This window comes from Hordeum vulgare, chromosome 5H, assembly GCF_904849725.1.
Source record: "Hordeum vulgare subsp. vulgare chromosome 5H, MorexV3_pseudomolecules_assembly, whole genome shotgun sequence".
NCBI classification, from domain to species: Eukaryota; Viridiplantae; Streptophyta; class Magnoliopsida; order Poales; family Poaceae; genus Hordeum; species Hordeum vulgare.
This window is the reverse complement of record NC_058522.1, coordinates 12,583,478-12,655,566: the sequence shown is the minus strand read 5'-3', so window position 1 is coordinate 12,655,566 and position 72,089 is coordinate 12,583,478. Positions and strand designations below refer to the sequence as shown.

Sequence of the window (72,089 nt, the reverse complement as noted above, 5' to 3'; positions counted from 1 at the left end):
GTGGACTCGTGTGCGCTATCCCACCTCAAAGAAAGAACTTGTAGTAGTAGTACAGGTTAGCCAAGAGTCAAAGCTGGCTTGCTGCAATCAAACCCCACAATCCTTTCATTGAAACATGATGCATATGTAGATAGTTCTGATGTAAGACTTGCTGAGTACCTTTGTACTCACGGTTGCTTTATTTATGTTTTGCAGAGAAGACTTAGAAACATTAAAAGGTTCTACGCGATGTGTTCGATGTTGACCAGAATAGCTTGGGAATCCCAGACAGAGGTCTGGCTCCTTTGGTAGGGTCGTAGTAGCTTTTCAGGCTCTTCCAGCCACTTTTAGTAGATGTCTGTACCCAAACATGATTTGCTTCCGCTTGTTGATTGTATGACTTGAGTGTCGGGTCACGAGACCCCTGTTTGTAATATCATATTATGTTGACTCTTATGAGTCTTTAATAAATGCTTGAGTCATAGAGTTATGTTGTGATGCCATGTTGTATCTACACATATCGTGCATAATGTGTGTATGTTTGAAATGCATTATATGTGTGGGATTCGACACCTAGTTGTTTGCCTTAGTAGTACTCTTTACAGGGAAATGCCTCTTTGTGATTCCATCGAGCCCTGGTAGCTTGCTACTGCTCGGAACACATTGATTGACCGGCATGTATCCTTCTTTGCTGCTGTGTCTGTCCCCTCGGGGAAATGTCACGCGGTGTAATGGAGTCCTTGTAGCTTGCTACGACTCGTCTACACACACTGATGACCGACACCTGCTTTGCTGGGTTATGTATGTCTGTCCCTGTACGGTTGTACCGCTGGGGTTTATAACTAGTCATGTCGACCCGGGTTCTTTGTCGTTTGAACGCTAGCAACATATTCATATACGTGAGCCAAAAGACGCAAACGGTCCCGGCCAAGGTAAGGTGGCAGCCGTGGAGTTTACCGTGCGTGAGGCCGCAAAGTGATGTGATGTGTTACACGCTAGCAACATATTCATTATGTTGAGCTCTTTCGACATTCTAATCCATGCATCCATAACTCAAGAAATCATGTGCTTTTGAGTTGCCCCTCTTTAGTTGGATTTTGACCTTCAACATTGAAAGGATAGTTAAGACTAGTTGTGCATCCATGTCATCGATGCCTATTATTCTTTTAGTCTATCAAGTTGTTCTATTCTCGAATGACTGGGAGAAGCAAACTCCAGTACTTTATCCATTTCTTGGATTGGGTCAAAGTAGTTGCATTCCGCAGATCGAAATGCTAACCCAGCTTTTGTTCTGTTCTATCTTGGAGTATTACCCTCTTTTTGTCAAGAGTGTTATGAGAATTGCATCATCTCTTATGAGCTCTTGATGTAGCGATATTTCTCGCTATCATTGTTCATCCCTCGGTTTTCGTGTTGGTTGTAACCGGAATATCGACAAGTGAACCGTGATGTGTGAAGTCAATACTCCTAGCAATGCTATTGCTTGGTAGCTAATGGACAATAATTTCACTCTTATGGTGATGGTGATTGAATCGTCATTCTAAGATTGACTGTGCTACCTAGTCCATGTTTCATGGTGCACTTTTCGATCTATGAGTTAGGATTTTGTCAATCCCTCGCTCTATTGATCACATCATCTTGCCCTGAAAAGCGAGATTGTTCCCGAGCTTAATAATATATCGGTGGTTCGTGATTTTCCAAATATCTTCTCGGAAGTATTACCAGGTTGTTTCCTGACTGTTATGATACAGCTCGTGATCAAGTTGGTTTTTCTATAAACCAACCCCTTCTTCAAGAATCTGTATTGGATACCCCGAGCTAGTTGGTCAAGCTAAACAACAACTTGGAGAGTTGGAAGATAAAAGCTTCGCCTAAACTCAGCTCAATTCAAAGGGATATCTTTCTGTTGTGTGAGTCTGAAGAAAGATGATATTTTCATCGGTTGATTCGTGTGATCAATTGTTGCATATATTATCTTGTTCAATTTTGATTTGAGCATGGGCTATCGTCAAATCAAACTCAGAACCAAAGATTTTCGTAGCGGTGTTTTACTCATGGATTTTTCTGAGTATACACCATTATATTCTTTGATCTGACCAATGCTATTATCTTGCTCACATAGTTATGGGAATCCATTTATATGGGTATCTTGATGAATTGTTGTTGAGCCCATCGGCAACATTCTAATTTGTTCCATGATCTATGTTGAACATTAAGTTAGTGCTGGAAACTTTGTAGACATTGTCTTCGTGTCTCGTGCACGAGGTATATGTTAGGTGTAAGAAGTGACTTCCTGTAATTCATGTGCATCTGATGCAAGTTGTCGCCGTGAATTCGAGAAAAGTTAATTTGTTTTCTTCGGAATCATCTCAAGTTATTCATGCACGTGCGAAGTATTCTATGGTCTGAGAGATTAGCTACCTCCATTCCATATGTATCTCCTAGCACACCAAGCCACTGATTGATTTTTTCAAGGAAAAGAAGTTAGGTGTCATTCCTGAAGGTACCAGACGGACTTGCACATGGCTTCCTTATCCACAATGATGGTTCCCATCCAGAACTCGGTAGTGTTTTGTTGTAAGACTTTTCATGTGTTCACAGTTGTCTTGGGCAGTGTGTTCACATGGGTCTTGCGATCCAACTCATGTTTTGGAGTTGTCTTCCGTAGTTCATTTCCTGAGAATCTTGCAATGTTATCCCGTCGATTTTTGTTGCAAACTTTCTTTTCAGACATGCTGAGTCTGAAGCATCATGTCACCAACCGGAGCTGAATCTCAGGCAGTTATAATGGTTGGAATTTTCCCCAAGAATTATAATATTGGTCTCTATGTAACCCGGTAAAGTGATGTAATGGCTAACACATCTAGCCGGAAGACTTGATATTATAATATCTTGTATCAGCAATCTTAGTCATCTCCCCGTGAGGTTTTGTATGACTTATTTTGGAAGTTGTTCCTCATGGACTTCCTTTGATGTCCCGAATTCCGACCTATACTTGATGTGCTAGATATCATGCATGATCTATAATTGGGTTGTGCTAGTACATCAAGGGGAACATTAGAAGCGGAGTGCTAAATGTCTCTCGGTCGATCAACCAGATTTTGTTCCCTTGGCACAGCTAAGGTGAAATCTGAGGAAGTGGTGTCTTCCTTTGTATCTGCATCCTCCATCTCTGTTCATCATAGTAGTATGTTGTGTCACCAAGATCTTGGCATAGATATTGGTAAAACTTTGATGAATATGGAAATGCTCAAGTTCTTGAGAGCACGCTCAGACACTGGGTTATATCCTCGGTAATATTTGGAATGTGCCTTCCGTTCGCTGAGTTGTTCTGTAACCCTAGTTTCTTTCCAACTGAGTATGCCATTCTTTCAAATTCCTTCAAACAATCATTTGTGAATTGCCTTACTCTGGTATGAAGAGTTTCAATGATCTTTGGATCAAAAGTAATTCTTTTTGCCACTTAAGGGAATAACTCTACGAGTCACCTTCCTAAGGTGCCCCGTTGTGGTATGAAGGGTAACTTAATCCTCGCTACTTTGAAACCTCGCCAGCATCTGATTTAAGCATGGATTTGTTGCCTACCAATCGCACCTGTGTCATATGTCTCATTTCCTTGTCCGTGTTAGGTGTGTTGTGTTTCAGCTCAAGGGACGTTCCTACGTCTCATTCTATGAGTTGATCTTGAGTTGCTCGATCTTCGAGGAGATCGAATCTATGTCGTCTCTCTGTTTTTTTTGTCGTCAAGTTAGATGAAGACCTCAAGGACAAAGATGTCAAGATCAACATGATGCGATGACTCAATATCCTTGAGAGGAGCAAATGGATCGTGAAGATTGTGATAGTTTAGTGTCCCCTCTTCCTCTTCCCGACTATACTTGAATCTCGGGACGAGATTCTTGTTTAGTGGGGGTGAGTTGTCATAGCCCTAGGTTATAGCTAGTAGTTAGTTGCATGAGTAAGCATTCATGAATGCATTCAAATCAATTTAATTCAAATTTGGATGATTTACAAATGGGGATGACCAAACCCTAATACCAAACAACATCCAAATAGGTTCAACAAGAGAAAAATCCTAGCTACTCCAGATTCAAAACAAAACCCTAGCAACTCTATATGCAAAACAATTCAAAAGTGGTGACAAATCAATGAACCAAAATGGTTTTCATAAAAGTCCATCATTTTTGATTAATGTTGGAAAGAAAATATCAGGGGTGATATATATTTTCAAAATACTTTTGGCATTTTATTTTAAACTCAAAAGCCACTGAAATCAATTAATTAATTGATTTCAAATACTTCCTAGTTTTATAAAATGTTGAAAACTTCACATGGGGTTGAAAAATATTCCAAATAACACCCCAGAGTTGTTTACCTATTTTCTTTGAATTAGTTGGAGCCAAAACAAATAAAACAAATGTTAGACATAACAAAACAGAAAAGAACAGAAGAAAAGAAAAGGAAACGCTTACCTGTCGCCCTGCAAGCCCAGCCCATCAGGGGCACGGCTGTCTTCTTCCTCCTGCCAGGAGGAGAAGCAGCTGCGTGCCGACGCGCCGGCAAGCGCGGCCACGTCCCCTGGCCACCTCCTGCTTGCCCGAGCCACGCAGACGGCGGGGATGAGTACCCCGTACACTTCTCTCCCTTCTCCACCCCTCTCTGGCTCCCCTCCATCTCTCTCTCGCCCTCTCCCACCATGGCCGAGCCTGCTTGTCGCCGCCGATCGTCGTAGCCACGGCCACGAGCCCCCTCTATCCCAGCTGCTGTGCCCCAAAGCCCCTCCGTGCTCCTCCTCGTCCCCTGGAAGAAGGAATCAAGCCCGGAGGCCCCCTGCCATCGCCTCGCCGCCATCTTCTCCACCTCCGGCCGCCGGACCTCTTCTGGCCGCCGCCCTACAACAACACCATCGGAACTGTCGTGAGCTCGTCATCATTTCCCCTCTCACCCCACGCTCTTCCGCGCACCATAGCCCCGTTCCCCACCAAGGCCGAGAGCTCCTCGCCGCCGGCCATGTCGTCATCGTCGCTGTGGTGTCTCTTCCACGCGCTCGAGCTGGGGATCGAGCTCCTGGAGCCGCCAGGAATGTGATGAGCCCATCAGCTGCCCTCCCCGTGCCCTGCAGCCATCACCCGCGGAAGGTCGAGCTTCGGCCGCCGCTTCGGCTTCTCGCCGGCGCCTCTCCCGGCGAACCTAGCTTCTCCTGATGCCCCTGCCAGATCGGCTGCTTCGCCAGCGTCCCGTAGCTACAAACCACGCCCGATTTGGTGCCGTGTAGCGCCGTTTAGGTCGTCTCCGGCGATCCCTCCGTCGCGGGCTTGGTCGCCGGCGACCACCCTCCGGTGGGTGTCGACGTGGCCGACCATTAGGGCGTAATTAACCTCCCCTCAGCCACTGCCATAGGGCCCCACGCCTGGTCAAACCCCAATTAGGGGCTGGTCAGCGTGGGGTTAGCCCCTCGATCACTGACCAGTGGACCCCACTGGTCAGGTTTGACCTGGCCTAGGCGCTGTTGACTGCTGATGCAGTGATGACATCACAGTGACGCAGTAATTGATTTTCTGCTTATAAAATAAATCCACGAAATTGCTAAAACTTGTAAAAATCATAGAAATTAAAATATAACTCGGATGGAAATAATTTATATATGAAAAAGGATCATAAAAATCCAAAGAATCAGACTATGGCATTTTCATGCATGTTTGAAAAAGTTAACAACACTAAATAGGAAAAATGATGAATAGGGTAAATTTAATAAATAGTTTGGAGTTGGAAATTGATACTTATTTGATGTCCACTTCAATTGTTATGACCAAACATTGGTCAATGCAAAACAGTACCTCAAAATACTAACCCCATGCATGTTGGGACAATTTGTTATGATCATCAGGTCGAATCAATTATAAGGGTACTTGGAAAGATACCCGGCTTGACGTGATGTTTGAAACCTAATTCAAACCAACTTCAACTTAAGAAATGATAGCCACATTAGCCCTGCCACCTTTCATTTCATGTCTTGAGCATGCATCATAGTGTTGCATTTCCGTGAAGTAATGTTGTTCTTTCTTGTTTGCCGGTGTTGTTCTCTCTCGGTAAACGATGTTTCCGACGATGTGATCGTTGACATTGATGAAGACTCATTGCTATCTTCAGACGTGTCAGGCAAGCAAACCCCCCTTGAGCATATTGAAATAAACCCACTCTCTCGCTCCTGCTCTCTTTTACTGCATTAGGACAAACACGATTCAACTGTACATGTTATCGGTAGTTGAACCCATTCCTTTGCATGACCTGATTTTGTCACAGTAAATAGTTGAAACCACTTAGCATGAGTAGCAACTGCTTGAGCCTTGTTGTGCTTACTCATCCATGCTTGTTTACAATGCCTGCTATGCTTAGAGTCGTGTCGGGTCCGATCCATCTGGATGATGAATCGGAATGGTTGTGATCATGTTCTATAGTGTGAGAGTAAAGGTGTGAATCTGATTTGGTAAAGGTAGCGATGAGAGGCCATGTAGGAGTACATGGTGGGTTGTCTCATTGAGACCGTCCTTAAGAACTGAGTTCTGTGTATGTTATCCAAGACAAGATACTACCATGCATTGGGCCCTGAAATATGACCCCGCTCGGCTTATTAATTGCCTAGATCTCTGTCCAGGAGTTGCAATTAGTTTCTGGTGTTTGTAGGAAAAGTGTTGGCGGCCGTGTTTAGCTCTGCCCCACGGGGTAGGCTTCACTACGGTAGATACACAGTGGCACGGTGTACCAAGTGGCACCCGAATGGTGGGCTTGGGAACCCTGCGCACATCGTTTGGGGCCGTAGAGGAAACCTCGGCCGGACTTCCTTGCGGGTTCAGTCTCAAATAGGCGATAAACCTGTACTAGGGTCTTGTGTGGTTAACGGTCGTGGCCGACACCCACGCCAGTGCTTCCGCTTGAAGGTTGCCGAGATGCATGACGTGCATTTGGTGCTAAGTGGTGGGAGCATGTGTGAAGAAGTATACCCCTGCAGGGTGTTGTAATCTGTTCGAATAGCCGCGTCCTCGGTTATGGACTACTTGGAAACATTACGTGGTACATAGACAATTTAAATGGATACTTTAAAACATGCAAGATAAGTGTGAGTGCTATGGAAGGCCTTCTCGTAGGGAGACGAGAGTGGATCCATAGTGGTGTATTGCATTGGTGAATATGTGGACTCGTGTGCGCTATCCCACCTCAAAGAAAGAACTTGTAGTTGTAGTACAGGTTAGCCAAGAGTCAAAGCTGGCTTGCTGCAATCAAACCCCACAATCCTTTCATTGAAACATGATGCATATGTAGATAGTTCTGATGTAAGACTTGCTGAGTACCTTTGTACTCACGGTTGCTTTATTTATGTTTTGCAGAGAAGACTTAGAAACATTAAAAGGTTCTACGCGATGTGTTCGATGTTGACCAGAATAGCTTGGGAATCCCAGACAGAGGTCTGGCTCCTTTGGTAGGGTCGTAGTAGCTTTTCAGGCTCTTCCAGCCACTTTTAGTAGATGTCTGTACCCAGACATGATTTGCTTCCGCTTGTTGATTGTATGACTTGAGGGTCGGGTCACGAGACCCCTGTTTGTAATATCATATTATGTTGACTCTTATGAGTCTTTAATAAATGCTTGAGTCATAGAGTTATGTTGTGAGGCCATGTTGTATCTACACATATCGTGCATAATGTGTGTATGTTTGAAATGCATTATATGTGTGGGATTCGACACCTAGTTGTTTGCCTTAGTAGTACTCTTTACAGGGAAATGCCTCTTTGTGATTCCATCGAGCCCTGGTAGCTTGCTACTGCTCAGAACACATTGATTGACCGGCATGTATCCTTCTTTGCTGCTGTGTCTGTCCCCTCGGGGAAATGTCACGCGGTGTAATGGAGTCCTTGTAGCTTGCTACGACTCGTCTACACACACTGATGACCGACACCTGCTTTGCTGGGTTATGTATGTCTGTCCCTGTACGGTTGTACCGCTGGGGTTTATAACTAGTCATGTCGACCCGGGTTCTTTGTCGTTTGAACGCTAGCAACATATTCATATACGTGAGCCAAAAGACGCAAACGGTCCCGGCCAAGGTAAGGTGGCAGCCGTGGAGTTTACCGTGCGTGAGGCCGCAAAGTGATGTGATGTGTTACACGCTAGGTTCTTATGACTCAGGATCGGGGTCCCGACAATATCTCTCCCTGGATAGGAATGAAAAATAATTTCGTGAGCGCAAAGTTTCTGTCTTTTTTGGCATGATCAAACAACTATCACCCAAACTAATCATAAAGGCTTTACTTGGCACTTTATTGAAACTAAGGAAATAAAACATGATTAATACAGTATCTTAATCATGTGAACACACAAAAATAGTAAGGATACATATTGGGTTGTCTCCCAACAAGCACTTTTCTTTCATGCCTTTCAAGCTAGGCATGATGATTTCAATGATGCTCACATAGAAGATAAGGATTGAAACATAATGGGAGCATCATGAAGCATATGACTAGCACATTTAAGTCTAACCCACTTCCTATGCATAGGGATTTTGTGCTCAAACAATATATTGGAGCAAGAATCAACTAGCATAGGAAGACAAAACAAGTATAGCTTCAAAAATTTCAACACATAGAGGGGAAACTTGATATTATTGCAATACATAGAAGCATATGTTACTCTCTCATAATAATTTTCATTAGCATCATGAATGAATTCGACAATTTAACCAGCACGTAAACCATTCTTTTCATGATCTACAAGCATAGAAATGTTACTACTCTCCACATAAGGAAATATATTCTCATCAATAGTAGTGGGAGTATCCTAAAAGACTTGAACACTACGAATTGTTTCCACATTAAAATAGTAATGTTCAGTGAAAGGATACTCAAGAGTATGACAAGTTTTATCATCCCTATTCTTTATAGAATAAGTATCATCACAATAATCATCATAGATAGGGGGCATGCTTTCATCATAATATTTTTGATCATTCAAAGTGGGGGAACTAAAAAGATCATCTTCATCAAACATAGCATCCCCAAGCTTGTGGCTTTGCATATCATTAGCATCATGGGTATTAAAAGAATTCATACTAACAACATTGCAATCATGCTCATCATTCACATATTTTATGACAAGCATTCTATGTAATTCTTCTTTTAGCACTTGAGCACAATTTTCCTTCCCATCATTTTCACGAAGGACATTGAAAAGATGGAGCATATGAGGCAACATCAGTTCCATTTTTTTGTAGTTTTCTTTTATAGACTAAACTAGTGATAAAACAAGAAACTAAAAGATTTGATTGCAAGATCTAAAGATATACCTTCAAGCGCTAACTTCCCCGGCAACAGCGCTAGAAAAGAGCTTCGTTGACGGGATGTTAGTGATGCTTACCTAGCCTCCCCGGCAACGGCGCCAGAAAATAGCTTGATGTCTACTACGCAACCTTCTCCTTGTAGATGTTGTTGGACCTCCAAGTGCAGTGGTTTGTAGGACAGTAGCAATTTTCCCTCAAGTGGATGACCTAAGGTTTATCAATCCGCGGGAGGCGTAGGATGATGATGGTCTCTCTCAAGCAACCCTGCAACCAAATAACAAAGAGTCTCTTGTGTCCCCAACACACTCAATACATGGTAAATTGTATAGGTGCACTAGTTCGGCGAAGAGATGGTGATACAAGTGCAATATGGATGGTAGATAAAGGTTTTTGTAATCTGGAATTACAAAAACAGCAAGGTAACTAGTAACAAAAGTGAGCACGAACGGTATTGCAATGCGTGGAAACAAGGCCTAGGGTTCATACTTTCACTAGTGAAGTTCTCTCAAAAATGATAACATAATTGGATCATATAACTAGCCCTCAACATGCAACAAAGAGTCACTCCAAAGTCACTAATAGCGGATAACAAACAAAGAGATTATTGTCGGGTACGAAACCACCACAAAGTTATTCTTTCAGATCGATCTATTCAAGTGTCCGTAGTAAAATAACACGAAGCTATTCTTTCCGTTCGATCCATCATAGAGTTCATACTAGAATAACACCTTAAGATACATATCAACCAATACCCTAATGTCACCTAGATACTCCATTGTCACCTCAAGTATCCGTGGGCATGATTATACGATATGCATCACACAATCTCAGAATCATCTATTCAACCAACACATAGAACTTCAAAGAGTGCCCCGAACTTTCTATCGGAGAGTCAAAACATGTGCCGACCCATATGAATAGGTTCCCAATGTCACGAAACCCGCAAGTTGATCACCAAAACATACATCGAGTACTCACATGAATATCTGAACGTGTGCCAACCCATATGCATAGGTTCCCAATGTCACAAACCCGCAAGTTGATCACCACAGATAGACACGTGCAAGACATACATCAAGTGTTCTCAAAGACCCAATCCGATAAGATAACTTCAAAGGGGAAACTCAATTCATTACAAGAAGGGAGAGGGGGAAGAACATCATAACATTCAACTATAGTAGCAAAGCCCGCGGTACATCGAGATCAAGGAATCTCAAGAACACGAGAGAGAGAGATCAAACAAATAGCTACTGGTACATACCCTCAGCCCCGAGGGAGAACTACTCCCTCCTCGTCATGGAGATCGCCGGGATGATGAAGATGGCCACCGGAGATGGATTCCCCCTCCGCCAGGCTGCCGGAATGGGCTCCAGATTGGTTTTTGGTGGCTACAGAGGCTTGAAGTGGTGGAACTCCCGATCTAAGTTTCTTTTAAGGGGGTTCTGAATTTATAGGAATTTATGGCGGTGGAAATACGCCGGTTGGGCCCACGAGGAGGTCACAAGCCTGGTAGGTGCGGCCTAGGGGGGGTCGCGCCTCCTGGGCTTGTGACTCCCTCATGGCTCTACTAGCCTTCTTCCAAACCTTCGGGGGTCTCTTTTGGTCCAAAAAAATCATCGCAAAGTTTTATTCCATTTGGAATATGTCTAAAAAAGGGTCAAAACACGGAAAAAAAACACAAACTGACACTTGGCACTGAGTTAATAGGTTAGTCCCAAAAAATATATAAAATAGCATATTCATGCATATAAAACATCCAAAGTTGACAAGATAATAGCATGGAACCATCAAAAACTATAGATACGTCGGAGACGTATCACTCCTCTACTATACGAATTCGGTTTACTACTGAGATGTAACATCCCAGATTTTGGAATGTTAAAATAATTATTAGATTGTTTGTTTGTTTGCTTGAGTGATTGGAGCTTGAGTGAAATTTGAAAAAATTTCAAAACTTTTGAATGAGAGGGAATAAAATGACTTTCCCCTTCTCCAAAAATTCAAATTCAAAATAAATCAGAGAAGATGACATGACGTCTTCAACTATAAAGAATTTGAATGGAGTTTGCATTCGAATTCTTTCAAATTTTTGCTTTTGCCTTTCTATTTTTCTTCCCCGAAAAATACCCCAAAAATAATTCTTGCAAGCAAGAAAGAGCGGAAGAAATTGACCCTCCCAAATCAGGGGTATTTTTGAAAATATTTGAGCCAAGTAAAACCAAATTTTTATTTAAAAAATTATTTGCAAAAAGAAAATAAAGCCTTTAGAGGTTTTTCTAAAAAAAACATTTTTAAAATGTTTTTATTTTGGTTTCGGAAAAATGATAAACAATTAGGAAATATTTTTCTGATCATTTTGGTATACAATACCCTATATGAATTATTTTATTTTATTTCTTTTTTTGTATTTTACTTGCTGTTTTAAAAAAAATACAAAATCGAAACATATTTTTTTTAAAGGAAACTCACCCCGGCGCTTAATAACCGGCCCACCTCCCGCGTGGCCCGGGATCTCCCTCCCCTTTCCATTTCGGTCAGCCCACCCGCGCCCCTCTCACTGACGCCCGGGGCCCACCGCCCGAATCCCACCCGAGCCGATCACCCCCTACCTCTATTTCCTTGTCTCCCCTCCCTGCCTTCCTTTCCCCAGCTGACCGGCCCGACCTCGCCGGAGATGCCGCTCCTCGCCGATCTCCTTCCCCTTTTAGCCCCCTCTCTCCCCCTATAAAGCCCGCACCCCGGCCCCCTCTCCTCGCCCCGTTCCCCCTCCTCGCCGCCCTGCCCAAGCCTCACCGCTCCTGCCTAGCCCTCGTCGGAGTCGAAGCTCCCCGAGCCCCTACTGCTCACCCCCGGCCTCGCCTCGACTCGCTGCCGCCGCCATTGGACGTCGGAGCTCCACCGCCACATCACCGACGTCTCGGACACGCTGGAGCACGCCGGGAGCCGCCACCCCGACTCCACCCTCGCCTCGGCTCGCCGAAGAAGAGGAGCACACCGGCAGCCCTCTGTGAGTCCACCCCCCCCATCTCCCCTTACCCGTCCGATTTGTATTCGACGCGTTAGATTAGATCCCGAGTACCCCTTTGGCTTTAGACAAAAAACCGACACGGCTTTTTATTCACTTAAGATTAGTCAAGGACTTTTACTTATATTCCGGCCGTTTGTTAGAATTCCTCGCAGCAAACATCTTAGGACCAATCAGAGAGCGCCACGTGTACACAGTGTCCGATTAGATTCAATTTTTCTTTTCTGTTTTAATTCCAAAAACAGAGAGAGTTTTAAATTTTCTTTTTCTCATAACTTTTGATCCATAACTCCAATAGAGTTGAATCTTTTTCCAGTAGATCACATTTTTCCTGTAGTTTTCAAAAACATACTATTTGCCTATGTTTGAAAGTTTCAAATTTGAATTAGATCAGATTTAGTTTAAACCTTGTTTTGCTTATTCTCGGAGTTTAAAAATAGATTTTAAATTAATTCTTTTGCTACTGATCACTAGTGATCTTATTTATCAGTGGTAAATATTTCAAAATTGTTTGAGCATTTTAACTCATTGTTTCATGTGAAATAATTTCTGTTTCACTTCTTTTTAGGATTTTGACTATAGATCTCTCTTTAGTTGTTTTTAAAGTATTTTTTTTTCAGAAAACATTATGTTGTGTTTCTGTTAGCTAAACAGTAGGTGTTCAACAAGTTTTTTATTATTGTTATTTGTTATCATGAAATCAATTCTAGTTCTCTAATAACTTGCAATTGATTTCTCTACTGTTTCAACTCCCATTAGAAAATACTTTCAAAATAGTTTTATGTAAAATACTTTATTTTATCTTAGTAAAATTTATATCTTAGTTCTCTATTATTTTAATGTTTTATTTTCAGTTAGAACAAAAACTATTTAGTGTTTGATGTAGTAGAAGACTACCTAGTTTTATTTGAAGTTCCTTCGGATTCCTATTCACTCTCTCTTTTGTTTTGATTGCTAGAATGATTGCTAGTATGAGTGTTTATGTGAATGATATGTTTGTTATATAGATTTCATCGGAGAGTGACGAGTAGTCTATCAAGTTATTTCTTGAGAAATTCTTCTTCGTCAACATCACCAGGCAAGTCATTTGATCATGTATCACCTATGTTTTATGCATCGTAGTTCTACCATCCTATGCCCAATTGCATGCTGAGTAGGTACTTGGAAATTATGGTTACATATTGTAGTATCATGTGGTAGGCGCCCAACAACCCCGTTACTAGGCCCGGGACGACAAATTTCATATTGCTATGCTTGAGTAGACGGGATTCTGGTTGAGAGTTTATCACGAGTGATGCGAGGATACTTTAATAACCAAGACCGGTTAAGTCAAGACTTTTCAAGACCTCGTGATGCAATGCAACTCTGGGTGAAGGACGGTTGATCGGCTCCCTCAAGAAACCAGTGGATGACCCGGGATGCTGCAGACGGCCATGACATCTTGCGGAAAGCTTCACACAGGCTCAAAGAGACGGACGGATATTTTCAAGACCCAGGGCTTACGTGCACAGCCACAAGTCATTATGGGCTCTGGCTTGGTTGGACAACGCGGCGACTCTGGACAAGCGGTGCTAGAAGATGTAGAAGAACGGTAGGATTGGATGGGCACCGACAGGGATTCAGAGGGACCCGTTGAAAGACCATGTTTTGACCATTCGGTCTTCAAACACCCTCAAGTGCGAGGACATACACGGAGGCGATCAAATCTTGTGGGGAACGTGTGCAAAACTCTGCAGAGTACTCAAACCTAATCGATTAGCTGTGTCCACGGTCATGGACAACTTGAGCCAAAGGAACTGAAGTTATTTGAAATTCTCAACACAAATAATAATATTGATGTGGGTAATATTGCTAACCTGGCTATGAGAACTGGTTGGCGGAACCATCTCATTAACAACCAACTACGTAGTAATATTTTGCTTTTAGCCCCTCTCTTGTTGTAGGAGAAAATTTGCTTTATGCTAAAACTTACAACACCACCTGCCATATATGCATATAGTATAGATGATATTTTACCCCCTCTCATATGTGACTTGCCCGCATATTCAATATGCTGACCTACACGGCTGCAACTTCTTTTGTTGTAGATATTTTTCTTCGACGAGTAACAGTACGATTCAAGGTTACGGTCTACACTCAACTTGCCGTTGGTGTTTATTGGGACTCCACTCCCTTGAATGCTTCCGCTGAGATATTTAAGGTATATATATCAGTTTTACGCTATTTACATGTGATTGCACTTTGATATATACATTGATGTATTGTGTGTGCTAGCATACTAATCCAGGGATGGCACAGATACAGAGAGGCTTGACTCGTATTGAGTCGGGTCGCTACAGAAATGGTATCAGAGCACATGTTGACTGTAGGACGTGACCCTAGAAACTGGAAATTTCTTAGGAAAGGATCTCTCAAAATTTCTATTTTTCAAGAACACCTTTTACTTCTCATCTCTTCTGATTTCATCAAACGTTCTCTCTCACCTCAAATAGTTAGACAATGCCCTTTCCCCTTTGACTACGTGAAGGATCAACCGACTCCCCTTCAAAGTAAAGAGGATTTCACCATGCAATTGAAACTACACCAATTGAAGACTCTCATGACCCGAAGAATTCGAAGACCCTGAAGCGTTCGAATATTTATATGACCATTAGAAGTCCAAACCCCAATTATATACCCACGTTAGTTACGATGATTTGCGAGCCATCATTGGTGTGTGTTTTCCGACGGCCACAACTAAAACCTATTCTCCAAAATATTGTTTGTATTGTGTGTATCTCCCTCTCTCTTACCCGTCTCATCCCCAAAACCTCAACCCTACCAGATGGAGTATGAAGCTGGACTTGTAGTCTCTGGACCAATGACCCAGCTGGAGGCTGATATATGGATTCAAAACATGGAGAACCACTTCGGGAGCAACTTGATCTCAAGGAAGTATGAAGTGGAACACGCTCTTCAGTACTTTACACAAAGTGCTGCAATCTGGTGGAAAATGCATCATGCCATACAAGGATTTAGTGGAGCAGAAACCTGGGACAAATTCAAGAAGACTCTGTTAAGATCCCGTCTCATTCGAAAGTGCTATGATAATCCGAAGAAGAAGACTTGTGCATGCAAGATATGTGGAGAAATAGGACACAACCAGGAAGAACACAAGGATGGATGCACTCATTGTGAAGGAAATCACCCAGCTGAGGAGTGCCCAAGTAGTCAGGTGACTTGTTTTCTTTGTGAAGCAACCACCCACTACCCAGCTCAATGTCACATTTACCCCAAGGTACAACAAGTTGTCCGGCAGCAGAAAGAAGCAATGAAGGAAACACTCAAGAAGAAGATTCTAGAAGAGCCGGTGATGAACGAAAATATTGAAGACCCTGATGGACAAGGTCTGACCAGATTCTTCCCCAATGCATGCTACTCATGTGGAGAAGAAGGACATTATTCACAGGATTGCATGAAGGAAAGCCAAGAGTATCTGGGAAACTTCCCGATGAAAGAAGTGGAGTTTGATCCACTTGAAATAGAAGAACTGGCCAAAGTAAAGGAGTCCAGAAAGAAAAAAAGGTACCCTTGGAAGAGCCAAATCTCTGCAGATATAGACCTGAGTCATGTCAGATGTTACAAGTGTATGGAATTTGGCCACCACAAATACATGTGCTTAGGAAGGAAGCCGGAAACCCAAGGAGCAAAAGCAAACACTTAGACGCCTCGAGACTTGTCAGAACTCATTTGCTTTCATTGCAAGGAAGCAGGACATTTTGCTAGCGATTGTCCACAAAGGAAGAAAGCTAAGAAGGAGTAGTTAAGTTTTGACCGCGGCAATTAGTGTAATCTGAAGAACTCTTGTTTTTTTCATGAGATCATGGAGTGAAAAAAAAATTAACAGAAGTCCCTGAGATTGTAATAATATCATGAATGAATGGAATTTATTGTCTCATGATTGCCTATGTTGAAACTGTATGCGTTGTTTCTCTTCGAACAAAGATCTCTGAACAATTATGAGGATATGAGAAATTATGGTCTATGCAGGCATGGGTATAATTCATTTTAATTGTGGTAGTAATCGGTAAACCCACAGGATCCACTGAGTAGGAATGTACCATGATTACCAAGGAGACACATACATTCCTCTGAGTACCTATTTACTAACACCTGCAGATGACAACTCTCTACGAGTCATTCCTCAAGGGCCCATAAACGATCATGACCCTGACCAGTGATCATGATTACCCGAAAATCCTGAAGGACATGATGAAGCACATTCACCTTGAAGGAGATGCAGTCTACAAAGGCTACCCATTCATGGAAAGTGGAGTAGAACTTTGGTATGTGGAAGTACACCTCCACCATGTGAAAGGAGTTTGTCCAAAGACTATGGGGCAATACTTTTTCATTTCACGTGTACCACGAGCAACCTTCTTTGATGTTGTTCGTGAAGCTGCCATGGAAGCCATACGTCAGATTGGAGAAATACTTGAAGCAAGACTCCGTCATACCCAGGAATACCTGAGTGAAGTGAATGCTGAGCTGATGGAGATGAAGCTTATGGACACCATGAGAAAGCAAAAGATGGATGATTTCAAGGAGCACATTGGAAAGTTCCAGTGGAACTAAAGTACCTCCAAGAGAGACAGATGAATAAAGTTGGCAGAAATGCTTGACCATACCGAATAATATGGATGGCAGCATTTGTAATAAATTACTTTAGAGTTGGAATTTTGAAGAAAGTAAGGATGTAATAAAGGATTCATTATGAAATGAATATGATTCATGGATGAACCAATACCTTTTCATGGTAAACACACCAATGGAAGGTATCCCACCGAGTGGAGTATGTACCAAAAATAAGTCTGAGGACTATTTTTATGATAGTTACCCCAAGAGTATGATGGAATGAAACACTATGGAAATTTAAAGACGGAGTAATTCCAAGTATACCTGAAAACCCACAGACCCCGGGACTAATAAGGATCAAGTACTATCTTTTTGGAGAAGGAAACTTGTTTCAGCAAACGTTTTCTTAGGAGCATACGAAAGCCAAAGAGTTGTGAAGATACGATAGATGTTTTGTTCAGCTTGCAGAACCAATGGATTATCCGAACTTCTTTCGTGGACAAGAGAAATTCTGCAACGCTTGTGAGGATGCCCAAGTGTTAGAATACGAGATTCACTAAGCCTTATACAAGGTAATGATTTCAGTGCGACATGGCTTGGCCACCATGACGACTTACTATTATCATTCTCTTGCTATTTGGAATGGTAAATCTGAGAGACTTACCCATAGTGAGAGACGACGTTCTTTGAAGCTTTTGTTTAAGCCTTAGAATGGTATGATGAAAGCACCATGTACATGGCATTTGTTGTCACGCGTAGGAAATTTTACGGTGAGGATGCAGACAAGACCTCTCTCTCTGCAGGATAACCACAAATGGTAGACCACCATGAGAATCATCGATAGGTTATTTAGAATTGACCGTGAGACTGTCAGTTAAGAAGACCCAGTAACCGAAGTAGCTTATATCAACAGAGGAACCCTCGATTTTGATGGAAACGTTATGAATATAACGGGAGAGCATCACCAAAGGATTTAGTATGAAGACTCTGAGGAGTCAGATGCCAAAACCCCAGAGGATTGTTAAAATCTTAAGGGACCAGTAGCCCTCATTTTAAGTGTGGTAGCATCCCACTTTGTCGGAGATTGGATTTGTTAGAAGACCCCCAAACCCTAACCTTTTCTTTCTAGCCCTTCCGAATCTCGAGGACGAGATTCATTCTAAGTGTGGTAGGTTTGTAACATCCCAAATTTTGGAATGTTAAAATAATTATTAGATTGTTTGTTTGTTTGCTTGAGTGATTGGAGCTTGAGTGAATTTTGAAAACTTTTCAAAACTTTTGAATGAGAGGGAATAAAATGACTTTCCCCTTCTTCAAAAATTCAAATTCAAAAGCAATGAGAGAAGATGACATGACGTCTTCAACTATAAAGAATTTGAATGGAGTTTGCATTTGAAATCTTTCAATTTTTTGCTTTTGCCTTTCTATTTTTCTTCCCCGAGAAATACCCCAAAAATAATTCTTGCAAGCAAGAAAGAGCGGACACTACTACAAATACTAGCATTAACGACCGTGCGTAAAAACTCTTGGTCGTTGAAGACCCGAGGGGAACCCCGCGTGGTGGAAACCAAGTATACGTACTATTTTCAACAACCACCGCTTTGACCCGTCGCTAGCTGAGCGGTCGTTGTTGTTATTGATGGCTAGCATGCACGTACAGCTCTAACAAACTCTCCTTCTCCTTGTGTTTAAAAAGAAAAAAGTCTCCTCTGTTTATCTCTCCCCCGCAGACCTCCCAACAAATCTTGGCGGGTTCTCCAAATATTGGCGCTAAATCCTCCAATCCCAACAAATCTAATCTCTTCCTAATCCTATAAGTTAGTCCTCCCCATCCTCAGTTTTGCACAACCTCTCGATGGAAGCCTCCATGGCCGTCGTCCAGAGGACTGCTCCACCCAGTGCCTCTGATGAACCACATAATTCCACCGGCCACTGCGACTCCGACCCATTGGCTGTAGATTTTTGTCCGGGTGAGTATTTACTCTTTCCATTGTGATGTTAATTACACTAATTAGTTTCCTTGATGGTTGATTATGTTCCATTATTCTGTAGGCTGCAAAGATGGCGTTGGTGCAGGCTCAGTACAGATACACTTGATGGAGCAGGCGAATTCCATGGTTGAGGTTGTTTCCCATACTTTGGATGGAGAGGTACATGATTTATCTTACATTCTCCTTCAGATTCAATATAACCTGAGGTAAAAGTGGACTTGTTGGTTAATTCTGCTACTCATTAGATGCAGAAGAAGGTGCAAGGAGCCACCATGGTTCACTTTGTTCCAGATACAATTAATCAGGAGGCAGAAGAATCTCCAGATGAAGAACGGAGCAGTGATGTCTCGATAATTGATGTGGATGAAGACTCTATTGAGTATCTACGACGGCAAGTTGTCGAAGATTCCGAGGAGGAAAACAACCAAGATGAAATATACCAGAAGATCAGGAAGGAATTTAATGAAAGAAGCGCTAGCGATGCTGCATTGAGGAGGGAAGCAAGATCCAGGAATGCACCCAGGCATAAGAGGAATCTGAACAAAATACGTAGAGACTTCATACGAATTTATATCCCTGACTATTACAAGATCATGGAAAAATAAATATTGTATGCTAAGGAACAATATTATTGTTTGTTTTCAGTTAGGGTCATTGTCAGCACAATTCAAGATTAGTGCCTTTATTTGTAACATTTGTTATTGTTATTCCTATGTCAGCCTATGAACAAGTGATTGACTTTCAGATATTTTCCTTTTATCCGTAACTGGATCTTCATATCCCCAGACTTGTATTATAAGATATACGAATGGGCTTGGAAATAGGCATTGTATTTTTGCGATGTCATGAACATGTGCTTCACCGATTAATTTTATCTGCACTAGTACCTTCAGATCACAAGTCATTTTGGATGGCAAACCATTAGAATGTTAGCTTAAACCTGACTGTGGTGAAATAATTGTTATTGCAATGTCAAGTGATTGTGAAAGATCGTTGCAACTTACTGCAGGTTCAGTGCAGGTGTGTCATCAGTGTACGTGTTGGCTAAGCTAAGTTCAGTCTTTTGTGTGCATTTGTTGCAGCAAAGGCAAGTCGGTTGCTTGCAATGCTAAGAAACTTGTAGAAATAGGAGTTGTACCATTCAATGCTTGGATTAGTCAATGTATATTGTTACTGAAAGAAGAAAAAAGAAAAAGAAATCCATTGTATAAAAATTCTGTGCTTCTGTACTTGAAACTGAACCTGCTACTGTTTCCTCTGTTTCATGTCTGTCCAAGTATACTGAAACCATCAGGAATGCGCTTTTCTTTTTTAATATATGAACATACATTTGTGCTTGATTCAGTTAGCTTAAAAAAGTAAAGCTACACGTACATGTAGGTATAGGCCGTGCCCTTCAAAAGTTAAGATACACAAGTTTTTTTATAGATCAAATCCTCAGGTTTTGTAGCACAAACGTAGGCAATAAATATTTTTGGTTCTCAACTGAAAGAGCGGGAGGCCTGAATATTTTTTGGCGCAAAGTGCTGGCAATTTCCTCTAGATAACACTCCGTAACAGAAATTGACATATTTAATCTGTTAGGATCTCATCTCCCTACGCCTCCTTCTCCTCTCCTCCCCAAGCTCGCTCAATCCAGGAGTCCATAGATCGCATCTCCCTTCTGTTCTCCACCTATCCGCGCTGCAGCCGGCACCTGGTCAGTCGCCTCATCCCCGGCGCGTAAGCGATGCTGCCTGCTTGTGGCCGGTAGCCTCGACCGGGTACTCCGGCGCTGCCGCCGGCACATCGCCGGTCGCCTCAACCCCAACGCACGCCTGGATTGCCACCTCCACTTCGCCGGTTAGCCTCGACCCTAGTGCACCCGCGCTGCCGCCTGCACTTCACCGTCCGCCCACGCAACTCCGCTGCAGGTTTGTTCGTTGAACACCTTGCTCTGTTTTTTCTATTGCGGGATATTCATGCTCTGTTGTTGATACTGATTACCAAATATGTATGTAAAATTTTGTTTCCTTTATTATGATTCAAAATTCTGAAACGCCATTATCAGTACAAACCATTCATCTATAGATCATACACAATAAATATGATTTATTCTATAATCTGACATGCCTTACATCGGATAACATAAATGCAGGATAACTACGAACTAAAACAGTAAATATATTAGAGATGGCTCCAAGTAAGACATGGATGGGACTAGTTGATGAGCAATTAAATGAGGAATACCTAGAAGGGGTAGAGAATTTCCTCGACTACGCGTTCAGCCACGTGGGCAGGGAAAATGAAATTCGATGTCCATGCATCAAATGCTGCAACACATACTCTCATTCTCGTGAATTGGTTTCTGCCCACCTGAAAGTGTATGGAATTCTCAAAAACTATACCTTTTGGTACCATCATGGTGAAGTTGTGAGGGAACCTCAAACGGTTTCTGAAGGTGAAGGCGATGAAGAAATACAAGTAGAGAGTGCAGATGGATATGAGCCGATGCAGGATTTGTTGCATGATATGTTTCCTCAAAATAATAATCCAACTGAGCAAACAATGACACCACCATCTAACGAGGAGGAACCAAATAATGAAGCAGCAAAGTTCTATAAATTGCTCGACAACTATAACCAGCCACTTTACCAAGGGTCTAATACCACAAAATTATCTGCACTAGTTAACTTGCTTCACATTAAGAATATGGGAAAGTGGAGCAACAAGTCCTTCACCATGTTGTTGGAATATTTGCGGAAGGCTTTCCTACCACAGAACTCTACTTTGCCAAATTCTTATTATGAAGCGAAAAAAACTATTCAGGAACTAGGACTAAGTTATAGGAAAATTGATGCTTGCACGAATCATTGCATGCTCTACTGGAAAGAAGATATAAATGCGGAGTCATGCAAGGTGTGTGGAGCATCTAGATGGAAGGAAGACAAGCGCACAGGCACCACTCTGCACTCCGCAAAAGGGAAGAAGATTCCACAAAAAACAATGCGTTATTTTCCATTAAAGCCAAGGCTGCAAAGGATGTTCATGTGCCACAAAACTGCTGAATCCTTTAGGTGGCATGCTGAGGGCAAGGTAGATGATGGTGTGATGAGATGCCCTGCTGACTCAAAAGCTTGGAAATATTTTGATGAAAAAAACTCCTCGTTTGCAAAAGAAATTCGAAATATTAGGTTTTGTCTCTCTTCTGATGGCTTCCAACCATACAAAACCATGCGAACATCTTATAGCATTTGGCCTGTATTCATTGTTCCCCTAAATTTGCCCCCATGGATGTGCATGAAACAAGAAAATGTGATGTTGTCCATGTTGATTCCAGGGCCTGATGGTCCTGGTGATGCAATTGATATTTATCTGCAACCACTTGTAGAGGAACTTATTGAACTTTGGAACGATGGTGTTGACACTTATGATGCATCAACGAAAACAAGTTTCACACTGCGTGCAGCACTTCTGTGGATGGTCCATGACTTCCCTGGTTATGCCAACCTTTCTGGATATAGCACGAAAGGAAAATTGGCTTGTCCAGTATGCCACAGTGGGACTTGTTCATTATGGCTTAAAAAAGGTGGGAAGTTCTGTTACATGGGTCATCGACGCTTTCTTCCTAAAAACCATAGGTGGAGAAGAGATAAAAAATCTTTTGATGGTACCATAGAAACCAGAGAACCACCAGCACCCTTGACAGGACAAAATGTGATGGACCAAGTGGCTGATCTAGAGGGGATTATCTTGTCGAAAGATGCAAGTAAGAAGACAAAGGTGTCCCATGATGAGAGAGGAGATAGCTGGAACAAAAGGAGCATATTTTGTAATTTGCCATATTTCAAAACTCTTTTGTTGCGCCATAACCTTGATGTCATGCATATAGAAAAGAATATATGTGATAGTATCATGGGAACAATTATGGATGTCAAAGGAAAGACGAAGGACAACATAAATTCTCGGCGCGATTTGCAATTAATGAAAATAAGGCCAAGTATGCATCCGGACGAGGAAGTAGAAAAATCCACTTTTCCGTCTGCACCTTTCACTTTGCTTCAGCCCAATAAGATTTTGTTCCTTCGGTTTTTTAAGGACCTCGAACTTCCAGATGGATTTTGTTCAAACCTTGGCCGCTGCACTAACATGAAAGACAACAAAATTTTTGGACTGAAGAGCCATGACTGCCATGTTATCCTAAATCATTTACTTCCTCTTGCACTGCGAGGACTTGTTCCCCAGAATATTTATGACCCTCTGGTTGAGCTTTCCCAGTTCTTTTGCAAATTAAACTCCAAATCACTTTCAGTAGAAGACCTTAATGAAATGCAGGCCCAAATACCCGTGACACTATGTAAGCTTGAAAAGGAATTCCCACCATCCTTTTTTGATGTCATGATGCATCTGCCTATTCATTTGGCTAATGAGGCTCTTGTTGGTGGACCTACAATATATCGGTGGATGTATCTCTTTGAGAGACAAATAAAGTGTCTGAAATCGCTAGTGCGAAATATGGCACGTCCTGAGGCTTCGATTGCAGAGGGATACATTGTGGAAGAGTTCATTACATTGTGCTCTAGGTATTTGGATGATGTCCAGACAAAGCATAATCGACCAGGCAGAATCAATGATGCACCAGGGGATGACAACTATTATCTGTCAATATTTAATCATGATGGAAGGCCATCAGGTGGTCGTAAAACTCGAGATATTAGTCTCCATGAAGCAGAGCAAGCCCATATTTATGTTTTGAGAAACTGTGATGAAGTTCAACCATATATCAGGTATTGATTAATCGGTTAGCTTCTTAACTTCTTAGTGAACTAATTTTTGCGTGCCCATATCAATTAAACTTTGTATTATTGTAGTGAGTACTCCAGTAGTCAAGAGGGATGTGCACTGCAACCATTTACCAGTAGGTGGAACCAGAATTTCAATCAATGGTTCAAAGAAAAGGTAAGACAAAAGAATCCAGAATAAAGTCTATATGTACGTACATATGCACGTACATTTGTATTATCTTTATGTGAAGAGTTTAACATAGCTATTTGTCACTCCATAGGTAGCTAGCTTGCACGGACATGATAAGAGTGAGCTCATTGAAGACCTTTTGGCACTATCACGTGGTCCATTGGAAAATGTAACATGTTTTACTGGCTATGATATGAATGGATTCAGATATCGTGTCGAAAGTCGAGATAGACACCTCTGTACACAAAACAGTGGGGTGGTTGTACTTTCAGAACAAGGTGATAATGCTAATACAGTAGAATATTATGGCATATTGACAGAGATAGTCGAACTCCAATATTTAGGTGGAAGGCGTGTGACATTATTCCGTTGCAAGTGGATTGATGTATTTGACAAAGAGCATGGGATGAAGAAAGACAACAAGCATGGAATTGTTAGTCTTAACCTGCAGCGTTTGCTCCGGACAGATGAGCCTTTCGTTCTTGCTAGCCAAGTTTCGCAAGTGTTTTTTGTTAAGGACAATCTTATAAAAGGATGGCACACAGTTGTGAAAAACCCATCACGTCATGCTTATAGTGTACCATATGGACAGTCTGATGATGAAGCGTCTGAAGCTGAACCTGACAATGGCGAGGAAGATGAATTGCTTCAAAATTTGACAACATCACGTCGAAAGAGAACAACATGATGGCACTAGTTTATGCAACTCTTAATCTGTAGTAATTGATTTGCTTCATATATTAGTTTTTGCCTTGTTAATAAACAGTGAGACAAGTAGTCATGTACTTACTTTATTTAGCATTTAGTAATTCATTTTTAGTACATCAACATTCACTTATTTAATTCAATAGTACTTTGTATAGCCTTTGTGCACACTGCCAACTAACCCTATATGTATAGGGCATCATAATGAGTCATCACAGGTATGGAAACTTGACACCATTAGCTCGGGAAAGATGCCACTCACAGCTGAATAAGTCTGGACTGGTACACCAAGGTATTAGTAGGCGGACCTTGCCACAGAAATCAAGTCAAATAGCAGATTTCAGTAGAAAAAGGGTTACTCACAGTCCTCATTTGCAAGATGAGGAACTGTGGAAAAAGTACGAGTTAGCTACAAAAGGTAGTACGCAAACATAAAATATTATTCAAACTATCTTGTACTGGATGATATAATGTGGTTGCTTGTTTTTCATAGAGGGAAATGATGCGCCAACAAATACACCAATCTTGTTTCCTACAAGTTGGGATGCTGGTGATTCTGAAAGTGAGTTTCTAAGTATCATATGTTGTACCAGGAATTTTTTTCTATACTTTAGTAACTCAAAATATATTGCAGGTATGAGTGATGAAGCTGATGCCAGTAATTATGGTGATATGGGAAATGATATGGATGACTTTTATGGTATGATAAACGTCAACTTTTCATTTTTCCTTCATCCACTATGCTGACCGATTGGTTGTATATTTTCAGACACTGCAAATGGTGTAGATGAATTAATGGGTAATGAAAATCTAGAAAGTGAAGGATTCCAGGGTAGCCATGTCTTTGTAGCTACGTCAAAGACTAATAAGCATAACAATGCAACTGGATTAGTTGATGAAAATATGGAAACTGACGAAGTGCAGGGTAACAATGACGAACCAACTACATCCAAGACTAGTAAGCTCAACAATGGAAATCAATTACTTGTTGCTTCATTTCGACTGCTACAATTCAAATTTTAGCTCAAATGTTTTTTCCTTTTTTCGTACTTGATTAACACATGTCTTTTGAGTGGTGCAGGACCTCAAAAAGGTGAAAAGCGCAGGGTCCGTGGGAAGAATAAATGCAAGGAAGTAGCTGATCTCATGGAGTCCCAAAAAATTAAAGTTCAGTTTTACAATAACCGTGCTCTTTCCAAAAGTTTTGCACGTCACTTGGGTAGAATCGTCCGTAATCCTAGAATTACCCCGATGAGGGTAAATGAATGGTCCAATATTACTGACGCGGCTCGGAAACATATATTTGAGGCAATTAAGGTATGTTTGGTTCAAAGTTCTAGCAATATAACCTGAATTTCTACACTGTTGTATTTATGTTACTCTGTTTTATGAACAACTATCTAGGACAAGTTTGAAAACATTGACGAGAACATTGCAATTGATGTGTACAAAGATGAGATATTAGACCATGTCAAGAAACTTTGGATCAACTGGCGTGGAGACTTGCACCGCCATTTTGTGAAACCCAGCAATACTATGCAGGAGGCTGTGAAAAACGTACCTAAAGACATTCCAAAGGATGATTGGGAATGGCTTGTCAAGGAGCATTTCTTCAGCAAGGAGTTTTTGGTAAGTTCTCATGTTACCTCTTAATTTTGAACCTTTTGTGGAGTTGACAATATAATCTTGTTTAATTACAGAAGAAGAGCAAGAGAAATACCCAAAATAGAGCTAACCTCAAAATGCTTCATCGATCTGGCAGTAAACCCTTTAGACAAATAATTTGGGACATGGTACATACTTTAACTTTTCTTGTTTTTCATTCCCAATAATATAAGATTAGTCTGACTTGTCTTGCCTTTTTTTATTTCAACTAATATGGTCACTTGCATATGTTGGAATAGGGAGGCAAGGAAAACAAGCCACCGAGTATGGATAAACTTTTTTCGGAGACACACAAGAAGGGTACATCCTTTGCTGATTCTACAACATCCACCAAACATGTAAGACTTAATTTAACCATAATAACTTACATAATGAACAACAAGTGTAAAATTCCTACTTAGATATATAAGTTGATGCAAATAACTTACCATTGGCACTTCAGGCACAAATTAAGACCATAGTTCAGTTGAATCCTGGTCTTTCAAATGATGAAGTTATGCAGAAATGTAATACATCTAAGCGGCATGATCGCGTAGTTGGATTTGGAGGTGGAATTAGAGCAAGAGATTTGCGAGGACCAGCATTGAGTAAGGCAGAATTGGTTTATCAACTTCAAGCTTCATAGCAAGAGAAACAAGTACTCGAAGAAAAGGTCAATGGCATGGTGCGAGAAGTATCAGAAATTAAGCGTCTTTTGGCTGGTAAACAAGTACTCCAAGTGATAGTTCTGGTCGTGAACGCAAAGATGATCAAGTAAGCTGTTTTCATACATCGAATTTACATGTCATTAAACTTCGAGACCACTTATTTACTTGGACTGACTTTCATAAACTACTCACATTTTGTAGGAATGATGGTTCATCGTAATATATAGAAGCATAATGTGGCATTGCAATCTCGATGATATCCATTCAAAGAACGGTGGTGTCCCTCGATTGAAGATTAATAAATATTATCTTTCCTAGTTGTCTTTTTCTTAGATATATATGATCAAATACATTGGTGATACAATGAGGAGTGCTTTCGACTCAATTTTCTACATGAGATTTTAATGTCAGAATATTGGTATTTATATTAATAAAAGATGATATGGTCCTTTTGATTTAGAATCTTTTGTTTCTGTATTAATGTGGATGCTAATATTGGAATGTTGGTTGTTGCATAAAGTTATTGTTCAATGTAATGTTATACTAAATATAAATGGTTTCGAAGGACGCCAAAGTGTGAAGAGAGTGGTCGTTAATGATACTTTCGCTAGCATGATAACATTATTAACAATGACAAAAGTGGTCGTTAATACTACAATTGTGGTCGTTATTGCCTTGGGATCAACGACGACACACCGTGCCATCGTTAGAAGAATAACGACCACAAAAGGTATGTGGTCGTTATACTTTTAACGACGGAGCCTGCTACGACCAGCAGATTGTGGTCGTTAATGACCTTTAACGACCACAATCTGACTTTTAACGACCACATACACCGTCGTTAAAAACAGTTTTCCTAGTAGTGGGAGGAAAATGACCCTCCCAAATCAGGGGTATTTTTGAAAATATTTGAGCCAAGAAAACAAAAGTTTTATTTAAAAAATTATTTGCAAAAAGAAAATAAAGCCTTTAGAGGTTTTTCTGAAATAAAACATTTTTAAAAAGTTTTTATTTTGGTTTCGGAAAAATGATAAACAATTAGGAAATATTTTTCTGATCATTTTGGTATATAATACGCTATATTAATTATTTTATTTTATTTCTTTTTTTGTATTTTACTTGATGTTTTTAAAAAAATACAAAATCGGGAAACATATTTAAAAAAAGGAAACTCGCCCTGGCGCTTAATAACCGGCCCACCTCCCGCCTCGCCCGGGATCTCCCTCCCCTTTCCATTTCTGTCAACTGACCGCAGCCCACCCGCGCCCCTCTCGCTGACGCCCGGGGGCCCACCGCCCGAATCCCACCCGAGCCGATCACCCCCTACCTCTCTTTCCTTGTCTCCCCTCCCTGCCTTCCTTTCCCCAGCCGACCGGCCCGACCTCGCCGGAGATGCCGCTCCTCGCCGATCTCCTTCCCCTTTTAGCCCCCTCTCTCCCCCTATAAAGCCCGCAACCCGACCCCCTCTCTTCGCCCCGTTCCCCCTCCTCGCCGCCCCTGCCCAAGCCTCGCCGCCCCTGCCGAGCCCTCGCCGGAGTCGAAGCTCCCCGAGCCCCTGCTGCTCGCCCCCGGCCTTGCCTCGACTCGCTGCCGCCGCCATTGGACGCTGAAGCTCCACCGCCACATCACCGACGTCTCGGACACGCCGGAGCACGCCGGGAGCCGCCGCCCCGACTCCACCCTCGCCTCGGCTCGCCGGAGAAGAGGAGCACACCGGCAGCCCTCTGTGAGTCCACCCCCCATCTCCCCTTAGCCGTCCGATTTGTATTCGACGCGTTAGATTAGATCCCGAGTACCCCTTTGGCTTTAGACAAAAAACCGACACGACTTTTTATTCACTTAAGATTAGCCAAGGACTTTTACTTATATTCCGGCCGTTTGTTAGAATTCCTCGCAGCAAACATCTTAGGACCAATCAGAGAGCGCCACGTATACACAGTGTCCGATTAGATTCAATTTTTCATTTCTGTTTTTAATTCCAAAAACAGAGATAGTTTTAATTTTCTTTTTCTCATAACTTTTGATCCATAACTCCAATGGAGTTGAATCTTTTTCCAGTAGATCACATGTTTCCTGTAGTTTTCAAAAACATATTATTTGCCTATGTTTGAAATTTTCAAATTTGAATTAGATCAGATTTAGTTTAAACCTTGTTTTGCTTATTCTGGGGTTTTAAAAATAGATTTTTAATTAATTATTTTTGCTATTGATCACTAGTGATCTTATTTATCAGTGGTAAATATTTCAAAATTGTTTGAGCATTTTAAATCATTGTTTCGTGTGAAACAGTTTCTGTTTCACTTCTTTTTAGGATTTTGACTATAGCTCTCTCTTTAGTTGTTTTTAAAGTGTTTTATTTTTGTTTCAAAAAAGATTATGTTGTGTTTCTGTTAGTTAAACAGTAGGTGTTCAACAAGTTTTTTTTTATTATTGTTATTTGTTATCATGAAATCAATTCTAGTTCTCTAATAACTTGCAATTGATTTCTCTACTGTTTCAACTCCCATTTGAAAATACTTTCAAAATAGTTTTATGTAAAATACTTTATTTTATCTTAGTAAAATTTATATCTTAGTTCTCTGTTATTTTAATGTTTTATTTTCAGTTAGAACAAAAACTATTTAGTGTTTGATGTAGTAGAAGACTACCTAGTTTTATTTGAAGTTCCTTCGGATTCCTATTCACTCTCTCTTTTGTTTTGATTCCTAGAATGATTGCTAGTATGAGTGCTTATGTGAATGATATGTTGGTTATATAGATTTCATCGGAGAGTGACGAGTAGTCTATCAAGTTATTTCTTGAGAAATTCTTCTTCGTCAACATCACCAGGCAAGTCATTTGATCATGTATCACCTATGTTTTATGCATCGTAGTTCTACCATCCTATGCCCAATTGCATGCTGAGTAGGTACTTGGAAATTATGGTTACATATTGTAGTATCATGTGGTAGGCACCCAACAACCCCGTTACTAGGCCCGGGACGACAAATTTCATATTGCTATGCTTGAGTAGACGGGATTCTGGTTGAGAGTTTATCACGAGTGATGCGAGGATACTTTAATAACCAAGACCGGTTAAGTCAAGACTTTTCAAGACCTCGTGATGCAATGCAACTCTGGGTGAAGGACGGTTGATCGCCTCCCTGGAGAAACCAGTGGATGACCCGGGATGCTGGAGACGGCCATGACATCTTGCGGAAAGCTTCACCCAGGCTCAAAGAGACGGACGGATATTTTCAAGACCCAAGGCTTACCTGCACAGCCACAAGTCATTATGGGCTCTGGCTTGGTTGGACAACGCGGCGACTCTGGACAGGCGGTGCTAGTAGATGTAGAAGAACGGTAGGATTGGATGGGCACCGACACGGATTCAGAGGGACCCGTTGAAAGACCATGTTTTGATCATCCGGTCTTCAAACTCCCTGAAGTGCGAGGACATACATGGAGGCGATCAAATCTTGTGGGGAACGTGTGCAAACCTGTGCAGAGTACTCAAACCTAATCGATTAGCCGTGTCCACGGTCATGGACAACTTGAGCTAAAGGAACTGAAGTTATCTGAAATTCTCAACACAAATAATAATATTGATGTGGGTAATATTGATAACCTGGGTATGAGAACTGGTTGGCGGAACCATCTCATTAACAACCAACTACGTAGTAGTATTTTGCTTTTCGCCCCTCTCTTGTTGTAGGAGAAAATTTGCTTTACGCTAAAACTTACAACACCACCTGCCATATATGCATATAGTATAGATGATATTTTACCCCCTCTCATATGTGACTTGCCGGCATATTCAATATGCTGACCTACACGGCTGCAACTTCTTATGTTGCAGATATTTTTCTTCGACGAGTAAGAGTACGATTCAGGGTTACGGTCTACACTCAACTTGCCATTGGTGTTTATTGGGACTCCACTCCCTTGACTGCTTCCGCTGAGATATTTAAGGTATATATCAGTTTTACGCTATTTACATGTGATTGCACTTTGATATATACACTGATGTACTCTGTGTGCCAGCATACTGATCCAGGGATGGCACAGATACAGAGAGGCTTGACTCGTATTGAGTCGGGTCGCTACATCAGAGTTATTCGGATTAGTGTCAAAGCTTGCACCAACGTAACCCTATACGATGAACTATTTAATCACCTCCATAATCGAGATAAATTCCTGAGTCCACTAGTTACTAAGGATAACTTTGACCGTTGTTCAGTGATTCAATACTATATCACTCTTTGTACCCCTTGACAGACTCATGGCAAGGCACACATCAAGTGCGGTACACAACATGACATACTTTAGAGCCTACGGCTAAGGCATAGGGGATGACCTTCGTCCTTTCTCTTTCTTTTGTCGTGGTCGGGCTTTGAGTCTTACTCAAATTCACACCTTACAACACAGCCAAGAACTCCTTATTTACTGATCTATTTTGAACTCCTTTCAAAAACATGCCAAGGCATGCATTTCATTGGAAGTTCTATTTAGCATTTTGATCTATCTCAATAGATCTTGATGCTCAATGTTCAAGTAGCTTCATCAAGGCTTTCCTTTGAAAAACACCTTTCAATGAACCCTTTATGCTTTCCAGATATTCTACATTATTTCCGATCAACAATATGTCTACCACATATACTCATCATAAATCCTATAGTGCTCCCACTCACTTCTTTGGAAATACAAGTTTCTCACAAACCTAGTATAAACCCAAAAACATTGATCATCTCATCAAAGCGTATATTCCAACTCCGAGATGCTTGCTCAAGTTCACATAAAGATTGCTAGAGCTTTCTTACTTGTTAGCATCCTTAGGATTGACAAAACCTTCTAGTTGTATCACATACAACCTTTCCTCAAGGAAACCGTCGAGGAAACAATGTTTTGACATCCTGTGTCCAATATTTCATAAATAATGCAGCAACTGCTAACGTAATTCCAACAGACTTTCAGCATCGCTATGAGTGAGAAAGTCTCATCATAATCAACTCCTTGAACTTGTCGGAAACATCTTTGTGACAAGTCGAGCTTTTCTTAATGGTGATGTTTCATCATCATCGTCTGTCTTCCTTTCAAAGATCCATCTATACTTAATAGTCTTACGACCATCAAGTAGTTCTTCCAAAGTCTACACTTTGTTTTTATACACGGATCCTCTCTCGGATTTCATGGCCTCCAACCATTTGTCGGAATCCGGGCCCACCATCGCTTCTCCATAGCTCGTAGGTTCATTGGTGTTCAACAACATGACCTCCAAGACAGGGTTAGTGTACCACTCTGTAGCAGTACGCGACCTTGTCGACCTACGACGTTTGTAGTAACTTGATCCGAAGCTTAATGATCACCATCATGAGTTTCCACTTCAATTGGCGTAGGAGCCACAGGAACTACTTCCTGCGCCCTGCTACACACTGGTTGAAGTGACGGTTCATTAACCTCATCAAGTTCCACCACCCTCCCACTCAATTCTTTCGAGAGAATCTTTTCCTTGAGAAAGGACCCATTTCTAGAAACAAACACTTTGCTTCCGGATCTGAGATAGGAGGTATACCCAACTGTTCTGGGTGTCCTACGAAGATGCATTTATCCTCTTTGGGTTCGAGCTTATCATGCCGAAACTTTTCCACATAAGCATCGCAGCCCCAAACCTTTAAGAAACGACAACTTAGGTTTCTCCAAACCATAGTTCATACGATGTCATCTCGATGAAAATACGTGGTGCCCTATTTAAAGTGAATGTGGTTGTGTCTAATGCATAGCCCATAAATGATAGTGGTAATTCGATAAGAGACATCATAGTATGCACCATATCAAATAGGGTGCGGCTATGACGTTCGGACACACCATCACACTATGGTGTTCTAGGTGGCATGAAATGTGAAACAATTTTCACATTTGTCTTAATTGTGTACCAAAATCGCAACTAAGATATTCATCTATATGATCATATCGTACACATGTAACCCTCTTGTCACGACGATCTTCAACTTCACTCTGAAACTACTTGAACCTTTCAATAATTCAGACATGTGTCTAATCAAGAAAATACACTAGTATCTACTCAAATCATGTGTGAAGTAAGAACATAATGATATCCACTGCCTGCCTCAACACTCATTGGACTGCATACATCCAAATGTATTACTTCCAATAAGTTACTTTCTAGTTCCATCTCACTGGAAAACGAGGCATTCAGTCATCTTGCCCATGTGGTACGATTTGCATGTATCAAGTGATTCAAAATCAAGTGAGTCCAAACGATCCATCTACATGGAGTTTCTTCACGCGTTTATACCAATAAGTATGGTTTGCATGTCTCAAATGTTTCAAAAATGAGTGAGTACAAAGATCCATCAGCGAGCTTCTTCATGCATTTTATACCAACATGACTCAAGCGGCAGTGCCACAAGTAAGTGGTTCTATAATTACTACTTTGTATCTTTTGGCATCAATATTACGAACGTGTGTAGCACTACGATCGAGATTCAATAAACCATTGAAGGTATTTATTCAAGCAAATAGAATAACCATTATTCTCTTTAAATGAATATTCGTATTGCAATAAACACGATCTAATCATGTTCATGCTCAACGCAAACATCAAATAACAATTATTTAGGTTTAACACTAATCCCGATGGTAGAGGCAGTGTGCGATGTCTGATCACATCAACCTTAGAATTACTTCCAACACACATCGTCACCTCACCCTTGCTAGTATCCATTTAATCCGTAGCTATAATTTCGAATTACTAACACTTAGCAACTGAACTGGTATCTAATACCCTGGTGCTACTAGGAGTACTAGTAAGGTACACATCAATATGAGGTATATCCAATATACTTTTGTCGACTTTGCCAGCCTTCTCATCAGTATCTAGGGTAGTTCCGCCTCAGTGACCATTTCCCTCATAACAGAAGCACTTAGTCTCGGGTTTGGGTTCAACCTTGGGTATCTTCACTAGTGCAGCAACTGGCTTGCCGTTTCATGAAGCATCCCTTCTTACCCTTGCCCTTCTTGAAACTAGTAGTTTTGCTAACCATCAACAATTGATGCTCCTACTTGATTTCTACTTTCGCAGTGTCAAACATTCCGAATAGCTCAAGGTTCATCATATGTATCCTTGATAGGTTATAGTTCATCACAAAGCTCTAGTAGCTTGGTGGCAGTGACTTTGAACAACCATCACTATCTCATCTGGAAGATTAACTCTCACTCGATTCAAGCGATTGTAGCACTCAGACAATCTGAGCACATGCTCAATGTTTGAGCTTTTCTCCCTTACTTTGTAGACAAAGAATCTTGTCGAAGGTCTCATACCTCTCAACAAGGGCACGAGCATGAAATCCCAATTTCATCTCTTGGAACATCTCATATGTTCCGTGACGTTCGAAACATCTTTGGCACCTCAATTCTAAGCCGTTAAGCATTACACACTAAGCTATCACGTAGTCATCAAAAACGTGTATGTCAGATGTTCGCAATATCAATAGACGACGCTCGAGGTTCAGCACACCGAGCAGTGCATTAAGTACATAAGACTTCTGCGCAGCAATGAGGATAATCCTCAGTTTACGGATCCAGTCCACATAATTGCTACTATCATCTTTCAACTAAATTTTCTCTAGGAACATATCAAAAACAGTAGAGATACAATGCAAGATACAACATTATTTGCAAAGACCTTTTGACTATGTTCATGATAATTGAGTTTAGCTAATCATATTACTAATAACTCCCACTCAAAATAGACATCCATCTAGTTATTTGAGTGGCGCATGATCCAAATCCACTAACTCAAGTCCGGTCATTACGTGAGTTGAGTATAATTTCAGTGGTGAACATCTCCATGTTGATCATATCAACTATATGATTCATGCTTGACCTTTCGGTCGCTTGTGTTTCGAGGCCATGTCTATACATGCTAGGCTCGTCAAGTTTAACTCGAGTGTTCCGCGTGTGCAACTCTTTTGCACCCGTTGTATGTGAACGTTGAGTCTATCACACCCGATCATCACGTGGCGTATCGAAATGACGAACTGTTGTAATGGTGCTCAGTCGGGGAAAACACAATTTTATCTTGAAATTTTAGTGAGGTATCACCTTATAATGCTACCGTCGTTCTAAGAAAAATAAGGCGCATAAAAGGATTAACATCACATGCAAATCATAAGTGACATGATATGGCCATGATCTTGTGCTTCTTGATCTCCATCACCAAAGCATCGGCCTGATCTTCATCGTCACCGGCGCCACACCATGGTCTCCATCATCATGATCTCCATCGTTGTGCCGTCATCGAGGTTGTTATGCTATCTATGCTATTGCTACTAAAGCTACTACCTAGCAATATAGTAAACGCATCTGCAAGCACAAACGTTAGTTTAAAGACAACCCTATGGCTCCTGCCGGTTGCCGTAGCATCGACGTGCACGTTGATATTTAACTATTACAACATGATCATCTCATACATCCAATATATCATATCATGTCTTTGGCCATATCACATCACATGCATACCCTGAAAAAACACGTTAGGCGTCCTCTAATTTGGTGTTGCATGTTTTACGTGGCTGCTATGGGTATCTAGTATGATCGCATCTTACTTACGCAAAGCCACAATGGTGATATGAAAATTGCTATTTAACCTTCTCCAAGGACCGCCTCGGTCAAATCTGATACAACTAAAGTTGAAGAAACAGACACCCGCCAGTAATCTTTATGCAACAAGTTACATGTCAGTCGATGAAACCGGTCTCTCGTAAGCGTACGAGTAAAGTTGGTCCGGGCCGCTTCAATCCAACAATATAGCCAAATCAAGAAAAGACTAAGGAGGGCAAAAAATTGAACATCAACGCCCACAAACTCTTTTGTGTTCTATTCGAGATATCATCTACGCATGAACTTAGCTCATGATGCCACTGTTGGGTAACCTTGCATGGGAAACAAAAAAATTCCTACGCACACGAAGACCTATCAAGGTGATGATCATCTACGAGAGGGAGATCGGATCCATATACCCTTGTAGATTTCTAAGAGGAAGCGTTAATAAACGCGGTTGATGTAGTGGTACGTATTCACGATCCGTCTCACGATCCATCCCACGATCTGTCCCGATCAAGTGCCCAACGGACGACACCTCCGCGTTCCGCACACGTACAGCTCGATGACGATCTCCACCTTCTTGATCCAGCAAGACAGGCGGGGATGTAGATGAGTTCACCGGCAGCGTGACGGCGCTTCGGTGGTGGTGGTAATCTATTCCTCCAGGGCTCTGCCCGAGCTCCGTAGAAAACCGATCTAGAGGAAGAACTACGAAGTAGAGGTTTAGGGTTGCACGTGGCAAAGTTGTGTCTCAAAAATCCCTAAATCTCTAGTATATAAAGGAGGGAGGGGGCAGGCCTTGCGCCACAAGGGAGAAGCCCTTGGGTCGGCCAAAGTGGAGGAGGGAGGAGTCCTCCTCCAATCCCACTTGGATTAGGACTCCTTCCTAAATTGCCCACCTCTTTTGGATTTTCCACCTTTTTCCTCATGGGATTTCCTTGGATGACTTGCCAGCCCATTAATCCTTATTGCACATCGAATAAACCCATGTGGACCCCTTGGGGCGTGGTGGGCCCACCTAGTGGGCCCTCAGAACCCATTCGTCACTCCCGACACATTACCAGCAATGCCTGAAATCCTTCCGGAATCCAAACACCAACTTCATATATACCAATCTTCGTCTCCGGACCATTTCGGAACTCCTCGTGACATCCGGATATCATCCCGGACTCCGAACAAAACTTCGGTCACCAACACATATAACTCAACTATACCAAAACATCACCGAACCTTAAGTGTGCAGACCCTGCGGGTTCGAAAACTATGTAGACATGACCTGAGACACTCTCCGGTCAATAACCAATAGCGGGACCTGGATGTCCATATTGGTTCCCACATATTCTACGAAGACCTCTATCGGTTGAACCTCTATGTCAAGGATTCAGTTAACCCCGTATGTTGTTCCCATTGTCCTTCGGTATGTTACTTGCCCGAGATTCGATCGTTGGTATCTCCATACCTAGTTGAATCTCATTATCAGCAACACTACAGGAATCGGGCATTTTGCCGTCAGGACGCTACAGACGGCAAAGAGAGAATTACAGACGGCAAAATTTTTGCCGTCATCCCATGACGGCAAACAATGTCGTCATCCCATGTGCCCGCAAAGGGTGTCATTGCCGTCAACAGCCGGGAGAGCAGACGGCAAAAAATTTGCCGTTAGTAAAATTATGTTGCCGTCTTCTGGTCTTGTAGACGGCAAATATTTGGTAGGAAGACGGAACAGCCTAGCTAATGAACGACGTTAGTCATTTTTGCCATGTGCTTGACGATATCACAGACGGCAAAATAGTCTGTTGTTTGCCGTCTTCTTCATATGTACAAGACGGCAAACCACCTTAAAAATTTGCCGTCTGTCCACCGTGTACAAGACGGCAAAACCACATCATATCTTTGTCGTGTGTTGATGTTGTTCTAGACGGCAAATTAATAGACAATATAACAATATAAATAAACAATATAACAGCAGAAATATACAATATAACATAAATAGACAATATAACAATATAGTCCATAACACATTCATATATATATATATATATATATATATATATATATATATATACATAAAGCACACACCATACCACATCAATATAACAAGTGTCGACAAATAAGATCACAAAGGTTGGCCTCCATGTAAGGCAAAACACATCATTGAATCTAGAAACAACACCACCTAACCTACTACATGGACACTATAGTACATACCCCAACTCCACAAGCGCACTACATACTGATTCGCGATGCCGCCGATGATGCAACAACCACAAGCAAAACCAAAAAGGCAAGGGAGGCTGGTGGTCCAGGTTGCTGTCTGCGCGCCGCCTCTGTTTGCCACCTCTAAATGCCATAAAGTCTAGGTTGTGGTCATGTCATAGGCATCATTACCATTGCCTCCCGCCCCCCTCCATCATCAGGCTTATTTACAGTAGTTGCTCGTCCTCCTACTCCATGTCTCCATCCGCATGGACAAGAGCAAGTTAGTTGAATGACATGCACATGCTAAAACTGCAAGGCATATATATTTATCTACATAAACTGCATGTGAACACATGTGATGAATTGATAACTGAAATCTGTACTGTACTGATAGGTGTTATGCACCAATATGTACATGTAAACACTTCACCGGATATTTCCTTGCAAACATTGTAAGGCAAAGATAGATAGTGGTACTACACATACTGAAGGTAAACCGTATTGACTTGAAAGCAATAAATTGACTGTATATGTTTGCCAACATAAAATTCTACTCAACTTTTCACGTACATTTACATGTTCCGAGATACCGAATGCAACTGGTTTGTAGAAGAAAGAGATTATTTCCTATGAAATGCACACCTTACAATTAAATAAAATCATTGTTGAGCAACAGATAAAAATAGTATCTCCTGAGTTGTGACAATCCTAGATTGATATTATAGCTTTTCAACTCATGTTAAATAAACATAGCAGATTACAACACTTGGAAAGCATAGAGATTTCTATTTATAAATAGGTAGGAGTATAGAAAAAACACCTCTGAGTGATACACTCATTGCTTGTACACTTTTATCTGATGGGTTGTGCAGCAAGATGAACCATTTTCTTCGGACTTCTCCAAATAGAGTATGCAACACCTCCTACTAAACGTAATGTAAAAATGAGATGCAACTAAAGAGAAGATACACAAGTAATGTAAGCAATTTAAAAACAAAATAGCACATGTGTGCGCCCATCAAAAGCACATTCAAATATGTACAGACTGGAATATATAACACAACTCATTCACATTGATTTGTACGGCTTCGGTACAACCGTGTCATTGAATATCAAGGAAATAGTAAAATGTTGCACAAAGAGATGATGCACTACATATCATGTTTGTAAACAAGTTCACTCTTCCAGATGCTCAAGTCCTACGCATGAGATAACATGGCAAAGAAGCAATGGGAACATTCATTGCGGACCATGAGAAACAGCGGTATAAAAAAAGAGTTCACTTTTTTTTGCTTACAGTATAGGATAAATTTAATAGCTTGTTCAACGGCACCAACCTAAAAGTGCTACCAAATCTGTGATGAAATGAATAGTAAAAGGAATGCTTCCTTAGAAAGCAAGTCACCAATTTTTATCTGATGTAAAGAGAAAAGAGGAACGCTTTCTTAGAAAAATGAACAAACCCGAAAACAAGCTTTGCACAACCAATCTTGGTGCCCCTGGAGCGTAACAAGTTCTATGGGCCTGTAATGACCATGATTTCCATCGAGTTTTTTCTCTTCTGTAGATATGCTCTCCTGTAATAATATGGAAAGAACCAAGTCAGTTTCTCACTAATAATCACAAGACAAATTGGCTGGGAAACTAATCCTTACTGCTACAGGATCAAAAATAGTAATCCCTGTGTAAAGAAATATAAGGACGTTTTGATCACTAGAGGGAGTAGTTTCTAACATAAATATTAGTGTCAACTGAACTCTCACAAGTAAGACACCTGCTTGGTAAGCTCGATTACCACAAATTGAATATTAATTCTGTATAGGATTACACTAAAGAAAAACATGAAATCATTTATAAGTTGACTATTTGTGGGGCCTCTTTTATATTTTGAAGGGATTGACACACAGGATAGTAGTTCCATCATGATGAGTACTTTTCTACTAACAACCATCTCCATTAATAGCATACCCAAGACTGGACCTGGAGCATTTGGTACATCTCACTCATATCTAGCAAAGGCAGCAATAGGTATTATATAACAACCTACAAGCTCAACAATTAAGACATGTTTATATCTTGCAAAAGAAACATGTGACATTTTAGCAATCAAGATAAAATTAAGCGGTCCAAGTAAACGTGCTCAAACAATAATTATCTGGAAAAAATTATTTGTCCCTGCTACATGTAAATCCAATACCCATTCAATACTTGGCATCACTAAACGAGAAATCTAAATGACAAAATTAGTAATCTCTGCTCCTACTTGAATGAGCTCAACAAATATGACACCATGCACTCTGCATCATAAACACTAGAAATCACCATGGACAGCACATAATTTCTCTAGCAATAGGGCTCCATGGTCGTGGACACGCGCAGAGCACGAGCGTTAGCATGAGCGAAGCAGAGTAGAGGGGCAGTTGGTTGCTTACCAGATATGTCGGAGAAGAAGAAGAACGACTGGATTCATCGGAGTGGAAGAAGAATCACAAGGTGGCTGTGTCCTGCACCGCCACCTGCGCACATCGGAAAGTGCATCAGGGAGCCAAGCCATGATCGCTTATGCATCAGGGCTACCAAATCGAACAAAACAGGGGAGGGGGAGCAAAACATTGACCTACTGGTAATATAACATATACACCCTCTTTACACTATTAAAGACGTTTTGTGCATACCTAATAACATATCACACACTTGACTATTTAAGCAAAAAACATGAGCTGCGCCTTCAGACCTGGTGCTACCACAAGTGTTGATTTCTGAATTTGTACCTAAGCACAAGTTCAGTTCATATACACAAATATATTATGTATGTTTGTGCATGACCATGCAGCACTAAAGTGAATAATGTGGACGGTGACATATACCGATTGACATGGAACAATATACTATGCTGGTAGATTTTCAATCACGTGTCTAGAGGAGAATTCATAGTTGTGTAATTGCACATGGTCGGCAATGCTTTACCTCCACTAATAATGCATATTGCACACTTAACTATTTTTAGCTAAACATGAGGCGCACCTTCAAACCTGGTACTACAAGTGTTAGAGTCTGAATTTCTTTTGTACCACAACATAGGATGAGCAGAGAGAGAGATGACAAACCCAAGCTGTTGCTGATTTGATGGACCTGGACGACGGTTGCACCATAGATTTGCTCTCTAAGAAAGCCTTCCTCTTTTCTCTGGTCAAACCCAAGTCACCATAGAAAAATGAACATGCACAAATCTATTCAACATGCTGTAAAGCAATCTACTCTAAAATCAGAGAGCATGCAACATAAAAAAGGATTAAACAAGAAACATTTAGATCTCCATAGGCATGCAGATCGCCCCACCTCCCTTGCCTGTTTCTCATCTTTCTCGTCCTTTTACACCTTCTACTCCATCCTCATCCCCTTCTACTCATTTTATCTGGTCACGGAATAGACCAAACTGATGCCCCTAAAAACAAACCATTCAGATCAGAAATTGTACAATGGAAAAATGAAATTTTCTTCCCAAATCAAGCGACGTAGAAGACCGCCGGTGGCGGAGACGAGGCCGTGCCCCAAACCCTAACTGCGGATGGATTGGGCATGAGCATTGGAGGCGTGGAGGGATGGATTTGCTCGGATGGATCAACACAGCATGACGAGGAGACCTCGGCAACGTCCTGCGCGCCGGCCATGGCCGCCGGAGCTCGCTAGAGGCACGCAGGTGGCAGAGACGAGGTCGCACCCCAAACCCTAACCGTGGGGAGTGGATTGGGACGAGCATTGTAGGCAGGGATGGACGGATCTGGGCGGAGGGATCAACGCAGCATGTCTACGTGAGCTCGGTAACGTCCCGTGCGCAGGCCATGGCTGCCGGAGCTCACCGATAAAGTCGTTGTCGGCGGCGGCTAACCCTAGGTCGTGGGAGGGGGCAGAGGAGATGTGGCTGCGGAGAGAGTGTCTTCGACGCGGCCGGGTGGAAGTTTTCCTTTTGTTTATTTACTTCCTTTTTTATTCTCTCGGGAGAGCGTGGAGGTTTTCTTTAATTGTTCACACGGTCTTTGCCGTGAGTTGGGACGACGTGAAACGGCAAAGAAGATGTCTTTGCCGTGAGGTGCGTGGACGATAGGCGGCAAAAGTCTTTCCCCGTTTAGTTTCTGTCTATAGCCCATGTTTGCCGTTACTAGGAAAGCAGAGAGCAAACCATTATTTTTGCCGTCAGCGTACCTAAATGATGACGGCAAAGAAGTCTTTGTCGTCAAGCCTCTTTCGCCGTCTGTCTTTTGAAATCTTTGTCGAGAGTTTTGTTTTTCCGTCAGTTGGTAGACGGCAAAAATACCTTTGCCATCTGCCCCGATAAAAGGCTGACGACAAAGAGGATTCATGTCGGCAAAATAGTTGATTCCTGTAGTGCAAGTCTCTTTACTCGTTCCATAATACAATATCCCGTAACTAACTTCTTAGTCACATTGCTTGCAAGGCTTGTTGTGATGTTGTATTACCAAGTGGATCCCGAGATACCTCTCCGTCACACGGAGTGACAAATCCCAGTCTTGATCCATGCCAACCCAACAAACACCTTTGGCGATACCTGTAGAGCACCTTTATAGTCACCCAGTTACGTTGCGACAGTTTGATAGCCCAGAAGGTATTCCTCCGGTGTCCGGGAGTTGCATGATCTCATGGTTATAGGAACATATACATTGACATGCAGAAAACAGTAGCAATAAACTGACACGATCATATGCTACATTCATAGTTTTGGGTCTTGTCCTTCACATCATTCTGTCAATGATGTGATCTCGTTATCAAGTGACAACACTTGTCTATGGTCAGGAAACCTTGACCATCTTGATCAACGAGCTAGTTAACTAGAGGCTCACTAGGGTCAGTGTGTTGTCTATGTATCCACACATGTATTTAAGTTTCCAATCAATACAATTCCAGCATGGATAATAAACGATTATCATGAATAAAGAAATATAATAATAACCAATTTATTATTGCCTCTAGGGCATATTTCCAACAGTCTCCCACTTGCGCTAGAGTCAATAATCTAGTTCACATCACTATGTGATTGCAATGAACCTAACACCCATACAGTTATGGGGTTTCATCATATCTTGCTTGTGAGAGAGGGTTTTAGTCAACGGGGCTGAACCTTTTAGATCTGAGTGTGCTTTACAGATCTCTATGTCATCATGTAGGTGCTTCTATCAACGTGCCATTTTGGAACTATTCCAGATGACTGCTCTACTATACGAATCCGGTTTACTACTCACGGTTATTCAGATTAGTGTCAAAGCTTGCATCGACGTAACCCTATACGACGAACTCTTTAATCACCTCCATAATCAAGAAAAATTCCTTAGTCCACTAGTTACTAAGGATAACTTTGACCGTTGTTCGGTGATTCAATCATGGATCACTCTTTGTACCCCTTGACAGACTCATGGCAAGGCACACATCACGTGCGGTACACAGCACGACATACTTTAGAGCCTACGACTAAGGCATAGGGGACGACCTTCGTCCTTTCTCTTTCTTCTGTCGCGGTCAGGCTTTGAGTCTTACTCAAATTCACACCTTACAACACAGCAAAGAACACCTTCTTTACTGATCTATTTTGAACTCCTTTCAAAAACTTGTCAAGGCATGCATTTCATTGGAAGTTCTATTTAGCATTTTGATCTATCTCAATATATCTTGATGCTCAATGTTCAAGTAGCTTAATCCAGGCTTTCCTTTGAAAAACATTCAATCAACCCTTTATGCTTTCTAGAAATTCTACATTATTTCCGATCAACAATATGTCTACCACATATACTCATCAAAAATTCTATAGTGCTCCCACTCACTTCTTTGGAAATACAAGTTTCTCACAAACCTAGTATAAACGCAAAAACTTTGATCATCTCATCAAAGCGTATATTCCAACTCCGAGATGCTTGCTCCAGTTCACATAAAGATTGATAGAGCTTGCTTACTTGTTAGCATCTTTAGGATTGACAAAACCTTCTGGTTGTAGCACATACAACCTTTCTTCAAGGAAACCGTCGAGGAAACAATGTTTTGACATCCTGTGTGCAATATTTCAAAAATAATGGAGCAACTGCTAACATAATTCCAATAGACTTTCAGCGTCGCTATGAGTGAGAAAGTCTCATCATAATCAACTCTTTGAACTTGTCGGAAACATCTTTGCGACAAGTAGAGCTTTTCTTAATGGTGATTTTTCATCATCATCGCGTGTCTTCCTTTCAAAGATCCATCTGTACTTAATAGTCTTACGACCATCAAGTAGTTCTTCCAAAGTCTACACTTTGTTTTTATACATGGATCTTCTCTCGGATTTCATGGCCTCCAACCATTTGCCGGAAAACGGGCCCACCATCGCTTCTCGATAGTTCGTAGGTTCATTGGTGTTCAACAACATGACCACCAAGACAGGGTTACCATACCACTCTGTAGCAGTACGCGGCCTTGTCGACCTACGAGGTTTGTAGTAACTTGATCCGAAGCTTAATGATCACTATCATCAGTTTCCACTTCAATTAGTGTAGGCGCCACATGAACAACTTCCTGCGCCCTGCTACACACTGGTTGAAGTGACGGTTCATTAAACTCATAAAGTTCCACCACCCTCCCACTCAATTCTTTCGAGAGAAACTTTTTCTCGAGAAAGGACCCATTTCTAGAAAAAAATACTTTGCTTCCGGATCTGAGATAGGAGGTATACCCAACTGTTTTGGGTGTCGTACCAAGGGGTTCGGCCGAAGGGGGGAGGAGGATTCCTCCTCCAATCCTAGTCCAACTAGGATTGGAAGGTGGAGTCCTTCCCTTCCTTCCCACTTCCCCTTTTTCTCTTTTTTTCTTATCTCCCTGCGCAGGGGCCTCTTTGGGCTTGCCCACCAGCCCACTAAGGCTGGTGCGGCACCCCTAAGGCCTATGGGCTTCCCCAGGGTGGGCTGCCCCCCCCCCCCCCCGATGAACATCCGGAACCCATTCGTCATTCCCGGTACATTCCCGGTAATTCCGAAAACCTCGTGACGTCCGTGATCTCATCTGGGACTTCGAACAACATTCGGTAACCAACCATATAACTCAAATACGCATAAAACAACGTTGAACCTTAAGTGTGCAGATCCTGCGGGTTCGAGAACTATGTAGACATGACCCGAGGGACTCCTCGGTCAATATCCAATAGCGGGACCTGGATGCCCATATTGGATCCTACATATTCTACGAAGATGTTATCGTTTGAACCTCAGTGCCAAGGATTCATATAATCCTGTATGTCATTCCCTTTGTCCTTCGGTATGTTACTTGCCCGAGATTCGATCGTCACTATCCGCATACCTATTTCAATCTCGTTTACCGACAAGTCTCTTTACTCGTTCCGTAATACAAGATCCCGCAACTTACACTAAGTCACATTGCTTGCAAGGCTTGTGTGTGATGTTGTATTACCGAGTGGGCCCCGAGATACCTCTCCGTCACACTGAGTGACAAATCCCAGTCTTGATCCATACTAACTCAACGAACACCTTCGGAGATACCTGTAGAGCATCTTTATAGTCACCCAGTTACGTTGTGACGTTTGATACACACAAAGTATTCCTCTAGTGTCAGTGAGTTATATGATCTCATGGTCATAGGAATAAATACTTGACACGCAGAAAACATTAGCAACAAAATGACACGATCAACATGCTACGTCTATTAGTTTGGGTCTAGTCCATCACATGATTCTCTCAATGAAGTGATCCAGTTATCAAGCAACAACACCTTGTACATAGTCAGAAGACCCTGACTATCCTTGATCAATTGGCTAGCCAACTAGAGGCTTGCTAGGGACAGTGTTTTGTCTATGTATCCACACATGTATCTAAGTCTTCATTCAATACAATTGTAGCATGGAAAATAAACGATTATCTTGATACAGGAATTATAACAATAACTTATTTATCATTGCCTCTAGGGCATAATTCCAACAGTCTCCCACTTGCACTAGATTCAATAATCTAGCCCTCACATCACCATGTGAATTACATTGTAATAAATCTAACACCCATACAGTTCTGGTGTTGATCATGCTTTTCCCGTGGAAGAGGTTTAGTCAGCGGGTCTGCTATATTCAGATCCATGTGCACTTTGCATATATTTACATCCTCCCCTTCGACGTAGTCGCAGATGAGGTTGAAGCATCGTTTGATGTGTCTGGTCTTCTTGTGAAAACGTGGTTCCTTGCTAAGGCAATGGCACCCGTGTTGTCACAAAACAAGGTTATTGGATTCAGTGCGCTTGGCACCACTCCAAGATCCGTCATGAGTTGCTTCATCCAGACACCCTCCTTAGCCACCTCCGAGCCAGCCATGTACTCCGCTTCACATGTAGAATCAGCTACGACGCTTTGCTTGGAACTGCACCAGCTTACCGCACCCCCATTAAGAATAAATACGTATCCGGTCTGCGCCTTAGAGTCGTCCGGATCTGTGCCAAAGCTTGCATCGACGTAACCTTTTACGGCGAGCTCTTCGTCACCTCCATACACGAGAAACATCTCCTTAGTCCTTTTCAGGTACTTCAGGATATTCTTGACCGCCGTCGAGTGATCCACTCCTGGATTACTCTGGAACCTGCCTGCCATACTTATGGCCAGCCTAACATCCGGTCTATTGCACAACATTGCATACATGATAGAACCTATGGCTGAAGCATAGGGGACGGTGCTCATATGCTCTCTATCTTTATCAGTTGCTGGGCACTGAGTCTTACTCAATCTCGTACCTCGTAAAACTGGCAAGAACCCCTTCTTGGAGTGTTCCATTTTGAACCTCTTCAAAACTTTATCAAGGTATGTACTTTGTGAAAGTCCTATCAGGCGTTTCGATCTATCCCTATAGATCTTAATGCCTAGAATGTAAGCAGCTTCTCCTAGGTCCTTCATAGAGAAACTTTTATTCAAGTAATCCTTTATGCTCTCCAAAAACTCCACGTTGTTTCCAATCAGCAATATGTCATCCACATATAATATTACAAACGCCACAGATCTCCCACTCACTTTCTTGTAAATACAAGATTCTCCAACCACTTGTATAAACCCAAATGCTTTGATCACCTCATCACAGCGTTTATTCCAACTCCGAGATGCTTGCACCAGTCCATAAATGGATCGTTGGAGCTTGCACACTTTGTTAGCATTTTTAGGATCGACAAAACCTTCGGGTTGCATCATATACAACTCTTCCTTAAGGAAACCGTTGAGGAACACCGTTTTGACATCCATCTGCCAGATTTCATAATCGAAAAATGCAGCTATTGCTAATATGATTCTGACGGACTTAAGCATCGCTACGGGTGAGAATGTCTCATCGTAGTCAACTCCTTGAACTTGTGAAAAACCCTTTGCCACAAGTCGAGCTTTATAAACGGTCACATTACCGTCAGCGTCCGTCTTGTTCTTAAAGATCCATTTGTTCTGAATAGCCTTGCGGCCTTCAGGTAGTACTTCCAAAGTCCACACTTTGTTTTCATACATGGATCCTATCTCGGACTTCATGGCCTCCAGCCATTTGTTGGAATTCGGGCCCACCATTGCTTCTTCATAATTCGCAGGCTCATTGTTGTCTAACAACATAATTGATAAGACGGGATTACCGTACCACTCTGGAGTAGTACGCGGTCTCGTTGACCTGCGAGGTTCGACAGGAACTTGATCCGGAGTTTCATGATCATCATCATTAACTTCCTCCTCAACCGGCGTCGCAACGACAGGGGTTTCCCCTTGACCTGCGCCACCATCCAGAGGGATGAGAGGTTCGACAACCTCATCAAGTTCTATCTTCCTCCCAATCAATTCTCTCGAGAAAAACTCCTTCTCGAGAAAAGCTCCGTTCTTAGCAACAAACACTTTGCCCTCGGATTTGAGATAGAAGGTATACCCAACTGTCTCTTTTGGATAACCTATGAAGATGCACCTTTCCGCTTTGGGTCCCATCTTTTCAGGCTGAAGCTTTTTGACATAAGCATCACATCCCCAAACTTTAAGAAACGACAACTTTGGTCTTTTGCCATACCACAGTTCGTATGGTGTCGTCTCAACGGATTTTGATGGTGCCCTATTTAAAGTGAATGCAGCTGTTTCTAATGCATAACCCCGAAACGATAACAGCAAATCGGTAAGAGACGTCATAGATCGCACCATCTCTAATAAAGTACGATTACGACATTCGGACACACCATTACGTTGTGGTGTTCCAGGCGGTGTCAACTGTGAAACAATTCCACATTGTCTTAAGTGAGCACCAAACTCGAAACTCAGATATTCACCCCCACGATCAGACCGTAGGAACTTGATCTTCTTGTTACGATGATTTTCAACTTCACTCTGAAATTGCTTGAACTTTTCAAATGTTTCAGACTTGTGCTTCATCAAGTAGACATAACCATATCTACTCAAATCGTCAGTGAAGATGAGAAAATAACGATATCCGCCGTGTGCCTCCACGCTCATCGGACCACACACATCGGTATGTATGATTTCCAACAAGTCACTTGCACGCTCCATTGTTCCGGTGAACGGAGTTTTAGTCATCTTGCCCATGATGCATGGTTCGCACGTCTCAAGTGAATCAAAGTCAAGTAAATCCCAAAGTCCATCGGAATGGAGTTTCTTCATGCGCTTTACACCAATATGACCTAAGCAGCAGTGCCACAAAAACATGGCGCTATCATTGTTAACTCTAACTCTTATGGTCTCAATGTTATTTATATGTGTATTATCATTATCAAGATTCAGTATGAACAATCCTCTCACATTGGGTGCATGACCATAAAAGATATTACTCATAGAAATAGAATAACCATTATTCTCTGACTTAAACGAGTAACCGTCTCGCAATAAAACAAGATCCAGATATAATGTTCATGCTTAAAGCATGCACTAAGTAACTATTAGTTAAGTTCATGACTAATCCTGATGGTAACTGAAGTGAAACTGTGCCGACGGCGATTGCATCAACCTTGGAATCATTTCCCACGTGCATCGTCACTTCATCTTTCGCCAGCCTTCGCCTATTCCGCAGTTCCTATTTCGAGTTGCAAATATGAGCAACAGAACCGGTATCGAATACCCAGGCACTACTACGAGAGCTGTTTAAGTACACATCAATAACATGTATATCAAATATACCTGATTTTTCTTTAGCCGCCTTCTTATCAGCCAGATACTTGGGGCAGTTGCACTTCTAGTGACCCATACCCTTGCAATAATAGCACTCCGTTTCAGGCTTAGGTCCAGCTTTGGGTTTCTTCGTCGGATTGGCAACAAGTTTGTCGCTCTTCTTTGAATTACCCTTCTTTACTTTGCCGTTTCTCTTGAAACCAGTGGTCTTATTCACCATCAACACTTGATGCTCTTTACGGAGTTCTGACTCTGCGACTTTCAGCATCGCGAACAACTCGCCGGGTGACTTGTTCATCCCTTGCATGTTGTAGTTCAACACAAAGCCCATATAGCTTGGCGGCAGTGATTGAAGAATTATGTCAGTGATAGCCTCTTGCGGGAGTTCAACCCCCAGCTCAGCTAGACGGTTTGAGTACCCAGACATTTTGAGCACATGTTCACTGACAGACGAATTCTCCTCCATCTTGCAAGCATAGAATTTATCGGAGGTCTCATACCTCTCGATCCGCGCGTTCTTCTGAAAGATAAACTTCAACTCCTGGAACATCTCATATGCTCCATGACGCTCAAAGCGACATTGAAGTCCCGGCTCTAAGCCATACAAGACTGAACATTGAACTACTGAGTAGTCCTCCTTACGTGTTAACCAAGCGTTCTTAACATCTTGGTCAGCCGTAGCGGGTGGTTCATCTCCTAGCGCAGCATCAAGGACATAATCCTTCTTCCCAGCTTGCAGGAGCAACTTAAGATTACGAGCCCAGTCTACAAACTTGCTTCCATCATCTTTCATCTTAGCTTTCTCTAGGAACGTATTAAAATTCAGGGTGACTGTCGCGTGAGCCATGATCTACAACACAAATATATACGAAGTGGACTTAGACTATGTTCAAGATAATTAGAGTTTAACTTAATCAAATTACTTGTTAAACTCCCACTCAAAAAGTACATCTCTCTAGTCATTTGAGTGGTTCATGATCCAATTCCACTAGCTCAAGTCCGATCATCACGTGAGTTGAGGATAGTTTCAGTGGTAAGCATACCTACGATAATCATATCAACTATATGATTCATGATCGACGTTTCGGTCACAAATGTTCTGAGGCCATGTCTGCACATGCTAGGTCGTCAAGCTTAACCCGAGTGTTCCGCGTGTGCAACTATTTTGCACCCGTTGTATGTGAACGTTGAGTCTATCACACCCGATCATCACGTGGTGTCTCGAAACGACGAACTGTAGCAACGGTGCACAGTCGGGGAGAACACAATTTCATCTTGAAATTTAGTGTGAGATCACCTCATAATGCTACCGTCGTTCTAAGCAAAATAAGGTGCTTCAAAGGATTAACATCACATGCAATTCATAAGTGACATGATATGGCCATCATCACCTGCTTCTTGATCTCCATCACCAAAGCACCGGCACGATCTTCTGTCACCGGCGCCACACCATGATCTCCATCAACGTGTAGCCATCGGGGTTGTCGTGCTACTCATGCTATTACTACTAAACCTACATCCTAGCAAAATAGTACACGCATCTGCAAGCACAAACGTTAGTTTAAAGACAACCCTATGGCTCCTGCCGGTTGCCGTACCATCGACGTGCAAGTCGATATTAACTATTACAACATGATCATCTCATACATCCAATATATCACATCACATCGTTGGCCATATCACATCACAAGCATACCCTGCAAAAACAAGTTAGACGTCCTCTAATTGTTGTTGCATGTTTTACGTGGTGACCATGGGTATCTAGTAGGATCGCATCTTACTTAGGCAAACACCACAACGGAGATGTATAAATTGCTATTTAACCTCATCCAAGGACCTCCTCGGTCAAATCTGATTCAACTAAAGTTGGAGAAACCGACACTCGCCTATCATCTTTGAGCAACGGAGTTGCTCGTAGCGATGAAACCAGTCTCTCATAAGCGTATGAGTAATGTCGGTCCGAGACGCTTCGATCCAACAATACCGCGGAATCAAGAAAAGACTAAGGAGGGAAGCAAATCGCACATCACCGCCCACAAAAACTTTTGTGTTCTACTCGAGATGACATCTACGCATGAACCTAGCTCATGATGCCACTGTTGGGGAACGTCGCATGGGAAACAAAAAATTTCCTACGCGCACGAAGACCTACCATGGTGATGTCCATCTACGAGGGGGATTTCCGATCTATGTACCCTTGTAGATCGCACAGCAGAAGCGTTAATAAACGCGGTTGATGTAGTGGAACGTCCTCACGTCCCTCGATCCGCCCCACGAACTGTCCCACGAACCGTCCCGCTATCCATCCCATGACCCGCTCCGATCTAGTGACGAACGGACGACACCTCCGCATTCAGCACACGTACAGCTCGACGATAATCTCGGCCTTCTTGATCCAGCAAGAGTGACGGGGAGGTAGATGAGTTCTCCGGCAGCGTGACGGTGCTCTAGAGGTTGGTGGTGATCTAATCTCAGCAGGGCTCCGCCCGAGCTCCACAGAAACGTGATCTAGAGGAAAAACCGTGGAGGTATGTGGTCGGGCTGCCGTGGAAAACTTGTCTCAAATCAGCCCTAAAACCTCCGTATATATAGGTGGGAGGGGAGGGGCCTTGTCTTGAGCTCCAGGAGCCCCAAGGGGTTCGGCCAAAGGGGGGGAGGAGGATTCCTCCTCCAATCCTAGTCCAACTAGGATTGGAAGGTGGAGTCCTTCCCTTCCTTCCCACTTCCCCTTTTTTCTCTTTGGTTTTCTTATCTCCCTGCGCAATGGCCTCTTTGGGCTTGCCCACCAGCCCACTAAGGACTGGTGCGGCACCCCTAAGGCCTATGGTCTTCCCCGAGGTGGGCTGCCCCCACCCCCCGGTGAACATCCGGAACCCATTCGTCATTCGCGGTACATTCCCGGTAATTTCGAAAACCTTCCGGTAATCAAATGAGGTCATCCTATATATCAATCTTCGTCTCCGGACCATTCCGGAAACCCTCATGACGTTCATGATCTCATCCGGGACTCCGAACAACATTCGGTAACCAACCATATAACTCAAATACGCATAAAACAACGTCGAACCTTAAGTGTGTAGACCCTGCGGGTTCAAGAACTATGTAGATATGACCCGAGGGACTCCTCGGTCAATGTCCAATAGCGGGACCTGGATGCCCATATTGGATCCTACATATTCTACGAAGATCTTATCGTTTGAACCTTAGTGCCAAGGATTCATATAATCCCGTATGGCATTCCTTTTGTCCTTCGGTATGTTACTTGCCCGAGATTCGATCGTCAGTATCCGCATACCTATTTCAATCTCGTTCACCAGCAAGTCTCTTTACTTGTTCCGTAATACAAGATCCCGCAACTTACACTAAGTCACATTGATTGCAAGGCTTGTGTGTGATGTTGTATTACCGAGTGGGCCCCAAGATACCTCTCCGTCACACGGAGTGACAAATCCCAGTCTTGATTCATACTAACTCAACGAACACCTTCGAAGATACCTGTAGAGCATATTTATAGTCACCCAATTACGTTGTGACATTTGATACACACAAAGCATTCATCCGGTGTTAGTGAGTTATATGATCTCATGGTCATAGGAATAAATACTTGACACGCAGAAAACAGTAGCAACAAAATGACACGATCAACATGCTACGTCTATTAGTTTGAGTGTAGTCCATTACATGATTCTCCCAATGACGTGATCCAGTTATCAAGCAACAACACCTTGTACATAGTCAGAAGACCCTGACTATCCTTGATCAACTGGCTAGCCAACTAGAGGCTTGCTAGGGACAGTGTTTTGTCTATGTATCCACACATGTATCTAAGTCTTCATTCAATACAATTGTAGCATGGATAATAAACGGTTATCTTGATACATGAATTATAACAATAACTTATTTATCATTGCCTCTAGGGCATAATTCCAACAACATGATATGGCCATGATCTTGTGCTTCTTGATCTCCATCACCAAAGCACCAGCTTGATCTTCATCGTCACCAGCGCCACACCATGATCTCCATCATCATGATCTCCACCACTGTCTCGTCATCGAGGTTGTCGTGCTATCTATGCTATTACTACTAAAGCTACTACCTAGCAATATAGTAAACGCATCTGCAAGCACAAACGTTAGTTTAAAGACAACCCTATGGTTCATGCCGGTTGCCGTAGAATCGACGTGCAAGTCGATATTTAACAATTACAACATGATCATCTCATACATCCAATATATCATATCATGTCTTTGGCCATATCACATCACATGCATACCCAGCAAAAACAAGTTAGATGTCCTCTAATTTGTTGTTGCATGTTTTACGTGGCTGCTATGGGTATCTAGTATGATCGCATCTTACTTACGCAAAGCCACAATGGTGATATTCAAATTGCTATTTAACCTTCTCCAAGGACCGCCTCGGTCAAATCCGATTCAACTAAAGTTGAAGAAACAGACACCCGCCAGTAATCTTTATGCAACAAGTTGCATGTTAGTCGATGAAACCGGTCTCTCGTAAGCGTACGAGTAAAGTTGGTCCGGGCCGCTTCAATCCAACAATACCGCCGAATCAAGAAAATACTAAAGAGGGCAGCAAATTCAACATCAACGCCCACAAACTCTTTTTGTTCTACTCGAGATATCATCTACGCATGAACCTAGCTCATGATGTCACTGTTGGGTAATCTTGCATGGGAAACAAAAAAATTCCTACGCGCACGAAGACCTATCAAGGTGATGATCATCGCTAAGCGGAAGCGTTAATAAACGCGGTTGATGTAGTGGTACGTATTCACGATCTGTCTCATGATCCGTCCCACGATTCGTCCCGATCAAGTGTCGAACGGACGACACCTCCGTGTTCCGCACACGTACATCTCGATGACGATCTCCGCCTTCTTGATCCAGCAAGAGAGGCGGGGATGTAGATGAGTTCACCAGCAGCGAGACGGTGCTCTAGTGGTGGTGGTGATCTATTCCTGCAGGGCTCCGCCCGAGTTCCGCAGAAAACCGATCTAGAGGAAGAACTATGAATTAGAGGTTTAGGGTTGCATGTGGCACAGTTGTGTCTCAAAAATCCCTAAACCTCTAGTATATAAAGGAGGAGGGAGGGGCAGCCATTGCGCCACAAGGGAAGAGCCCATGGGTCGGCCGAAGTGGAGGAGGGAGGAGTCCTCCTCCAATCCCACTTGGATTAGGACTCCTTCCTAAATTGCCCACCTCTTTCGGATTTTCCACCTTTTTCCTCATGGGATTTCCTTGGATGACTTTCCAGCCCATTAAGCCTTATTGTGCATTCAATAAACCCATGTGGACCCCTTGGGGCGTGGTGGGACCACCTAGTGGGCCCCCGGAACCCATTCGTCACTCCCGACACATTGCCAGCAATGCCCAAAATCCTTTCGGAATCCAAACACCAACTTCCTATATATCAATCTTCGTCTACGAACCATGTTGGAACTCCTCGTGACGTCCGGGATATCATGCAGGACTCCGAACAAAACTTCGGTGACCAACACACATAACTCAACTATACCAAAACGTCACTGAACCTTAAGTGTCCAAACCCTACGGGTTCGGGAACTATGTAGACATGACCTAAGACACTCTCCGGTCAATAACCAATAGGGGGACCTGGATGTCCATATTGGTTCCCGCATATTCTACGAAGAACTCTATCGGTTGAACCTCTATGTCAAGGATTCAGTTAACCCCGTATGTTGTTCCCATTGTCCTTCGGTATGTTACTTGCACGAGATTCGATCGTCGGTATCTCCATACCTAGTTCAATCTTGTTACCAGCAAGTCTCTTTACTCGTTCCGTAATACAATAACCCGTAACTAACTCCTTAGTCGCATTGCTTACAAGGCTTGTTGTGATGTTGTATTACCGAGTGGGCCCCGAGATACCTCTCCGTCACACGGAGTGAGAAATCCCAGTCTTGATTCATGCCAACCCAACAGACACCTTTGGAGATACCTGTAGAGCACCTTTATAGTCACCCAGTTACGTTGCGACATTTGATAACCCACAAGGTATTCCTCCGGTGTCTGGGAGTTGCATGATTTCATGGTCATAGGAACACATAAATTCACATGCATAAAACAGTAGCAATAAACGGAAACGATCATATGCTACATTCATAGTTTTGGGTCTGTCCATCGCATCATTCTCCCAATGATGTGATCCCATTATCAAGTGAAAATACTTGTCTATGGTCATGAAACCTTGACCATCTTTGATCAACGAGCTAGTCAAATAGAGGCTCACTAGGGACAGTGTGTTGTCTATGTATCCACACATGTATTTGAGTTTCCAAACAATACAATTCCAACATGGATAATAAATGATTATCATGAATAAACAAATATAATAATAACCAATTTATTATTTCCTCTAGGGCATATTCCAACAACGTCTACAACGTATCAATAATTTATGAAGTATTCATGCCATATTTGCCTATGTTTATAATAGCTTTATATGGTATTGATGCACTTTATATGATTTGTTTAGAACTAACCCGTACTGATATTGTTTTCAGCACAATTACTGTGGTGTTGTTTTTGTGTAGAAAATGGGAGTTTTCGGAATCACCTGAAACTCTTTTATGATTTTTTCTGGAACATATGAGCAATGTGTTGGGGAACGTAGTAATTTCAAAAAAAATCCTACGTCACACAAGGGTCTATCTAGGAGAGACCAGCAACGAGCAAAGGGGTAGAGCATCTTCATACCGTTGAAGATCGCAAGGCAGAAGTGTTACTAAGAACACGGTCGATGGAGTCGTACTCGCGGTGATTCAAATGGCGGAAGATTCGATCCGAGCACCGAACTTACAGTGTCTTCGCGTTCAACACACCTACAGCCTGGGGACGTCTCCTCCTTCTTGATCCAGCAAGGAGGGAGGAGAAGTTGAGAGAGAACTCTGGCAGCACGATGGCGTGGTGGCGGTTGAGCTATGTGGTTCTCCGGCAGGGCTTCGCCAAGCACCGCGGAGGATGAGGAGGTGTAGTAGGGGGAGGGCTGCTCCAGGGGCTAGGGTTCAGCTCCCATGCGCCTCCCCACTATATATAAGGGTGGAGGGGGCTGGTTTCTTCACCTCCAAGTCCATTGGGGCGTTGGCAAAGGTGGGAGGAAAGAAATCCCATCTTTCCCTTCCCCCCCGATTGTTATCCCTGTTTTTAGGGATCTCATCTTATCCCTTCGGGAAATGATCTTATTCCTTCTAAGGGGGGATCTTGTTGTGCCTTGACCAGGGGTGTGGGGCCTTGCCCCCACTACCCACGTTCATGTGGTTCCCCATGCAGGTGGGCCCCACTCTGGAACCTTCTAGAACCTTCCCGGTACGATACCGAAAAATCCTGAACATTTTCCGGTGGCGAAAATAGGTATTCCCATATATAAATCTTTACCTCCGGACCATTCCAGAACTCCTCGTGATGTTCGGGATCTCATCCGGGACTCGGAACAACTTTCGGTAACCACATATACGATTCCCATAACAACTCTAGCGTCACCGAACCTTAAGTGTGTAGACCCTACGGGTTCGGGAAACATGCAGACATGACTGAGACACCTCTCTGGCCAATAACCAACAGCGGAGTCTGGATATCCATGTTGTCTGCCACATGTTCCACTATGATCTCATCGGATGTACTACGATGTCGAGGATTCTCAATCCCATATGCAATTTCCTTTGTCTACCGGTATGATACTTGTCCGAGATTCGATCATCGGTATCCCTATACCTTGTTCAATCTCGTTATTGGCAAGTCTCTTTACTCGTTCGATAACACATCATCATGTGGCTAATTCCTTAGTCACTTTGAGCTCATTATGATGATGCATTACCGAGTGGGCCCAGAGATACTTCTCTATCACACAGAGCGACAAATCCGAGTCTCGATTCGTACCCACCCAACAAACACTTTCGGAGATACCTGTAGTGCACCTTTATAATCATCCAGTTATGTTGTGACGTTTGATACATCCAAAGCACTCCTACGGTATCCGGGAGTTGCACAATCTCATTGTCTAAGGAAATGATACTTGACATTAGAAAAGCTCTAGCAGATGAACTACATGATCTTGTGTTGTGCTTAGGATTGGGTCTTGTCCATCACATCATTCTCCTAATGATGTGATCGCATTATCAATGACATCCAATGTCCATGATCAGGAAACCATGACCATTTATTGATCAACGATCTAGCCAACTAGAGGCTCACTAGGACATGTTGTGGTCTATGTATTCACACATGTATTCCGGTTTCCGGTTAATACAATTATAGCCTGAACAATAGACAATTATCATGAACAAGGAAATATAATAATAACCAATTTATTATTGCCTCTAGGGCATATTTCCAACACTCTCCCACTTGCACTAGAGTCAATAATCTAGTTCACATCACTATGTGATTGTAATGAATCTAACACCCATGGTGTTTGATCATATCTTGCTTGTGAGAGAGGTTTTTATTCAACGGGTTTGAACCTTTCATATCCATGTGTTCTTTACAAATCTCTATGTCATCCTATAGATGCTGCTACTATGCACAATTTGGAAATATTCCATATGAATGCGCCACTATACGAATCCGGTTTACGACTCAGAGTTATCTAGATTAGTGTCAAAGCTTGCATATACGTAACCTTTTACGACGAACTGTTTAATCATCTCCATAATCGAGAAAAGTTCCTTAGTCCACTAGTTACTAAGGATAACTTTGACTGCTGTCGGGTGATCCATTCCTGGATCACTCTTGTACCCCTTGACTGACTCATGGCAAGGCACACTTAAGCTGCGGTACACAACATAGCATACTATAGAGCCTACGGCTGATGCATACGGGACGACCTTCGTCCTTTCTCTTTCTTCTGTCGTGGTCGGCCTTTTCAGTCTTACTCAAATATACACCTTACAACACAGCCAAGAACTCCTTCTTTGCCGATCTATTTTGAACTCCTTCAAAAACTTGTCAAGGTATGCATTTCGCTGAAAGTTCTATCAAACAGTTTGATCTATCTCCATAGATCTTGATGCTCAATGTTCCAGAAGCTTAATCTAGGTTTTCCATTGAAAAATACTTTTAAAACAACCCTATATGCTTTCCAGAAATACTACATCTTTTCTGATCAACAATATGTCAACCACATATACTCATTAGAAATTCTATAGTGCTCCCACTCACTTTCTTGGAAATACAAGTTTCTCATAAACTATGCATAAACCCAAAAGCTTCGATAAGTCATCAAAGCATATATTCCAACTCCGAGATGCTTGCTCCAGTCCATAGAAGGATCGCTTGAGCTTTGCATACTTATTAGCACCCCTTAGGATTGACAAAATCTTCTAGTTGTATCACATACAACCTTTCCTCAATGAAATCTTCGAGGAAACAATATTTTGACATCCTATCTGCAAGATTTCATAAATGATGCAGCAACTGCAAACATAATTCCAACAGACTTTCAGCATCGCTACGAGTGAGAAAGTCTCATCGCAGTCAACTCTTTGAACTTTGTTGGAAACATCTTTGCGACAAGTCGAGCTTTCTTAATGGTGACATTTCACCATCGTCATATGTCTTCCTTTTAAACGTCCATCTATAGTTAACAGTCTTACGACCATCAAGTAGTTCTTCCAAAGTCTACACTTTGTTTTCATACATGGATCCTCCTGTCGGATTTCATGGCCTTCGGCCATTTGTCGGAATCCGGTCCCACCATAGCTTCTCCATAGATCGTAGGTTCATTGTTGTCCAACAACATGACCTCCAAGACAGGGTTATCGTACCACTGTGTAAGAGCAGTGCGTGACCTTGTCGACCTACAAGGTTTGTAGTAACTTGATTTGAAGTTTCATGATCACTATCATTAGCTTCCACTTCAATTGGTGTAGGCGCCAAAGGAACAACTTCCTGCGCCCTGCTACACACACTGGTCAATAACCTTATCAATTTTCCACCATCCTCCCACTCAATTCTTTCGAGAGAAATTTTTCCTCGAGAAAGGACCCTTTTCTAGAAACAAACACTTTGCTTCCGGATCTAAGATAGGAGGCATACCCAAATGTTTTGGGTGTCCTATGAAGATGCATTTATCCCTTTGGGTTCGAGCTTATCAGGATGAAACTTTTTCACATAAGCGTCGCAGCCCCAAACTTTTAAGAAACGACAACTTAGGTTTCTCTAAACCATAGTTCATACGGTGTCATCTCAACGGATTTACGTGGTGCCCTGTTTTAAGTGAATGCGGTTGTCTCTAATGCCTAACCCATAAACTTTAGTGGTAATTTGACAAGAGATATCATAGTATGCACCATATCTAATAGGGCACGACTATGACATACGGACACACCATCAGACTATGATTTTCCAGATGGCATGAGTTGTGAAACAATTTTCACATTTTCTTAAATGTTTACAAAACTCGCAACTGAGATATATATGTTTACCTCCACGATCATATCGTAGACATATTATCCTCTTGTCACGTTGATCTTCAACTTCACTATGAAATTACTTGAACCTTTCAATAATTCAGACTTGTGTTTCATCAAGTAAATACACTAGTATCTACTCAAATTATCTGTGAAGTAAGAACATAATGATATCCACTGCGTGCCTCAGTAATCATTGGACTGCACACATCAAAATGTATTACTTTCAACAAGTTAGTTTTTTTTCCATTTCACTGGAAAACGAGGTCTTCAACCATCTTGCCCATGTGGTATGATTTGCATGTCTCAAGTGATTCAAAATCAAGTGAGTCCAAACTATCCATTTGCATGGAGTTTCTTCATGCGTTTATACCAACAGACATGGTTCGCATGTCTCAAAATTTTCAAAAACGTGTGAGACCAAAGATCCATCAGCATGGAGCTTCTTTATGCGTTTACACCAATAGACATGGTTCGCATGTCTCAAATGATTCAAAAATGAGTGAGCCCAAATATCCATCCATATGGAGCTTCTTCATGTGTTTTACACCAATATGACTCAAGCGGCAGCGCGACAAGTAAGTGGCACTATCATTACTACTTGGTATCTTTTGGTAACAATATTATGAACATGTGTATGACTACGTTCGAGATTCAACAAAGACTCATCGACATGCAAGTCGTGAATCCTATTACAAGAACATGATCAATCTCATACATCACATCCTTTTGGACATATCACATCACATAGCATACCCTGCAAAAACAAGTTAGACATCCTCTAATTTTTGTTGCAAGTTTTACGTGGTTGATTTGGGTTTCTAGAAAGAACGCTTCTTACCTACGTGACAGCCAGAACATTGATATGCCAATGCTATTTACCCTTCATAAGGAGCCTCTTCATCGAATCCAATCCAACTAAAGTGGGAGAGACACACACCCGCTAGCCACCTTATGCAACAAGTGCATGTCGGGCGGTGGAACCAGTCTCATGTAAGAGTACGTGTAAAGTCAGTCCGGGCCGCTTCATCCACGATGCCGCCGAATCAAGTTAAGACTAGTAACGACAAGCAATTGACAAAATCGTCACCCACAACTTTTGTGTTCTGCTCGTGTATAGAATCTACACATAGAACCTCGCTCTGATACCACTGTTGGGAAACGTAGTAATTTCAAAAAAAATCCTATGTCACAGAAGGATCTTTCTAGGAGAGACCAGCAACAAGCAAAGGGGTAGAGCATCTTCATACCGTCGAAGATCGTAATGCGGAAGCGTTATTATGAACGCGGTCGATGGAGTCTTACTCGCGGCGATTCAAATTGCAGAAGATCCGATCCGAACACCGAACGTACGGTGTCTCCGCGTTCAACACACCTACACCCCGGGGACGTCTCCTCCTTCTTGATCCAGCAAGGAGGGAGGAGAAGTTGAGGGAGAACTCCGCAGCACGACGGCATGGTGGCGGTTGAGCTATGTGGTTCTCAGGCAGGGCTTCGCCAAGCACCGCAGAATATGAGGAGGTGTAGGAGGGGGAGGGCTGCGCCAGGGGCTAGGGTTCAGCTGCCATGCTCTTCCCCACTATATATAGTGGTGGAGGGGGCTGGTTTCTTGCCCTCCAAGTCCATTGGGGCATTGGCAAAGGTGGGAGGAAACAAATCCCATCTTTCCCTTCCCCACCAATTGTTATCCCCCCTTTTTAGGGATCTTGATCTTATCCCTTCAGGAAATGATCTTATTCCTTCTAAGGGGGGATCTTGTTGCGCCTTGACCAGGGGTGTGGGGCCTTGCAACCACTACCCACGTTCATGTGGGTCCCCCATGCAGGTGGGCCCCACTCTGGAACCTTCTAGAACCTTCCCGGTAAAATACCGAAAAATCCCGAACATTTTCTGGTACAATACCGAAAAATCCCGAACATTTTCCGGTGGCCAAAATAGGACTTCCCATATATGAATCTTTACCTTCGGACCATTTCGGAACTCCTCGTGATGTTCGGGATCTCATCCGGGACTCCGAACAACTTTCGGTAACCAGATATGCGATTCCCATAACAACTCTAGCGTCACCGAACCTTAAGTGTGTATACCCTACGGGTTCGGGAAACATGCAGACATGACCGAGACACCTCTCCGACCAATAACCGACATCGGAGTCTGGATATCCATGTTGTCTGCCACATGTTCCACTATGATCTCATTGGATGAACCACGATATCAAGGATTCTCAATCCCGTATGCAATTCCCTATGTCTACCGGTATGATACTTGCCCGAGATTCGATCATGGTATCCCTATACCTTGTTCAATCTCGTTACTGGCAAGTCTATTTACTCGTTTTGTACCACATCATCCCGTGGCTAACTCCTTAGTCACAATGAGCTCATTATGATGATGCATTACCGAGTGGGCCCAGAGATACCTCTTCGTCACACAGAGCGACAAATCCCAGTCTCGATTTGTACCAACCCAACAGACACTTTCAGAGATACCCTTAGTGCACCTTTATAATCACCCAGTTACGTTGTGACGTTTGATACACCCAAAGCACTCCTACGGTATTCGAGAGTTGCACAATCTCATGGTCTAAGGAATTATAATTGACATTAGAAAAGCTCTAGCAAACGAACTACACGATCTTGTGCTATGCTTAGGATTGGGTCTTGTCCATCAGCATCTATTATCCAATGTCCATGATCAGGAAACAATGACCATCTATTGATGTGATCCCGTTATCAATGACATCCAATGTCCATGATCAGGAAACCATGACCATCTATTGATCAATGAGCTAGCCAACTAGAGGCTCACTAGGGACATGTTGTGGTCTATGTATTCACACATGTATTACGGTTTTCGGTTAATACAATTATAACATGAACAATAGACAATTATCATGTACAAGGAAATATAATAATAACCAATTTATTATTGCCTCTAGGGCATATTTCCAACAGTCTCCCACTTGCACTAGAGTCAATAATCTAGTTCCCATCACTATGTGATTGTAATGAATATAACACCGATGGTGTTTGATCATATCTTGCTTGTGAGAGAGGATTTTTTTTCAACGGGTCTGAACCTTTCAGATCCGTGTGTGCTTTACAAATCTCTATTTCATCCTATAGATGCTGCTACTACGGACCATTTGGAACTATTCCATATGAATGCGCCACTATACGAATCCGGTTTACGACCCAGAGTTATCCAGATTAGTGTCAAAGTTTGCATCAACGTAACATTTTACGACGAACTCTTTAATCACCTCCATAATCGAGAAAAATTCCTTAGTCCACTAGTTACTAAGGATCACTTTGACCGCTGTCCAGTGATCCATTCCTGGATCACTCTTGTACCCCTTGACTGACTCATGGCAAGGCACACTTCAGGTGTGGTACACAACATAGCATACTATAGAGCCTACGGCTGATGCATAGGGGACGACCTTCGTCCTTTCTCTTTCTTCTGTCGTGGTCGGGTGATAACCCACAAGTATAGGGGATCGCAACAGTCTTCGAGGGTAGAGTATTCAACCCAAATTTGTTGATTTGTCACAAGGGGAAGCCAAAGAATATTCTCGAGTATTAGCAGCTGAGTTGTCAATTCAACCACACCTGAAAGACTTAGTATCTGCAGCAAAGTTTCAGTAGCAAAGTAGTGTGACAGTAACGGTAGCAGCAGTAAGAGTAACAATAGTGACAGCAGTGGCAGTAATAGTAGCAGCAGTGAGAGCAGTAGCGGTAAAGTAACATAGCAAGAACCAGTAGGAAAAGACTCGTAGGCATTGGATCAGTGATGGATAATTATGTCGGATGACATTCATCATGTAACAGTTATAACATGGGGTGATTTGTAACTAGCTCCAGTTCATCAATGTAATGTAGGCATGTATTCCGTATTTAGTCATACGTGATTATGGAAAAGAACTTGCATGACATCTATTGTCCATCCCTCCCGTGGCAGCGGGGTCCAAATGGAAACTAAGGGATATTAAGGTCTCCTTTTAATAGAGAACCGGAACAAAGCATTAACACGTATTTGAGTTATATGGTTGGTTACCGAATGTTGTTCGGAGTCCTGGATGAGATCACGGATGTCACGAGGGTTTTCGGAATGGCCCAGAGACGATGATTGATATATAGGATGACCTAATTTGATTACTGGAAGGTTTTCAGAATTATTGGGAATGTGCCGGGAATGACGAATGGGTTTCGGATGTTCACCGGGGGGCAGCCCACCCCGGGGAAGCCCATAGGCCTTAGGGGTGCTGCACCTGCCCTTAGTGGGCTGGTGGGAAAGCCCAAAGAGGCCCCTGCATAGGGAGATAAGAAAATCAAAGAGAAAGAAAAAAAAGGGGAAGTGGGAAGGAAGGGAAGGACTCCACCTTCCAATCCTAGTTGGACTAGGATTGGAGGAGGAATCCTCCCCCCCCCCGTCGGCCGAACCCCTTGGGGCTCCTTGAGCCCCAAGGATAGGCCCCTCCCGTCCCACCTATATATACGGAGGTTTTAGGGCTGATTTGAGACAACTTTTCCATGGCAGCCCGACCACATACCTCCACGGTTTTTCCTCTAGATCGCGTTTCTGCGGAGCTCGGGCATAGCCCTGCTGAGATTAGATCACCACCAACCTCCGGAGCACCGTCACGCTGCCGGAGAACTCATCTACCTCCCCGTCTATCTTGCTGGATCAAGAAGGCCGAGATCATCGTCGAGTTGTACGTGTGCTGAACGCGGAGGTGCCGTCCGTTCGGCACTAGATCGGAGCGGATCGTGGGACGGATCGCGGGACGGTTCGTGGGACGGTTCGCGGGGCGGATAGAGGGACGTGAGGTCGTTCCACTACATCAACCGCGTTTATTAACGCTTCTGCTGTGCGATCTACAAGGGTACGTAGATCTGAAATCCCCCTCGTAGATGGACATCACCATGATAGGTCTTCGTGCGCGTAGGAAATTTTTTGTTTCCCATGCGACGTTCACCATCAGTGGCATCATGAGCTAGGTTCATGCGTAGATGTCATCTCGAGTAGAACACAAATTTTTTTGTGGGCGGTGATGTGCGATTTGCTGCCCTCCTTAGTCTTTTTTTGATTCCGCTTGTATTGTTGGATCGAAGCGGCTCAGACCGACATTAGTCGTACGCTTATGAGAGACTGGTTTCATCGCTACGAGCAACTCCGTTCCTCAAAGATGACAGGCGAGTGTCGGTTTCTCCAACTTTAGTTGAATTGGATTTGACCGAGGAGGTCCTTGGATGAGGTTAAATAGCAATTCATACATCTCTGTTGTGGTGTTTGCGTAAGTAAGATGCGATCCTACTAGATACCCATGGTCACCACGTAAAACGTGCAACAACAATTAGAGTACGTCTAACTTGTTTTTGCAGGGTATGCTTGTGATGTGATATGGCCAACGATGTGATGTGATATATTGGATGTATGAGATGATCATGTTGTAATAGTTAATATCGACTTGCACGTTGATGGTACGGCAACCGGCAGGAGCCATAGGGTTGTCTTTAAACTAACGTTTGTGCTTGTAGATGCGTTTACTATTTTGCTAGGATGTAGGTTTAGTAGTAATAGCATGAGTAGCACGACAACCCCGATGGGGACACGTTGATGGAGATCATGGTGTGGCGCCGATGACAGAAGATCGTGCCGGTACTTTGGTGATGGGGATCAAGAAGCACGTGATGATGGCCATATCATGTCACTTATGAATTGCATGTGATGTTAATCCTTTTATGCACCTTATTTTGCTTAGAACGACGGTAGCATTATGAGGTGATCTCACACTAAATTTCAAGATGAAATTGTGTTCTCCCCGACTGTGCACCGTTGCTACAGTTCGTCGTTTCGAGACACCACGTGATGATCGGGTGTGATAGACTCAACGTTCACATACAACGGGTGCAAAATAGTTGCACACGCGGAACACTCGGGTTAAGCTTGACGACCTAGCATGTGCAGACATGGCCTCAGAACATTTGTGACCGAAACGTCGATCATGAATCATATAGTTGATATGATTATCGTAGGTATGCTTACCACTGAAACTATCCTCAACTCACGTGATGATCGGACTTGAGCTAGTGGAATTGGATCATGAACCACTCAAATGACTAGAGAGATGTACTTTTTGAGTGGGAGTTTAACAAGTAATTTGATTAAGTTAAACTCTAATTATCTTGAACATAGTCTAAGTCCACTTTGTATATATTTGTGTTGTAGATCATGGCTCACGCGACAGTCACCCTGAATTTTAATACGTTCCTAGAGAAAGCTAAGTTGAAAGATGATGGAAGAAACTTTGTAGACTGGGCTCGTAATCTTAAGTTGCTCTTGCAAGCTGGGAAGAAGGATTATGTCCTTGATGCTGCGCTAGGAGATGAACCACCCGCTACGGCTGACCAAGATGTTAAGAACGCTTGGTTAACGTGTAAGGAGGACTACTCAGTAGTTCAATGTGCAGTCTTGTATGGCTTAGAGCCAGGACTTCAACGTCGCTTTGAGCGTCATGGAGCATATGAGATGTTCCAGGAGTTGAAGTTTATCTTTCAGAAGAACGCCCGGATCGAGAGGTATGAGACCTCCGATAAATTCTATGCTTGCAAGATGGAGGAGAATTCGTCTGTCAGTGAACATGTGCTCAAAATGTCTGGGTACTCAAACAGTCTAGCTAAGCTGGGGATTGAACTCCCGCAAGAGGCTATCACTGACAGAATTTTTCAATCACTACCGCCAAGCTATAAGGGCTTTGTGTTGAACTACAACATGCAAGGGATGAACAAGTCACCCGGCGAGTTGTTCGCGATGCTGAAAGTCGCAGAGTCAGAACTCCGTAAAGAGCATCAAGTGTTGATGGTGAATAAGACCACTAGTTTCAAGAGAAACGGCAAATGAAAGAAGGGTAATTCAAAGAAGAGCGGCAAACTGGTTGCCAATCCGACGAAGAAACCAAAGCTGGACCTAAGCCTGAAACGGAGTGCTATTATTGCAAGGGTATGGGTCACTGGAAGCGCAACTGCCCCATGTATCTGGCTGATAACAAGGCGGCCAAAGAAAAATCAGGTATATTTGATATACATGTTATTGATGTGTACTTAACCAGCTCTCGTAGTAGTGCCTGGGTATTCGATACCGGTTATGTTGCTCATATTTGCAACTCGAAACAGGAGCTGCGGAATAGGCGAAGGCTGGCGAAAGATGAAGTGACAATGCGCATGGGAAATGGTTCCAAGGTTGATGCAATCACCGTCGGCACAGTTTCACTTCAGTTACCATCAGGATTAGTTATGAACTTAAATAATTGTTATTTAGTGCTTGTGTTAAGCATGAACATTATATCTGGATCTTGTTTATTGCAAGACGGTTACTCGTTTAAGTCAGAGAATAATGGTTGTTCTATTTCTATGAGTAATATCTTTTATGGTCATGCACCCAATGTGAGAGGATTGTTCATATTGAATCTTGATAATGATAATACACATATACATAACATTGAGACCAAAAGAGTTGGAGTTAACAATGATAGCGCCATGTTTTTGTGGCACTGCCGCTTAGGTCATATTGGTGTAAAGCGCATGAATAAACTCAATTCCGATGGACTTTTGGAGTCACTTGACTTTGATTCACTTGACACGTGCGAACCATGCCTCATGGACAGGATGTCTAAAACTCCGTTCTCCGGAACAATGGAGCGTGCAAGTGACTTGTTGGAAATCATACATACCGATGTGTGTGGTCCGATGAGCGTGGAGGCACGCGGCGTATATCGTTATTTTCTCACCTTCACTGATGATTTGAGTAGATATGGTTATGTCTACTTGATGAAGCACAAGTCTGAAACATTTGAAAAGTTCAAGCAATTTCAGAGTGAAGTTGAAAAACATCGTAACAAGAAGATCAAGTTCCTACGGTCTGATCGTGGGGGTGAATATCTGAGTTTCGAGTTTGGTGCTCACTTAAGACAATGTGGAATTGTTTCACAGTTGACACCGCCTGGAACACCACAGGGTAATGGTGTGTCCGAACGTCGTAATCGTACTTTATTAGAGATGGTGCGATCTATGATGTCTCTTACCGATTTGCCGTTATCGTTTTGGGGTTATGCATTAGAAACAGCTGCATTCACTTTAAATAGGCCACCATCAAAATCCGTTGAGACGACACCATACGAACTGTGGTATGGCAAAAGACCAAAGTTGTCGTTTCCTAAAGTTTGGGGATGTGATGCTTATGTCAAAAAGCTTCAGCCTGAAAAGCTGGAACCCAAAGCGGAAAGGTGCATATTCATAGGTTATCCTAAAGAGACAGTTGGGTATACCTTCTATCTCAAATTCGAGGGCAAAGTGTTTGTTGCTAAGAACGGAGCTTTTCTCGAGAAGGAGTTTCTCTCGAGAGAATTGAGTGGGAGGAAGATAGAACTAGATGAGGTTGTCGAACCTCTCATCCCTCTGGATGGTGGCGCAGGGCAAGGGGAAACCCCTGTCGTTGCAACGCCGGTTGACGAGGAAGTCAATGATGATGATCATGAAACTCCGGATCAAGTTCCTGTCAAACCTCGCTGGTCAACGAGACCGCGTACTACTCCAGAGTGGTACGGTAATCCCGTCTTATCAATTATGTTGTTAGACAACAATGAGCCTGCGAATTATGAAAAAGCAATGGTGGGCCCGGATTCCAACAAATGGTTGGAGGCCATGCAGTCCGAGATAGGATCCATGTATGAAAACAAAGTGTGGACTTTGGAAGTACTACCTGAAGGCCGCAAGGCTATTCAGAACAAATGGATCTTTAAGAAGAAGACGGACGCTGACGGTAATGTGACTGTTTATAAAGCTCGACTTGTGGCAAAGGGTTTTTCAAAAGTTCAAGGAGTTGACTAGGATGAGACATTCTCACCCGTAGCGATGCTTAAGTCTGTCAGAATCATGTTAGCAATAGCTGCATTTTTCGATTATGAAATCTGGCAGATGGATGTCAAAACGGTGTTCCTTAACGGTTTCCTTAAGGAAGAGTTGTATATGATGAAACCTGAAGGTTTTGTCGATCCTAAAAATGCTAACAAAGTGTGCAAGCTCCAGCGATCCATTTATGGACTGGTGCAAGCATCTCGAAGTTATAATAAACCCTTTGATGAGGTGATCAAAGCATTTGGGTTTATACAAGTGGTTGGAGAATCCTGTATTTACAATAAAGTGAGTGGGAGCTCTGTGGCGTTTATAATATTATATGTGGATGATATATTGCAGATTGGAAACAACGTGGAGTTTTTGGAGAGCATAAAGGATTACTTGAATAAAAGTTTCTCTATGAAGCACCTAGGAGAAGCTGCTTACATTCTAGGCATTAAGATCTATAGGGATAGATCGAAACGCCTGATAGGACTTTCACAAAGTACATACCTTGATAAAGTTTTGAAGAGGTTCAAAATGGAACAGTACAAGAAGGGGTTCTTGCCAGTTTTACAAGGTATGAGATTGAGTAAGACTCAGTGCCCAGCAACTGATAAAGATAGAGAGCATATGAGCACCGTCCCCTATGCTTCAGCCATAGGTTCTATCATGTATGCAATGCTGTGCACTAGACCGGACGTTAGCCTAGCCATAAGTATGGCAGGAACGTTCTAGAGTAATCCAGGAGTGGATCACTGGACGACGTTCAAGAATATCCTGAAGTACCTGAAAAGGACTAAGGAGATGTTTCTCATGTATGGAGGTGACGAAGAGCTCGCCGTAAAAGGTTACGTCGATGCAAGCTTTGACACAGATCCGGACGACTCTAAGTCATAGACCGGATACGTATTTATTCTTAATGGGGGTGCGGTAAGCTGGTGCAATTCCAAGCAAAGCGTCGTAGCTGATTCTACATGTGAAGCGGAGTACATGGCTGCCTTGGAGGCGGCTAGGGTGGGTGTCTGGATGAAGCAGTTCATGACGGATCTTGGAGTGGTGCCAAGCGCACTGAATCCAATAACCTTGTTTTGTGACAACACGGGTGCCATTGCCTTAGCAAAGGAACCACGGTTTCACAAGAAGACCAGACACATCAAACGACGCTTCAACCTCATCCGCGACTACGTCGAAGGGGAGGACGTAAATATATGCAAAGTGCACACGGATCTGAATGTAGCAGACCCGCTCACTAAACCACTTCCACGGGCAAAGCATGATCAACACCAGAACTGTATGGGTGTTAGATTTATTGCAATGTAATTCGCATGGTGATGTGAGGGATAGATTATTGACTCTAGTGCAAGTGGGAGACTGTTGGAATTATGCCCTAGAGGCAATGATAAATAAGTTATTGTTATAATTCCTGTATCAAGATAATCGTTTATTATCCATGCAACACTTGTATTGAATGAAGACTTAGATACATGTGTGGATACATAGACAAAACACTGTCCCTAGCAAGCCTCTAGTTGGCTAGCCAATTGATCAAGGATAGTCAGGGTCTTCTGACTATGTACAAGGTGTTGTTGCTTGATAACTGGATCACGTCATTGGGAGAATCATGTGATGGACTACACCCAAACTAATAGACATAGCATGTTGATCGTGTCATTTTGTTGCTACTGTTTTCTGCGTGTCAAGTATTTATTCCTATGACCATGAGATCATATAACTCACTGACACCGGAGGAATGCTTTGTGTGTATCAAACGTTGCAACGTAACTGGGTGACTATAAAGATGCTCTACAGGTATCTCCGCAGGTGTTCATTGAGTTAGTATGGATCAAGACTGGGATTTGTCACTCCGTGTGACGGAGAGGTATCTCGGAGCCCACTCGGTAATACAACATCGCACACAAGCCTTGCAAGCAATGTGACTTAGTGTAAGTTGCGGGATCTTGTATTGCGGAACGAGTAAAGAGACTTGTCGGTAAACGAGATTGAAATAGGTATGCGGATAGTGACGATCGAATCTCGGGCAAGTAACATACCGAAGGACAAAGGGAATGACATACGGGATTATATGAATCCTTGGCACTGAGGTTCAAACGATAAGATCTTCGTAGAATATATAGGATCCAATCTGGGCATCCAGGTCCCGCTATTGGATATTGACCGAGGAGTCCCTTGGGTCATGTCTACATAGTTCTCGAACCCGCAGGATCTGCACACTTAAGGTTCAACGTTGTTTTATGTGTATTAGAGTTATATGGTTGGTTATCGAATGTTGTTCGGAGTCCCGGATGAGATCACAGACTTCACAAGGGTTTCCGAAATGGTCCGGAGACGAAGATTGATATATAGGATGATCTCATTTGATTACCGGAAGGTTTTCGGAATTACCGGGAATGACGAATGGGTTCCGGATGTTCACCGGGGGGGGGGGGGGGGCAACCCACCCCGGGGAAGCCCATAGGCCTTAGGGGTGCCGCACCAGCCCTTAGTGGGCTGGTGGGCAAGCCCAAAGAGGCCCCTGCGCAGGGAGATAATAAAATAAAAGAGAAAGAAAAAAAGGGGAAGTGGGAAGGAAGGGAAGGACTCCACCTTCCAATCCTAGTTGGACTAGGATTGGAGGAGGAATCCTCCTCCCCCCCTTCGGCCGAACCCCTTGGGGCTCCTTGATCCCCAAGGCAAGGCCCCTCCCCTCCCACCTATATATACGGAGGTTTTAGGGCTGATTTGAGACAACTTTTCTACGGCAGACCGACCACATACCTCCACGATTTTTCCTCTAGATCGCGTTTCTGCGGAGCTCGGGCGGAGCCTTGCTGAGATTAGATCACCACCAACCTCTGGAGCGCCGTCACGCTGCTGGAGAACTCATCTACCTCTCCGTCTCTCTTGCTGGATCAAGAAGGCCGAGATCATCGTCGAGTTGTACGTGTGCTGAACGCGGAGGTTCCGTCCGTTCGGCACTAGATCGGAGCGGATCGTGGGACGGATCGCGGGACGGTTCGTGGGACGGTTCGCGGGGCGGATCCAGGGACGTGAGGACGTTCCACTACATCAACCGCGTTTATTAACGCTTCTGCTGTGCGACCTACAAGGGTACGTAGTTCTGAAATCCCCCTCGTAGATGGACATCACCATGATAGGTCTTCGTGCGCGTAGGAAATTTTTTGTTTCCCATGCGATGTTCCCCAACATTTGCGCCTATATATCCCCAAAAATTCCACAAAAAATAACGAGATCATCGAAAGTACTTTTCCGCTGCCGCAAGCTTCTGTATCCGCAAGATCCCATCTGGGGCACGTTCTGGTGCCCTGCCGGAGGGGGGATTCGGATACGGAGGGCTTCTTCACCAACACCATGACCTCTCCGATGATGCGTGAGTATTTCACCATAGACCTACGGGTCCATAGCTAGTAACTAGATGGCTTCTTCTCTCTCTTGGATCTTCAATACAAAGTTCTCCATGATCTTCATGGAGATCTATCCGATGTAATCTTCTTTGTGGTGTGTTTTTCGAGATCCGATGAATTATGGATTTATGATCAGATTATCTATGAATCTTATTTGAGTTTCTTCTGATCTCTCGTATAGATGATTTCATATCCTTGTAATTCTCTTCGAGTTGTGGGTTTTGTCTGGCCAACTAGATCTATGATTCTTGCAATGGGAGAAGTGCTTGGTTTTGGGTTCATACCGTGCGGTGACCTCACCAAGTGACAGAAGGGGTAGCAAGGCACGCATCGTGTTGTTGCCATCAAGGGTAAAAAGATGGGGTTTTCATCATTGGTTTGAGATTATCCCTCTACATCATGTCATCTTGCTTAAGGCGTTACTCTGTTCGCCATGAACTCAATACA

At 42.7% G+C, this 72,089-nt stretch overlaps 2 long non-coding RNA genes across 7 annotated transcripts; one reads left to right on the top strand and one right to left on the bottom strand.

Annotated features, from left to right (window-relative positions):
* The first annotated feature begins 26,009 nt into the window (after positions 1-26,009).
* Positions 26,010-26,595, top strand: LOC123452370. The gene is made up of 3 exons (XR_006632590.1): positions 26,010-26,226; positions 26,298-26,390; positions 26,502-26,595. It is a non-coding gene; the product is annotated as an uncharacterized LOC123452370 (long non-coding RNA).
* An 11,006-nt stretch (positions 26,596-37,601) lies between these two features.
* Positions 37,602-41,679, bottom strand: LOC123395511. Of its 6 annotated transcripts, none has more exons than XR_006609778.1 (6): positions 41,276-41,679; positions 40,820-41,157; positions 40,145-40,228; positions 39,176-39,289; positions 38,533-38,638; positions 37,602-37,957 (listed from the first exon to the last, which is right to left on the bottom strand). It is a non-coding gene; the product is annotated as an uncharacterized LOC123395511 (long non-coding RNA). The 6 variants fall into 6 exon arrangements; XR_006609779.1 differs by having other exon boundaries at positions 41,573-41,678; XR_006609776.1 differs by having other exon boundaries at positions 40,820-40,898; positions 41,052-41,672.
* Between the last annotated feature and the right edge of the window lie 30,410 nt (positions 41,680-72,089).